This window comes from Ictidomys tridecemlineatus, chromosome 15 (genome assembly GCF_052094955.1).
Source record: "Ictidomys tridecemlineatus isolate mIctTri1 chromosome 15, mIctTri1.hap1, whole genome shotgun sequence".
Taxonomy (NCBI): domain Eukaryota; kingdom Metazoa; phylum Chordata; class Mammalia; order Rodentia; family Sciuridae; genus Ictidomys; species Ictidomys tridecemlineatus.
In genome coordinates, this window is record NC_135491.1 from 1,442,332 (window position 1) to 1,513,681 (window position 71,350).

At 52.7% G+C, this 71,350-nt stretch overlaps 3 protein-coding genes and 1 long non-coding RNA gene across 4 annotated transcripts; 2 read left to right on the forward strand and 2 right to left on the reverse strand.

Moving 5' to 3' along the window:
- The first annotated feature begins 25,689 nt into the window (after positions 1–25,689).
- Smim17 (small integral membrane protein 17) lies at positions 25,690–30,956 on the forward strand. Its single transcript, XM_040280115.2, has 3 exons — positions 25,690–25,840; positions 27,065–27,141; positions 29,239–30,956. The coding sequence occupies exons 1-3, from the start codon at positions 25,690–25,692 to the stop codon at positions 29,353–29,355; spliced, it is 345 nt and encodes a 114-aa protein (XP_040136049.2). The 3' UTR covers positions 29,356–30,956.
- Positions 30,957–34,008: 3,052 nt separating this feature from the next.
- Positions 34,009–38,696, reverse strand: Znf835 (zinc finger protein 835). Its single transcript, XM_078033010.1, is given in 8 exon segments — positions 34,009–34,697; positions 34,699–34,747; positions 34,750–34,848; positions 34,851–35,299; positions 35,301–35,391; positions 35,394–35,745; positions 36,731–36,813; positions 37,091–38,696. Coding segments are annotated over 6 exon segments (1,071 nt in total). The 5' UTR covers positions 35,701–35,745; positions 36,731–36,813; positions 37,091–38,696; the 3' UTR covers positions 34,009–34,621.
- LOC144370996 (uncharacterized) lies at positions 37,425–48,509 on the forward strand. Its single transcript, XR_013431144.1, has 4 exons — positions 37,425–38,631; positions 47,139–47,308; positions 47,466–47,838; positions 48,220–48,509. It is a non-coding gene; the product is annotated as an uncharacterized LOC144370996 (long non-coding RNA).
- A 2,927-nt stretch (positions 48,510–51,436) lies between these two features.
- LOC101973790 (protein sprouty homolog 2) lies at positions 51,437–52,896 on the reverse strand. The gene has a single exon (XM_013365789.3). The coding sequence runs from the start codon at positions 52,486–52,488 to the stop codon at positions 51,553–51,555; it is 936 nt and encodes a 311-aa protein (XP_013221243.1). The 5' UTR covers positions 52,489–52,896; the 3' UTR covers positions 51,437–51,552.
- Between the last annotated feature and the right edge of the window lie 18,454 nt (positions 52,897–71,350).

Below are 71,350 nucleotides of genomic sequence, written 5' to 3' on the forward strand. Positions count from 1 at the left end.
CCTCGTTTGCCTCCATCCGGTTCCGGCAAGGCCCCCAGGGAGCTTAGTTTCCTGGCCACAGCTGGCTTTTCCCGGGGCGTCCCCTGGGCGGAGCGTGCGGGATCAGCACCGCGGACAGCTCCGAAGCCCGTCCTTCAACAGGGCGTGTTCCAAGATGTGGGAGCTGCTTGGACCCGCTCCCCAAAGCCACCCCTAGAGTCTCAGGGAGGCGAGCTCGCGTCAGGCAGTCCTTCCTGGGCCGGCCTAGAGGCTCGGGTGTCCCAACACTCAACACGCCCAGAAGGAAATGGAAAGAGACCCTCATTGTTATAAAAAACTACATAAAAGAGGTTGTGAGGGGAATTGGAAGAAAAATAAGGAGAGAAATGAATTACAGTAGATGGGATAGAAAGAAAAGATGGGGGGAGGGGGATAGTAGAGGATAGGAAAGGTAGCAGAATACATCAGTCACTAGTATGGCATTATGTAAAAATGTGAATGTGTAACCTATGTGATTCTGCAATCTGTATTTGGGGTAAAAATGGGAGTTCATAACTCACTTGAAACTATTGTTCGAAGTATGATATGTCAAGAGCTTTGTAATGTTGTGAACAACCAATAAAAAAAAAAAAAAAAGGAAACTCAATTTTCCCTCAAAGGACCCTTGATCCTAGACAATGTGCGCAGGAGCCATCGTGTCCCCTCGGCTCCACCTGCAGCTCCACCCAGGACCGCGCAGCTCTTGTCCCCCCTGCCTCCTGCCTCCAGGCCAACTCCTGGGTCACCTCTTCCATGGCAGGAGTCTCCTCATGACCTCCCTCTGCCCCTTCCCAGCCGCCGCCCAGCAGGTCCCGTAGGCTTCTCAGAGCCCAAGTCCCAGCGCACCCGCAGCCAGACGCCTCCCTGGGCTCCCAGGACCTGGACGCCCCTCCCAACCCACATCCCATCGCTCCCCTGCCTGGCCTCCTTGTCCCTTTGAACCTCGTGTTCTCTGTCATGGATTCTCTCCTAACTGGCTCCTGCCTGCCCTCAGGTCTGAGGGCAAAATGTCCTCTCTTCTAAAAGGGCCTCGCACGTACTGCACACCCAGCCGTCCCACACGGTGGAGGTTAGCACAGACTGCATTCCGTTTTACATTCCTGGCCTGCCCTCCCTGTTGTCTGCTTCTGTGGCTGGAATGCGGGCCCAGGTCACCCAGAGCTGCAGCTGCCCGTGGTTTAATAGCTGTAGAGTGAACAGGTGGGTGAGTGAGTGCCCAAGTCCCCGCCCACAGTCACCTGTCTCCCCAGCTAGCGTGGAGGTGCCAGCAGCCCTCACATTCTGTAGAGCCACGTCCAGGGCCTGGGGGTCGCATCCAGCTCCCCAAGACCACCGGGGCTGGGTGGTTCCCTGGCAGGCTTCACAAGTCAGGAACACAACCAGAAGGGCCAGGCCCTCAGGCATGCTGGTTCCCCTCCACCCCTCCACTGCCCGAGGCTGTGCAGGGGCAGGAGAACCAGGCCCACGACCAGCTCCGCCTGCCCCTGGAGGGAGCAGAGCTTCCAGCCACAGCGGATCAGTCTGGATTTTACTTCCATTTCAGGTTTTGACGCCTGAGATGGCCTTTCCATGCAGAGGGCAGCAGTACAGTTTCCTCTTGAAGGCCGTCTAAAAAGGTCTCGGGAAATGAGTTCAAGTGAAATAGAAGTTCAAGTGAAATGCAAGGTCAGTAGTACTACAGATGTGGGAGGGGGCAGTCTTGAAGGAGGTATCCACTGATGCAGGAAGCAGAAGCCAAGGAGGGTGCGTGAAGCCAGTCTAAGCGGCTCGGAGGTCAAGCAGTGGGATTCCCCAGTGCACCTTCCCTTTCTTCTTTTCCTATGAAAGCAATGATCTCCCAAGGAGCCCTTCGGTTTCATTCTTTCCTCTGGGACTTTATTGTAAGAAATGTAAGGATCCAGCCAGGATCCCCCATGCTGAGAAGCCGGTGTTCAGTGATTGCAGTGATAATACCAGGGGCTTTTGTTGAGCACTTAGTATGTGTGAGGTACAGTCACTAACTCACGATGCCCAGACCCCCCGCAGGTAGGAGCCGTCACTGTCTGCACTTTGCAGGTGAGGAAGCCAAGACCCAGTTAACATGACAGTGTGCACTTGGAGCTGTCTGGAGGTCCAGCTGGACCCTTGTGGCTCCTAAGCTGGGCAGTGCCCTGGCCCTGGCTCGCTATGACTTGTCAGCAGAGGAAGCACCGAGGGTTCATGAAGTGCCTTACTCTTTAATTCATCTCTCTTCACACTCAATGTGAGTGTGACTCAACTCCTCTGTGCCCTGTCCCTTCTCTGTAAAATGGGGACAATAATGTCCGAAAGGGGTCTTTGCTGACAGTATCTGCTGGAAGAATGACGTGGTTTGGATGCCTTTCTAGAATACCAGTGCAATTCAACTGTCTATCCATTTGGAAAAGAAAAGCAAATCCTCACTTCACAGCATTAAACAGATATCCAGAAGATTCAAGTAACTACATGCAAGGCAGTAATGTAGGACAGTAATGTAGGAAGGTGTGTCTGTGAGGTCAGGGGGAGAAGGGTATTTTAAATAATACATAAAAGCAAAAAACAAATTGGATTCTTTTCAGAATTCAAAACTTCCAGCAATGTGTAAATAAAATGAAAAGGAACAGGGTGAGTAAATATTCACCACAGACACACTGACGGGCACAGGATTAATATCTGGAATATAGAAAGATCAACTATAAACCACTATGTAAGAGCCACTAATACAGGGAGACCGACAGGTAACTCACAAGCTAATCTGGCTCACTTTGTTAGTAATCCAGGAAATGAAAATAAGATTTCCAAGCAAAACCGTCCTGCACCACACCCAGGTCAGAAAGTTGAGAAATGCGCTGCCCTAGGAACTGTGCGCTCCTCATTTTTGCCCTCTGCGGGAGTCCTGGGGGAGGGTGACCGTGAGCAGCTCCTCTCTACAGAACGGGAAACCGAGGCACGGAAGTGTCCATATCCCCACGACACTCCAGGCCAGGGGGCAAAGTCCGCTCCTGACCTCCAGCAGGCGGGTCTCAGGTTCCCAGGGGCCGTGTGTAAAACAGAAAAGCCTGCAGGGGCGTGTGCAAAGCTTTTGTCCTGAGTGCGACTGCAGCTGGAGCGCGAGGTGACCTACGTGCCCCTCAGCGGGGGATGGACGGTCATCCCACTCTGGCTGGACCCTTAGGGCCTGCCCAGAACCTCCCTGTCCCACAGCCACGCAGCGGGCACTGAGTTCTGTCGTCCTTCCTCCTCCGCTCCTTCCAGGTGCAGGCTCCCAGGGCCGAGGAGGAGGAGGCTGAGGGAGGAGGCTGCCTCCGCTCCCCTCTCCCCACCTCCCACCTCCCACCTCTCACCTCCCACCGCAGCCTCCGCGTCTGCGCAGCCGCAGTCCGCAGCGCCGGCTCCGCAGTGCCCCGACAGGGTCTGGTTGGGGAGGGTGAGTCCTCAGAGGGACCCCACGGCGGGAAGGGGAGGGAGAGGGGCTGGGGGCGTGGGCAGGGACGAGGCGGTCGCGGGTGTGACTCGAGAGGGTGTTTGTGTGCGGGCGAGGCTCCGAGGCTCCCGGGGTGGGGTCTGGAGAGGGAGGGCTTCCCGGGCCTTCAGTGGGAGGGGCGGGGGTGCTGTGCAGGTGGGTCCCTTTCTCCGCCGCCGACCGGGTCTGCCCACCGCCTGAGGGTGGCGTGGATTTCAGCTCCGCGGGAGGCCGGAGAGGGGACCCCGCACGGAGGAGCGCGCGTTCCGGCCCTGGCACCGCGTGGTGCGCGCATGTGCGCGCGGGTCTGGGGTCCCGGGTTGGTGTGCGGCCCTCTGCCTCCGGGGCCGCGTGCGCACCTGCGCGTGTGTGTGCCCCGCGGGGGCCCGGAGCGCGGGCTGTGAAGCCCACGGAGGGCCACGCCCGCACCTGGAGGGCCGCCCCTGGTGCTGGTCCCCGCAGGTGTTGGCATTGCCAGGTTGTCGGGGTGCTCCTTCTCTGGCCTCTCGGCCCTCTCTCCTCGGTGAGGCCCCGGCGCTGTTTCACGGAGAACACGGAGAACACGCCGGGGCTGTGAGATGCAGGCCCTCCTTCCCCAGCCCCCTCCCCAGCCCCTGTGGGCGTGTCACCTCTCCTGCCTTCATCCCCCTCTTCCTGGGCCTCCTCCCATGAGTCTCGTCTCCTGTTAAACACAAGAAGAATAAAGGAACAGACTTCCTGGGAGTGCTGCCTCCTCACACACTCTTATCCGTGTGTGTGTGTGTGTGTGTGTGTGTGTGTGTGTGTGTGTGTGTGTGTATGGTTTCTTTTTCTTGAGAACAGTCCATGCTGAACCCTCACCGCTCCTGGCCGGGCACTTGCCCTCAGCCGTCACTGAGGCTGCGAATGGCAACCTCAGGGCAGCTCAGCTTCATGACCTGTGCTGCTGGGCTCATCCAGTGCCTTCCTCTTAAACATCTGACATAGTCGTGGACACTCTGAAATGCAGAGGAGGCGGGACACGATGGTGCCCACCTGTAACCCCAAGAGCTAGCGGAGCTGAGGCAGGGGGATGGCAGGTCCAAGGCCAGCCTCAGCAACTTAGAGAGATTTTCTCAAAATGGAAAGTAAGAAGGGATAGAATGTGGCTTAGTGGTAGAGTGCCTCTGGGTTCCGTCCCCTGTGCCACAAAAGTAAAATGAAATGCACAAGACATCTTCTGAGAAAAGGAGACTTCCATCTTCTCTGGACAAGCTGGAAGTCTTGGGAGAGCCCACCCAAAAGCTGCTGGTTGCCAGGGCATCGGCGCTCTCCTGGTGCCACCCTTCCCTCTCCCCTTCCGCACCCCGGCCACAGCACTTCCTTGGCTTCCCTTGCCGTGGTCAGTGTCCCCCTGGGTCTGCGGGCCATTTCACTGTCAGAGAGTGGAAGTAAAGCCAGAGGGGCTCTTTGTCATTGCTCTACACTGTTCCATTTGTGTTACTGCCGAAGCTCGGGATGCGTTTGGTTTCGCACCCTGACTGGCAGGTTCTGACCGCAGGCGCTCAGCAGCTGCTGCTGTTGGCCCTGTCTGCTGCCTGCCCTCCGGGAGGACGTGGGCTGTTGAGGTCTCAGATTCAGATTCCATGCCCAACACTCAGCAGGGCTCTGGTGCAAAGTTCTGGCTGAGAAACAGTTGGAGAAGGACCATCCAGGGGTGGCAGATATTTGCAGGGACCCACCGAGGTGGTGTTCACACCCAGCCTTGAAGGACGAGCAGGGTTTGCTGCCTTCTGCAGAGACCATACCTAGATCACCTCCTGTCTGGGCAGGAGGCTCAGCACCTCTGAGTCAGCAGTGAACATCAGGCCTGGGGGGTGGGGGTGACCCGGGCCAGGCAGCAACGAGTGCAGGGTGAGTGGGCACCCCCACGCCTTGCCTGAGCCCTCTGCCCCAGCAGCAGGATGACCACCTCTCACTCCGGCCATGCCCGTGCTCACATGCTCCCCATTTCCCCTGTGAATCGATCCTCTGTTTCTCTCTTTCAATGGTTGTGTTTTAACACCTGTGATGGGCAGAATGCTGACCTCCAGAAGATGCGCGGGTCCAAGTCCTCAGCACGCGTGACGACGTCTGGTGGCCTGGTGAGGAGCACTGAGGTTGCAGATGAGATGTGGGGAGCCATCAGCTGGAGAGGAGCAGAGGAGCTGGGTGACCAGGTCAGCCCGTGGGATTGGAAGTGTCCTCAAGCGTGGGAGAGGGAGACAGGAGGGTCAGTGTGAGAGTCGAGTGGCCACTGCTGGCTCTGGAGGTGGAGGAGGGGCTGGAAAAGGGGGTCTGATGGTCCCCCGAAGCCTCTGTAGGGAGCACTGTGTGATCCCAGTGACACCCATCTCAGACTTCTGACATGCAGAATAGTAAGACACCAAATCTGTGGTAACGTGTTACAGCATCCAACTCATTCCGCCCCTAACAGGGTCCTTCAGTCAGACTTCCCGATGTCACAGTGCAGGTGGTGCAGCAGGGCCATTCAGTACAGCAGAACACACCAAGAGGTCACTCCCAAGCCAGAGTCACTCACATACTGCAGCAGGTACGTGGCAGCCACAGAGGCGCCCACAGGACACTTGAACAATGGTACCTGGTGTCCTCCTTTTAGTGAAGTATAAAAATCACATAATGTAAATCAAACGCGGTGCAACTCCAGTGAAAGCAGAGCTCCGTGGACACAGTGTTCAGGCACGCGGTCACTCAGACGAGACGGAGCCGCCGGCCGGTCCACGGGCCAGCCCAGCATGAGTCGGGCTCCGACTTCCCTCAACGCCAGTGCATCCTACCTGGTCCACACACAGAGCTGGCGCCTCTCACACACACACACACACACACACACACACACACAGAGCTGGCCCTCCTCACACACACACACACAGAGTAGGCTCTACACACACACACACAGAGTAGCTCTACACACACACACACACACACACACAGAGTAGGCCCTTCACACACACAAACAGAGTAGCTCTACACACACATACACAGTAGGCCCTTGACACACACACAGAGCTGGCCCTCCTCACACACACAAACACACACACAGAGTAGGCCCTTCACACACACAAACAGAGTAGCTCTACACACACACAGTAGGCCCTTGACACACACACAGAGCTGGCCCTTCATACTCAAACACCCACACACATAGACATAGAGGTAACCCTTCACACACAAACACACACACAGAGTAGGCCCTTAACACACACACACACACACACAGAGTAGGCCCTTCACACACACACAAAGTAGGCCCTTTACACACACACACAGAGTAGGCCCTTTACACACACACAGAGTAGGGCCTTCACACATACACAGACTAGGCCTTCACATACGCAAAATGTAGGCCCTTCACACACACAGAGTAGGCCCTTCACACACACGAAAATAAAATAGGCTCCTCACACACACACACACAGATCAACCCTTTATACACACACACAGAGTAGGCCCTTCACATGCAAACACTTACAGACTTTTCACACACACACACAGAATAGGCCCTTCACACATTCAGACACAGAAAGGCTCTTCACACAAACACACTGAAGGGCCTTCACACACACAGTATGGGTTCGTCTCACACACACACACAGAGTAGGCTCTTAACGCACACACAGAGAGCAGACACTTCACACACACAAAGATAGGCCTTTCATACACACCCAGCATAGGTTCTTCACAAAGACCCACAAATAGGCCATTCACATACAGAACAGGGGCCTTCTAAAAACACACACAAATACACCCGTCACACAGACAGTCGGCCCTTCCCACTCCAACAGAGGAGGCCCTGAACACACACATGTGCACACAAAGAGTAGGCCCTTCACTAACACACATAGAGTAGGCCCTTCACACACACACAGAGTAGGCCCTTCACACGCACACAGAGTAGGCCCTTTAAACTCACACACAGTAGGCCCTTCACACACACACACACAGAGTAGGCCCTTCACACATACACACAGAGTAGGCCCTTCACACACACACAGAATAGGCCCTTCACCCACACACACAGATTAGGCCCTTCACACACACACACAGAGTAGGCCCTCACACACACACACACTGAGTAGGCCCTTCACACACACACACTGAGTAGGCCCTTCACACACACACACAGAGTAGGCCCTCACACACACAGAGTAGGCCCTTCACACACACACACACAGAGTAGGCCCTTCACACACACACACACAGAGTAGGCCCTTCACACACACACACAGAGTAGGCCCTTCACCTGCACACACACAGAGTAGGCCCTTCACACACACACAGAGTAGGCCCTTCACCCCCACACACAAAGTAGGCCCTTCACACACACACACAGAGTAGGCCCTTCACACACACACACACACAGAGTAGGCCCTTCACACACACACACAGAGTAGGCCCTTCACCCCACACACAGAGTAGGCCCTTCACACACACACACAGAGTAGGCCCTTCACCTGCACACACAAAGTAGGCCCTTCACACACACACACAGAGTAGGCCCTTCACACACACACACACACAGAGTAGGCCCTTCACACACACACACAGAGTAGGCCCTTCACCCCACACACAGAGTAGGCCCTTCACACACACACACAGAGTAGGCCCTTCACCCCCACACACAAAGTAGGCCCTTCACCCCACACACAGAGTAGGCCCTTCACACACACACACAGAGTAGGCCCTTCACACACACACACAGAGTAGGCCCTTCACACACACACACAGAGTAGGCCCTTCACACACACACACACAGAGTAGACCCTTCACCCCCACACACAGAGTAGGCCCTTCACACACACACAGAGTAGGCCCTTCACACACACACACAGAGTAGGCCCTTCACCCCCACACACAGAGTAGGCCCTTCACACACACACACAGAGTAGGCCCTTCACACACACACACAGAGTAGGCCCTTCACCCACACACACAGAGTAAGCCCTTCACCTGCACACACACAGAGTAGACCCTTCACCCCCACACACAGAGTAGGCCCTTCACACACACACACAGAGTAGGCCCTTCACCCACACACACAGAGTAAGCCCTTCACCCACACACACAGAGTAGACCCTTCACACACACACAGAGTAGGCCCTTCACACACACACACACACAGAGTAGGCCCTTCACACACACACACAGAGTAGGCCCTTCACCCCCACACACAGAGTAGGCCCTTCACACACACACACAAAGTAGGCCCTTCACCTGCACACACACAGAGTAGGCCCTTCACCCCCACACACAGAGTAGGCCCTTCACCCCCACACACAGAGTAGGCCCTTCACACACACACACAGAGTAGGCCCTTCACACACACACACAGAGTAGGCCCTTCACACACACACACAGAGTAGGCCCTTCACACACACACACAGAGTAGGCCCTCACACACACACACAGAGTAGGCCCTTCACCCCCACACACAGAGTAGGCCCTTCACCCCCACACACAGAGTAGGCCCTCACACACACACACAGAGTAGGCCCTTCACCCCCACACATAGAGTAGGCCCTTCACCCCCACACACAGAGTAGGCCCTTCACACACACACACAGAGTAGGCCCTCACACACACACACAGAGTAGGCCCTCACACACACACACACACAGAGTAGGCCCTTCACACACGCACACACAGAGTAGGCCCTTCACCCACGCACACACAGAGTAGGTCCTTAACACACACACAGAGTAGGCCCTTAACACACACACACAGAGTAGGCCCTTCACCTGCACACACACAGAGTAGGCCTTTCACACACACACAGAGTAGGCCCTTCACACACACACACAGAGTAGGCCCTCACACACACACACAGAGTAGGCCCTCACACACACACACACACAGAGTAGGCCCTTCACACACGCACACACAGAGTAGGCCCTTCACCCACGCACACACAGAGTAGGTCCTTAACACACACACAGAGTAGGCCCTTAACACACACACACAGAGTAGGCCCTTCACACACACACAGAGTAGGCCCTTCACACACACACACAGAGTAGGCCCTTCACACACACTCACAGAGTAGGCCCTTCACACACACACACAGACTAGACCCTTCACACAGACACACAGAGTAGGCCCTTCACACACACACACACAGAGTAGGCTCTTCACACACATACACAGAGTAGGCTCTTCACCCACACACAGAGTAGGCCCTTCACACACACACACACAGAGTAGGCCCTTCACACACACTCACAGAGTAGGCCCTTCACACACACACACAGAGTAGACCCTTCACACACACACACACAGAGTAGACCCTTCACCCCCACACACAGAGTAGGCTCTTCACACACATACACAGAGTAGGCTCTTCACCCACACACAGAGTAGGCCCTTCACACACACACACAGAGTAGGCTCTTCACCCACACACAGAGTAGGCCCTTCACACACACACTCAGAGTAGGTCCTTAACACACACACAGAGTAGACCCTTCACACCCACACACAGAGTAGGCCCTTCACACACACACACAGAGTAGGACCATTACCCAAACCGAGAGAGTAGGCCCTTCACCCACACACACAGAGTAGGCCCTTCTCCCACACACACGGAGTAGGCCCTTCATCCACACACACGGAGTAGGCCCTTCACACACACACACAGAGTAGGCCCTTCTCCCACACACACAGAGTAGGCCCTTCACACACACACACAGAGTAGGCCCTTCATCCACACACACGGAGTAGGCCCTTCACACACACACACGGAGTAGGCCCTTCACACACACACACAGAGTAGGTCCTTAACACACACACAGAGTAGACCCTTCACACCCACACACAGAGTAGGCCCTTCACACACACACACAGAGTAGGACCATTACCCAAACCGAGAGAGTAGGCCCTTCACCCACACACACGGAGTAGGCCCTTCATCCACACACACAGAGTAGGCCCTTCATCCACACACACAGAGTAGGCCCTTCATCCACACACACGGAGTAGGCCCTTCACACACACACACGGAGTAGGCCCTTCACACACACACACGGAGTAGGCCCTTCTCCCACACACACAGAGTAGGCCCTCACCCACATAGAGTAGTCCTTTCAAATACAAAGGCAGATTAGGTCCTTTACACGCATGCACAGAATAGGCCCTCACCCACACACACACATTAGGCCTTTCAAACACAAAGGGAGAATAGACCTTTCACATGCACACAGATTGTACACACTGTACCCACACACACAGAGTAGGCATTTCAAACACAAAGAGAGAGTATGCCTTTCACACACCCATACAGATAGGCCCTTCACACACTCACACACATTTTGGCTTCTTCACACACACAGTAGGTTTTTAACACACACAGCATAGTTCTTAAAAACACAGTCTTAGTAGGCTCTTCATACACTCACACACAGTCAGCCCTTCATACACACACAGAGGAGGCATTTCACACACACACATACACAGTAGGTTCTTAACACACACAGAGTAATCTCTTCACACACACACACACACAGGCCCTTCACACACACATAATGAAGGCCTTTACACACACAGAATAGGCCTTTCACACACAGCGTAGGCCCTTCACACACACACACACACACATAAAGAGTAGGTCCTTCACACACACAAAGTAGGTCTTTCACACACACAGTGTAGACCCTTCACACACACACACCCAGAAAGTAGGACCTTTACCCACCCACACAGAGTAGGCCCTTCACACACACATATAGTAAGCCCTTCACATACACACACATAGTAGTCCCTTTACACACACACAGAGTAGGCCCTTCACATACACACAACGCTGATCCTTCACACACCTACACACAACAGATAGGCCCTTCACGCACACAGACACACACACTCACAGACACACACATGCACACAAACATAGGAGGCTCGCCATGCCCATGAGTTCCCCATCTTCCAGCCAGGAATGGATAGGTCAGAGAGCAGTGGCCTCCGCGTGCACACAGGGACTGGTCTCGGTGGTTGTTCTATGCCCGACACACTGAGCCGTGGTTGCAGAGTGTTATCAGTCACCTAGACAGAAGTCAAAGACCACTGTAGGGTGTGCAAATAGTGCACCAGTTTACACAAGGAACTGGAGCCGCCACAGGTCTTGGTGTGTGCAGGAAACTGCAGGGTACCAATCTGCAGAGATGGCAACGAATGGCTCTCCCATGCTCTACTTTGTCTGTCCGTCTATGTATCTGTCTATCCATGCATTCATCTATCTACCCACTTGCTTACCTAGCTACCTACATACATATCTATCTACCTATCTACCTACCTACCCTCCTGCCTCTCTCTGTGTCTATTTATTCATCCATCTATCTATCTTGCTCTCTATCCATCCACGTATCTATCTATCCATCCATCTGTCCATCCATTTATCCAGCCATCCATCCTCTCTATCTCTACCTCTTTACCTACCTACCTATCTCTATCTATTCCTCCATCCATCTATCTTGCTATCCATCCATCTACGCACCGACCAACCTGCCTACCTTCCTACCTATCTACCTGTCATCTATCTATCTACCCATCCATCTGTCCATTCATCCATCTCTATCTCTAACTTTCTACCTACTACCTGCTTATCTCTCTCTCTGCCTCTTCATCATCCATCTGTCTTCCTATCCATCCATCCACGTACGTACCTACCGACCTGTCTACCTACCTACCTACCTATCATCATCCATCTATCCATCTCTATCTCTCTGTCTAACAATCTATCTGTCCATCCATCCATCGCTATCCCTAGATATGTACGTACCTACCTACCAACCTATCTGCCTACCTATCATCCATCCATCCATCTCTCTCTGTCTACCCATCTATCTGTCCATCCATCCATCCATCCATCCATGAATCTCTATCTGTAGCTACCTACTTACCTACCTACATATCTACCTATCAAATATCCATCCATCTATCTCTATCTCTCTATCTACCCATCTATCTGTCCATCCATCCATCCATCTATCTCTCTATATCAACCATCTATCTATCCATCCATCCAACCATCTTTATCCCAAGCTACCGACATACCTACCTATCTACCTACCTATCATCCATCCATCTATCTCTCTCTATCTACCCATCCATCTGTCCATCCATCCATCCATCAATCTCTATCTCTAGCTACCTACCTACCTACATATCTACCTATCATCCATCCATCCATCACTATCTCCCTATCTGTCTACCCATCTATCTGTCTAAAAGTCTATCCATCTATGACTATCTATCTATCTACCCATCTGTCTGTCCACCAATCCATCTATCTCTATCCCTAGATATCTACCTATCTACCTACCAACCTATCTGCCTACCTATCATCCATCCATCCATCTATCTCTATCCCGCTGTCTACCCATCTATCTGTCCATCCAACCATCCATCTCTATCCCTAGGTACCTACCTATCTATCTACCTATCATCCATCCATCTATCTGTCTCTATCTCTCTATCTACCCATCCATCTGTCCATCCATCCATCCATCAATCTCTATCTCTAGCTACCTACCTACCTACCTACATATCTACCTATCATCCCTCCATCCATCTATCTCTATCTCCCTATCTGTCTACCCATCTGTCTATCCATCTATCCATCTGTCACTATCTCTCTATCTACCCATCTGTCTGTCCACCAATCCATCCATCTCTATCCCTAGCTATCTACCTACCTACCTATCATTCATCTATCCATCTATCCCTATCTCTCTGTCTACCCATCTATCTGTCCACCCATCCATCCATCTCTTTCCCTAGGTACCTACCTACCTTCCTACCTACCTATCTACCTACCTATCATTCATACATGTATCTATCTCTATCTCTCTATCTACCCATCCATCCATCCATCAATCTCTATCTCTAGCTATCTACCTGCCTACCTACATATCTACCTATCATCCATCCATCCATCTATCTCTTTCCCTATCTGTCTATCCATCTATCTATCCATCTATCCATCTATCACTATTTCTCTATCTACACATCTGTCTGTCCACCGATCCATCCATCTCTATCCTTAGCTATCTACCTACCGACCTATCATCCATCCATCAATCTATCTCTATCTCTCTGTCTATCCATCTATCTGTCCATCCATCCATCTCTATCCCTAGCTATCTACCTACCTACCGACCTATCTACCTACCTATCATCCATCCATCTATCTATCTTTATCTCTCTATCTACCCATCTATCTGTTCATTCATCCATCCATCAATCTCTATCTCTAGCTACGGACCTACCAACCTATCTACCTATCATCCATCCATCCATCTATCTCTCTCTCTATTGGTCTACCCATCTATCTGTCCATCCATCTATCCATCTATCTCTATCTCTCTATCTACCCATCTATCTGTCCATCCATCCATCCATCACTATCCCTAGCTACCTACCTACCTACCTATCTACCTACCTATCATCTAGCCATCCATCTATCTCTGTCTCTTTCATCTGTCTGTCCATCCATCAATCCATCCATCTCTATCCCCAGCTATCTACCTACCTACCTACCTACTTATCATCTATCCACCCATCTATCTCTGTCTCTCTATCTACCCATCTATCTGTCCACCCATCCATCCATCTCTATCCCTACCTACCTACCTATTATCCATCCATCCACCTATCTCTATCTCTCTGTCTACCCATCTGTCTGTCCACCCATCCATCCATCTCTATCCCTACCTACCTACCTATTATCCATCCATCCACCTATCTCTATCTCTCTGTCTACCCATCTGTCTGTCCATCCATCCATCCATCTCTATCCCTAGCTCTCTACCTACCTACCTACCTATCTACCTACCTATCACCCATCCATCCATCTATCTATGTCTCTCTGTCCACCATCCATCCATCTCTATTCTCTACCTACCTACCTACCTACATATCTACCTACCTATCATCCATCCATCTATCTATCTCTGTCTCTCTATCTACCCATCTATCTGTCCACCCATCCATCTCTATCCCTACCTACCTACCTACCTATCATCCATCCACCCATCTACCTCTGTCTCTCTGTCTACCCATCTGTCTGTCCACCCATCCATCCATCTCTATCCATAGCTCTCTACCTACCTACCTGCCTATCTACCTACCTATCATCCATCCATCCATCCATCCATCTATCCATCTATCTCTTTCTCTCTATCTACCCATGTATCTGTCGACCCATCCATCCATCTCTATCTCTACCTGCCTACCTACCTATCATCCATCCATCTATCTCTATCTCTCTGTCTATCCATCTGTCTGTCCACCCATCCATCTCTATCCCTAGCTATCTACCTACCTACTCACCTATCCTCCATCCATCCATCTATCTCTATCTCTCTGTCTTCCCATCTGTCTGTCCACCAATCCATCTCTATCCCTACCTACCTACCTACCTATCATCCATCCACCCATCTATCTCTATCTCTCTGACTACCCATCTGTCTGTCCACCCATCCTTCCATCTCTATCCCTACCTACCTACCTACCTATCATCCATCCATCCATCTATCTCTATCTCTCTGTCTACCCATCTGTCTGTCCACCCATCCATCCATGTATCTCTACCTACCTACCTACTTACCTATCATCCATCTACCCATCTATCTCTACCTCTCTGTCTACTCATCTGTTCACCCATCCATCTATCTCTATCCCTAGCTATCTACCTACCTACCTACCTATCTATCAACATACCTATCACCCATCCATCCATCTATCTCTATCTGTCTACCCATCTGTCTGTCCATCCATCCATCCATCTCTATCTACCTACCTACCTACCTACCTATCATCCGTCCATCCATCTAATTCTGTCTCTCTGTCTACCCATCTGTCTGACCATCCATCCATCCATCTCTATCTACCTACCTACCTATCATCCATCCATCTTTCTATCTCTGTCTCTCGGTCTACCCATCTGTCTGTACACCCATCCATCCATCTCTATCCCTAGCTATCTACCTACCTATCATCCATCCATCCATCTATCTCTGTCTCTCTGTCTACCCATCTGTCTGTCCAGCCATCCATCCATCTCTATCAACCTACCTACCTACCTATTATCCATCCATCTTTCTATCTCTGTCTCTCTGTCTATCCATCTATCTGTCCACCCATCCGGCGATCTCTATCCCTAGCTACCTATCTACCTACCTACCTATCATCCATCCATCCATCTATCTCTGTCTCTCTATCTACCCATCTGTCTGTCCATTCATCCATCCATCTCTATCTACCTACCTACCTATCATCCATCCATCTTTCTAACTCTGTCTCTCTGTCTATCCATGTATCTGTCCACCCATCCATCCATCTCTATCCCTAGATATCTACCTACCTATCTACCTACCTATCATCCATCCATCCATCCATCTATCTCTGTCTCTCTGTCGACCCATCTGTCTGTCCACCCATTTATTCATCTCTATCCCTATCTACCTACCTACCTATCATTCATCCATCCATCTATCTCTATTTCTCTGTCTGCCCATCTGTCCACCCATCCATCCATCTCTATCCCTACCTACTTACCTACCTACCTATCATCCATCCATCCATCTATCTCTCTCTGTCTACCCATCTGTCTGTCCATCCATCCATCCATCTCTATCCCTACCTACATACCTATCATCCATCCATCTGTCTATCTCTATCTCTCTGTCTACCCATCTGTCTGTCCAACCATCCATCCATCTCTATCCCTACCTACATACCTATCATCCATCCATCCGTCTATCTCTATCTCTCTGTCTACCCATCTGTCTGTCCACCCATCCATCCATCTTTATCCCTACCTACCTACCTACCTATCATCCATCCATCCATCTATCTTTACCTCTTTGTCTACCCATCTGTCTGTCCACGCATCCAACTCTATCCCTAGCTATCTACGTACCTACCTACTTATCATCCATCCATCTATCTCTGTCTCTCTGTCTACCCATCTCTGTCCACCCATCCATCCATCTTTATCCCTAGCTATCTACCTACCTACCTACCTATCATCCATCCATCCATCTATCTCTGTCTCTCTGTCTACCCATCTGTCTGTCCACCCATCCATCCTTCTCTATCCCTAGTTACCTACCTACCTACCTATCATCCATCCATCTATCTCTGTCTCTCTGTCCACCCATCCATCCATGTCTATCTACCTACCTACCTACCTATCATCCATCCATCTTTCTATCTCTGTCTCTCTGTCTATCCATCTATCTGTCCACCCATCCATCCATCTCTATCCCTAGCTATCTACCTACCTACCTACCTATCATCCATCTATCCATCTATCTCTCTGTCTACCCATCTGTCTGTCCACCCATCCATCCATCTCTATCTACCTACCTACCTATCTATCATCCATCCATCTTTCTATCTCTGTCTCTCTGTCTATCCATCTATCTGTCCACCCATCCATCCATCTCAATCCCTAGCTACCTACGTACCTATCATCCATGCATCCATCTATCTCTCTGTCTACCCATCTCTCTGTCCACCCATCCATCCATCTCTATCCCTAGCTATCTACCTACCTATCATTCATCCATCCATCTATCTCCGTCTATCTGTATACCCATCTGTCTGTCCACCCATCCATCCATCTCTATCCCTAGCTATGTAACTTTCTATCATTCATCCATCCATCTATCTCTGTCTCTCTGTATACCCATCTGTCTGTCCACCCATCCATCCATCTCTATCCCTAGCTATCTACCTACCTATCATCCATCCATCAATCTATCTCTGTCTCGCTGTCTACCTATCTGTCTGTCCACTCATCCCTCCTTCTTTATCCCTAGTTACCTACCTACCTATCATCCATCCATCCATCTATCTCTTTCTCTCTATCTACCCATTTGTCTGTCCATCCATCCATCCATCTCTATCCCTAGCTATCTACCTACCTATCATTCATCCATCCATCTATCTCCGTCTATCTGTATACCCATCTGTCTGTCCACCCATCCATCCATCTCTATCCCTAGCTATCTACCTACCTATCATTCATCCATTCATCTATCTCTGTCTTTCTGTCCACCATCCATCCATCTCTATTCCTAGCTCTCTACCTACCTACCTAACTATCTACCTACCTATCATCCATCCATCCATCTATCTCTGTCTCTCTGTCCACCATCCATCCATCTCTGTCCCTACCTACCTACCTACCTATCATCCATCCATCCATCTATCTCTGTCTCTCTGTCTACCCATCTGTCTCTCCACCCATCCATCCATGTCTGTCTACCTACCTACCTACTTACCTATCATCCATCTATACATCTATCTCTATCTCACTGTCTACTCATCTGTCCACCCATCCATCTATCTCTATCCCTAGCTATCTACCTACCTACCTATCTACCTACCTATCACCCATCCATCCATCTATCTCTTTCTGTCTACCCATCTGTCTGTCCAACTATCCATTCATCTCTATCTACCTACCTACCTATCATCCATCCATCTTTCTATCTCTGTCTCTCTGTCTACCCATCTGTCTGTACACCCATCCATTCATCTCTATCCCTACCTATCTACCTACCTATCATCCATCCATCCATGTATCTCTGTCTCTCTGTCTACCCATCTGTCTGTCCAGCCATCCATCCATCTCTATCTACCTACGTACCTACCTATCATCCATCCATCTTTCTACCTCTGTCTCTCTGTCTATCCATCCATCTGTCCACCCATCCGTTCATCTCTATCCCTAGCTACCTATCTACCTACCTACCTATCATCCATCCATCAATCTATCTCTGTCTCTCTGTCTACCCATCTGTCTGTCCAGCCATCCATCCATCTCTATCTACCTACCTACCTACCTATCATCCATCCATCTTTCTATCTCTGTCTCTCTGTCTATCCATCTATCTGTCCACCCATCCGGCCATCTCTATCCCTAGCTACCTATCTACCTACCTACCTATCATCCATCCATCTTTCTATCTCTGTCTCTCTTTCTATCCATCTATCTGTCCACTCATCCATCAATCTCTATCCCTAGCTATCTACCTACCTATCTACCTACCTATCATCCATCCATTCATCCATCTATCTCTGTCTCTCGGTCTACCCATCTGGCTGTCCACCCATCCATTCATCTCTATCCCTATCTACCTACCTACCTATCATTCATCCATCCGTCTATCTCTATTTCTCTGTCTACCCATCTGTCCACCCATCCATCCATCTCTATCCCTACCTACTTACCTACCTATATTCCATCCATCCATCTATCTCTCTATGTCTACCCATCTGTCCGTCCACCCATCCATCCATCTCTACCCCTACCTACATACCTATCATCCATCCATCCATCTATCTCTATCTCTCTGTATACCCAGCTGTCTTTCCACCCATCCATCCATCTTTATCCCTACCTACCTACCTATCATCCATCCATCCATCTATCTTTATCTCTCTGTCTACCCATCTGCTGTTTACCCATCCAACTCTATCCCTAGCTATCTACGTACCTACCTACCTGTCATCCATCCATCTATCTCTGTCTCTCTGTCTACCCATCTCTGTCCACCCATCCATCCATCTCTATCACTAGCTATCTATCTACCTACCTACCTATAATCCATCCATCCATCTATCTCTGTCTCTCAGTCTACCCATCTGTCTGTCCACCCATCCATCCTTCTCTATCCCTAGTTACCTACCTACCTACCTATCATCTATCCATCTATCTCTGTCTCTCTGTCCACCCATCCATCCATGTCTATCTACCTAGCTACCTACCTATCATCCATCCATCTTTCTATCTCTGTCTCTCTGTCTATCCATCTATCTGTCCACCCATCCATCCATCTCTATTTCTAGCTATCTACCTACCTACCTACCTATCATCCATCTATCCATCTATCTCTCTGTCTACCCATCTGTCTGTCCACCCATCCATCCATCTCTATCTACCTACCTACCTATCTATCATCCATCCATCTTTCTATCTCTGTCTCTCTGTCTATCCATCTATCTGTCCACCCATCCATCCATCTCTATTTCTAGCTATCTACCTACCTACCTACCTATCATCCATCTATCCATCTATCTCTCTGTCTACCCATCTGTCTGTCCACCCATCCATCCATCTCTATCTACCTACCTACCTATCTATCATCCATCCATCTTTCTATCTCTGTCTCTCTATCCATGTATCTGTTCACCCATCCATCCATCTCTATCCCTAGCTACCTACCTATCATCCATCCATCCATCTATCTCTGTCTCTCTGTCTACCCATCTGTCTGTCCACCCATCCATCCATCTCTATCCCTAGCTATGTAACTTTCTATCATTCATCCATCCATCTATCTCTGTCTCTCTGTATACCCATCTGTCTGTCCACCCATCCATCCATCTCTATCCCTAGCTACCTACCTACCTATCATCCATCCATCCATCTATCTCTATCTCTCTGTCTACCCATCTGTCTGTCCACCCATTCATCCGTCTCTATCCCTAGCTACCTACCTACCTATCATTCATCCATCCATCTATCTCTGTCTCTCTGTCTACCCATCTGTCTGTCCACCCATCCATCCATCTCTATCCCTAGCTATGTAACTTTCTATCATTCATCCATCCATCTATCTCTGTCTCTCTGTCTACCCATCTGTCTGTCCACCCATCCATCCATCTCTATCCCTAGCTATGTAACTTTCTATCATTCATCCATCCATCTATCTCTGTCTCTCTGTATACCCATCTGTCTGTCCACCCATCCATCCATCTCTATCCCTAGCTACCTACCTACCTATCATCCATCCATCCATCTATCTCTATCTCTCTGTCTACCCATCTGTCTGTCCACCCATCCATCCATCTCTATCCCTAGCTACCTACCTACCTATCATCCATCCATCCATCTATCTCTATTTCTTTGTCTACCCATCTCTCTGTTTACCCATCCATCCATCTCTATCCCTAGCTACCTACCTACCTATTATCCATCCATCCATCTATCTCTATTTCTTTGTCTACCCATCTGTCTGTTTACCCATCCATCCATCTCTATTCCTAGCTACCTACCTACCTATCATCCATCCATCCATCTATCTCTATCTCTCTGTCTACCCATCTGTCTGTCCACCTATCCATCCATGTCTATCCCTAGCTATCTACCTACCTACCTACCTATCAGCCATCCATCCATCTATCTCTGTCTCTCTCTCTACTCATCTGTCTGTCCACTCATCCATCCATCTCTATCCCTAGCTATCTACCTACCTATTATCCGTCCATCCATCTATCTCTGTCTCTCTGTCTACCCATCTGTCTGTCCACTCATCCATCATCTCTATCCCTAGATACCTACCTACCTATTATCCATCCATCCATCTATCTCCATCTCTCTGTCTACCCATCTGTCTGTCCACCCATCCATCCGTCTCTATCCCTAGATACCTACCTACCTATTATCCATCCATCCATCTATCTCCATCTCTCTGTCTACCCATCTGTCTGTCCACCCATCCATCCATCTCTATCCCTAGCTATCTACCTACCTATCATCCGTCCATCCATCTATCTCTGTCTCTCTGTCTACCCATCTGTCTGTCCAGCCATCCATCCATCTCTATCCCTAGCTATCTACCTACCTATCATCCATCCATTCATCTATCTCTGTCTCTCTGTCCACCATCCATCCATCTCTATTCCTAGCTCTCTACCTACCTACCTACCTATCATCCATCCATCCATCTATCTCTGTCTCTCTGTCTACACATGTGGCTGTCCACCCATCCATCCATCTCTATCCCTAGCTCTCTACCTACCTACCTACCTATCTACCTACCTATCATCCATCCATCCATCCATCTATCTCTTTCTCTCTATCTACCCATGTATCTGTCCACCCATCCATCTCTATCCCTACCTACCTACCTACCTATCATCCATCCATCCATCTCTATCTCTCTGTCTACCTATCTGTCTGTCCACCCATCCATCCATCTCTATCCCTAGCTATCTACCTACCTACCTACCTATCCTCCATCCATCCATCTATTTCTATCTCTCTGTCTTCCCATCTGTCTGTCCACCAATCCATCTCTATCCCTACCTATCTACCTACCTATCATCCATCCACCCATCTATCTCTATCTCTCTGACTACCCATCTGTCTGTCCACCCATCCTTCCATATCTATCCCTACCTACCTACCTACCTATCATCCATCCATCCATCTATCTCTATCTCTCTGTCTACCCATCTGTCTCTCCACCCATCCATCCATGTCTGTCTACCTACCTACCTACTTACCTATCATCCATCTATACATCTATCTCTATCTCACTGTCTACTCATCTGTCCACCCATCCATCCATCTCTATCCCTAGCTATCTACCTACCTACCTATCTACCTACCTATCACCCATCCATCCATCTATCTCTTTCTATCTGTCTACCCATCTGTCTGTCCATCTATCCATTCATCTCTATCTACCTACCTACCTATCATCCATCCATCTTTCTATCTCTGTCTCTCTGTCTACCCATCTGTCTGTCCACCCATCCATTCATCTCTATCCCTACCTATCTACCTACCTATCATCCATCCATCCATCTATCTCTATCTCTCTGTCTACCCATCTGTCTGTCCATCCATCCATCCATCTCTGTCTACCTACGTACCTACCTATCATCCATCCATCTTTCTACCTCTGTCTCTCTGTCTACCCATCTGTCTGTCCACCTATCCATCCATGTCTATCCCTAGCTATCTACCTACCTGCCTACCTATCAGCCATCCATCCATCTATCTCTGTCTCTCTCTCTACTCATTTGTCTGTCCACCCATCCATCCATCTCTATCCCTAGGTATCTACCTACCTATTATCCATCCATCCATCTATCTCCATCTCTCTGTCTACCCATCTGTCTGTCCAGCCATCCATCCATCTCTATCCCTAGCTATCTACCTACCTACCTTTCTGCATACATTTCGGTGCAGACATGGCATATTCATGCAGGGTCTGTTGAATGAATGGATGCAACGTAGGTGTCCTCGTCTGGCTGGTGGTTGGCCTTTCATGATGCTCTCGAGTGGTTTACTATGAGCTTGAGCAGCTCGGTGTCTATGAGCAGAGGGTATCGCCATCCGTGAACTAGTGCTTGATGCAGGCTTCCACCTGCCTTGGGTCAGTGCCTAGGAGTGGAACTGCCGTGTCCTGGGGCGAGTGCGTGTTCAACCCTGGCAGATGGTGCTACACGGCCCGGGAGTGGATGGGCCGTCAGGTGCTCCCATCGGCTCCCATGAAGCAGCCCGCCCCCTAAATCCACCTCCGGAGTTTCTGAGGGCAACGTATGTCCCAGATATAAAGAGGGCCAGCGCCACTGGTCTTACTTGTTATCAGCGATCGAGGGTGACCATGATCGCCAACAGTGGAAGCTGAGCCGGACACTCCTCAGGCGGCTGGTGGGGGACGTCAGGTGCTCCAGCTGGAGCTGCGCCCTTCCCCAGGACCCAGGGATCCCGGTGCCGAGGAGGGCAGCCTTTTCTCCCCGGCTCCTCTCTCCTGAGGTCTTGGGCAGGCCTGAGATCTCTGCCCCTGCCCTTGAGCGCAGAGGCCCGGGCCAGGGTCTGTCTTCTGCCTGCAGCTGGCCCACGGGGGACTGAGGGGGCGAGCTGGTGGAGGAGTGGTCTGGGAAAGGGTTGGCACCAGGGAGACCAGAGTCACGCTGCCGCGTCCTGGGGACAGAAACACAGGCAAGGGGGAGAGCTGAGGCCCCGTCAGGAGGCAGCGCAGTGGGCTCAGCCACTGACCTGGTGTGGGCACGAGGAGGGACAGTGGGTGCTGATGCCTGTGGAGATGGCGGAGGACCCAGGAGGAGCCTGCCTGGGGAGACAGTGGGCAGAGGTGTCAGGGCCAGCGACGGGTCTGGATCTGGGTTCTAGGGCCTGGAGACACCGTCCCCACCAGGGAGCCGGGGATAATGATCTGTGACGCAGAAGTAAAGGGCACATTCTGCCCACCCATAGGTGCTCGAGAGTGACTATCAGCTTATCGTTGACCCGCTCTGATCAACGTCATTCAGTGTGCATCACCTGTCACACGCCCACGACAAGCACCTCCTGGCCTCCCAGGCCGGTCGCCTTCGTCGTCTGTCTGTATTCTTGTCATTTCTTTGCAGAGCTCTTTTTAGTGGGCACATGATAGTTGGCGTATTTAAGGGGTAGAGTGTGGCGTTGCAGGACGTGTGAGCCATGTGTGACGACAGATGGGGCCACGGGCATGTCTGTCGCCTCAGACATTTGTCACTTCCTTCTTCCTGATGGGGAACCTCGGGGTCCCTGCTGGGCTGGAGGACACCGGTGCCCCTCCACAGTCCCTGCTGGGCTGGAGGACACTGTCCTCCTCTCTCCTCCCTGCCTCCCCGCCCCGCCCCGGCTCTGGAAGCCCCCTCTGCTCCGTGCACAGGTGAGATTTGTGGAGATGGTCTTCCTGTCTCTGCCTGAGCATGAAGCGAACCTCGGCCATCACGTCAGTCCACCCCTCCACACTGCGAGGGCACCTCTGAAGAAAGAAGATGGACCATTTCTCACGCCTCGGCCATGCTGTCCCCCATTCAGCAAAACCAGGGACAGTCCCTTGGTCTCATCAAATCCCCAGTTCTTCATGAATTTACATGCTCTCCTTAAATAAGTCTTTTTAGCGGTTTTTACAATCTGCATCCAAACATGGAATCCTCCACTTTAGAGACTGTGGGGTTTCTAAGTTCTCTTTGAATCTACAGGTTTAAAAATCCGATAGAACAGTCTGTATTCGCATAACCCCAGCAAAGAAGAAAAAGCTTTAAGAAGATTCCCACTCTAACAGTGTGCATTTTTAAAACAGTGACTGTTTGTAAGGGCAGTCGGTGGTTAGGGCAGTCCGTGGTCATCTATGTGATTTCAGGGATGCATGCAGCAGGTCCAGGTGGGGGGGTCAGCATCACTATACGTCATTACAGTTCAGATGGCGTCTTGCCAACAACTTCCTGGTTGGTTGCAGGTTAGTCAGATACAGGATGAGAATATTGAAAAATGTCTCTTTGTTGGTGGGGGGCCATTCTCACACGTGATTGGGCACCTCCCGGATTGGGTGTGAGGCGCTCTGGCCAAACTGTCAGAGCTCATCCCCACCCTCTCCAGGTGCGAGAGCCTGTCCGTGTGTGGGTGTGACTGACCACTGACCCTGAGGCCAATCACTGACCCTGACCTTGGAGTGCTGCCCCCCTCGACCTTCATTGGATCTCACTAGTTAACTTTTATGCCACGAACCTCTTTAATGAAACCAGTGTCCTGGTTGCCTGGTGGATTGGATCACAGACTTTAAACCCCTGCATGGCAAATTGATCATTTTTATGACTAAAAGAGAGGGTGGGACTGCAGGCCCTCTGGGAAGGCCAGGTCCTTCTCTTGGTGACAGAAGATTGGATTTATCCATTTTCCATTGCCATAGAAAAACACCTGAGACTGGGAACTTTATAAAGAAAAGAGGCTTATTTAGCCCACAGTTGTGGAAAATCAAAAGCCCACGATTGGTTTGCCCTGGCGAGGGTGGCCTTGCCGGGTGACACACAGGGCCTCTAAATTGCCAGGCAGGTAGCCAGAGATTCCAAGGCGGGGCTGGTGTCAGAGACAAACCAGGGTCCCTGGATACCTCCTTGCTGCCTCTCAAGGACAGGCCTGGGTGACCAGTGACCTCCCTGTAGGCCCCACCTCTGAGAGGGCCCACCACCTCCTATCATCACCATGCTGGTGGTGTCGCCAACATATGGACGCTTGGGGACAAACCATGAGCCAGGCAGGGACCTGAGGGTGACTCTGTCTTCTGAAGACCCGCGACTGTGCTTCGGGCGTGGAACCGCGACTGTGCTTTGGGTCTGGGCACACACTCAGCCCAGCTTCCCCTCCCCTGCTTCGTTGGCCTCCGGGCACTCACTGCCGTTGACACACGGTGTCCTTGCCGTCCCCTCTCTCTCTTCCCGCTGGAGCGCGAATCCCACAGTGTGGCCTTGTTGTGATCGCTGGGTGCCTGTGGCACCTGGGATGGAGCCTGGCACCCTGCACTTTTTAACGACGCGTTGAGTGGCCGGATGTCTGTCAGTCCTCAGATTCTGAATCCTGTTCCTGGGACCAGAGGAGAAGCTGTCCCTGAACCCCACGTCCTCCTGGGGACATGCAGAGCCTCAGGCCTGAGCAGTCGCGGGGGCTGCTGGAGCCCGAGAGGGCCACGGCGCTGCTGCCCTGGGAGAAGTCCACGCACCCCAGCTTCGCCAGGGACTGGGAGGCCGTGGACGTCGGGGCCTCTGGCTGCGAGAGTGAGAGAGGTGAGGGAGGGTCTGGGGGAGGCGGGAGGGTCTTAGCTGGGCTCCGGGAGACAGAGCCCTCGTCCCTGGCTGGTGTTGGCTGGCTAGCTGGTGGCCGTGGGCCACGGGTCTCCAGCAGGCTGGCCAGGACTCTTCCGCTGAGGCCTGCGGGAGCAGCAGGAGAGGCGGCAGGTCTCTGCTGAGTGCCCAGTTATTCCTCGGCCATTGGCCAGGATGAGCCGCAGGATCAAGCCCAGAATCAGCAAAGAAGGGGGCTACCGGGGGTGGACACAGACACTCGGTGACAAGCATGGACACTGCTGTACGCCAGGCACCCTGGTGGGGGCTGGGGATATAGTGAGAGGCCCCGCAGGGCTCAGATTCCAGCTTTGGGCAGTGGGACAGGGGTCATCTGCTGCCATCTAGTGGTGGAAGTCTAGGCCGTTTTGTGAATCTGTGGGACTCTGGCCGCGAGGAATCATGCAGCCCAAATGTGGCAGTGCCCGGGGTGAGAACCCCACCTCTGAGCCCGAGAGGTTGCAGGGTCCCAGGTCGTAGGTGGCAGCTGTCCAAGAGAGAAAGAGGTGAGAGAGTGGACAGACGTGGGCCACATCTGAGGGAGAATTGGTTCTTGCTGGGGACATGGGAAGTGAGGGAAACCCAGGGTGGCTCTTGGGGTTCTGACCAAGACAGTGGGACAGCTTGCTGTTTGCTGAGACGGGGGCATCTGGGCACCGCCCGCTGCAGAGGGGGCTGACCGTCCTCCAGGGACGGGATGGAGCTGAGGTGGGGGAGGGAGGAGGAGGCTTGGGCCCTGTGGGCTGTAACAGAGGAGGAGGGAAATGCCAGTCTCTGCCCAGGATCTTCAGCTTCGGGCTGAGGACACTGAGGGGCCACCGTGGGAAATCACGGACCCCGTCACCCTGATGTCACTCCCTGGCTGCTGCTGCTGCTCCCTCAGTCAGTTTTGCTGGAGGCCCATGGAGAAGAGCTCCTGCCAGTGGACAGGTGAGGGGACAGAGGCCTAGGGAGAAGGGCACATCAGGTGAGCCAGTGTGGGGCCAGGAGGCCGAAGGGTCCGGATGCTCACGTCCTCTCCTGCCCACCTGAGCTCTACTGGCCAGCGCAGCTGGCAGGAGTCAGCAGAGAAGGGTAGGACGCCAGTAGGAAGAGTGAGAGGGGCCTGCCTCAGTGGCCTGGTCACTCGCTCATGGCTCCTTTCTTCTCTGCTCCTGCCCCCGTCAGACCTGTCTTCTCAGGAGACTGGACTTTCCCAGGAGTGGTGCTCAGTGGAGGAAGATGACGAGTCAGAGGACTCCCAGGTATGTGGCAGGCGGGCTTCTCTCCTTTTCCATCAGTGTCTCGCCTGAGGGTCTCAGTGGGCTGCCATGCTTTCCTCTTCAGCCTGGGACTTCCAAGAGTTGCCTTGTGGGAAAGAGGACACATTCTTATGGTGATCAGACAAAGACACTATGTGATAGGTCTGTGACTTAATCCACACATGCTCTCCATCCCTGCACTCACAAACCCACCCATCTCTTCACCCATCCATCCACCCATCTACCCATCTGCCCCCATTCACCCATCCATCCACCCACCCATCCACCCACCCACCCTTCCACCTACCTATCTCTTCACCCTTCCATCCACCCATCCATCCATCCATCTCTTCATCCATCCATCCATCTACCCATCCATCCATCCACTCATCTACCCCATCCATCCATCCATCCATCCATCCATCCATCCATCCATCCACCCACCCATCCATCTACTCATCCACCCACCCACCCATCTACCCATCTCTGCACCCATCCATCCATCCACCCACCCACCCATCCATCTACCCATCTACCCATCCTTTCAAACATCCACCAACATTTCATCCATATGTTCACTGTTATATCCACCCAAACTATTATTCACCCACTCATCCATATCCCTGTGACATCCATCTGTCCATCCACCCACCTCACCTATCTGTTCACTTATCTGTCCATTCACTCTCCCCTCTACTTACCCTTCTATCTCTAGTCATCAGTCTATCCACCACCCATCCACTCCTCCATCTCCCATGGAACACCCACCAGTCATTCATATGTTCCCTTGTCCATCTGCCCAGTCCTTAACGCCCTGTTCACTTACGTTCCCATCTCATCGCCCGTGTATCTAGTTATCTACATGCTCTCTCATATACCCTTTTAACCACATGCCAGAAATTCATCTATCCAACCCACCTGCCCCTACACACTTGAGCAGTAGCACAGGGGTCATAAGGATGGAGAGGAGTGGAGGGCAGCAGTAGGTGAGGCCATGGAATGATGGGGTAGACAACACAGGGTCTTGTAGACCACTGCAATCATTTGGGGGACACAGTCAAAGCACTGCAGAGATCAAGGAGCAGGTTGTGGGAAAGAGGACACATTCTTATGGTGGTCGGACACAAGTGAAGGGTCTCCATGTGATATGTATGTAACTTTATCCACACGTGCTCCGGAAGGAACCCAAGGTCAATTTAGACAGGCTGTTTGAAGAGGCCTCTGTGAGATCCTTCGCTGATCCATTCACCCATTCAGCTTCATCCATCCATCCATCCACCCACTCATCCATCAATCCACTCACCTGGTCAGCCCAGCCGAGCTTTCTGCATGGTCAGGTCCTCCTTCCTTGGAGTTGTATTCCAAGAGTGAAGAAGTTCCCACTCTGGAGGAGAAAAGGGTCCTGTCACTACCATTCTATAAACACAAGCAGGTGCAACACTTGCAAATCCTATCCGAGTGTATGAGTTTAAAGGAAAAAAGAAACACCAGTGCCCAGAAAAGTTCCCTGATGAAGGTGGCTGTAACAGGTGAACTCTTCCACAACTCTAGAGGTAGGACCAAGGTGGACTAGTGAGAGTGGGAGGGAACCTGGGGACTTGGGGTGCTGGTGATGGTCTGCTCCCTGTTCTGGGAGCCACTTCGTGCAGTATTCACCTCTGAAGATTGTTCAGAGACCTCCCCACGGCATGTCTTAAGACCCCAGTGGATGCCTGAAACCCACGAGAGTACCACATCCTGTACGTCCTGTCTTTCCCTGTATGTGCATACCTATGATACAGTATAGTTTATAAATTAGAGGAAGAGATGAACAACAATGACTAACCAGAGTTTAAGTGGTGTTTTAAATCTGTAAGACTTTCTAAACCAATGACATTTTGAAATTTTCATCCATTATTCTGAAATTTTCTCCAATGGAGCATAGGCATGCTATTTTTGTGTATTTATCTTATATCTAGTCACTTTGTTGTACCGTTTTCATTTCAAAAAGCTTTTCTGTTGATATGCTGTTTCTTTTCTGGCCAGATAATCCTATTTTCCTACAAGTGAAGGTGGTGGCCCCTTCCTGTGGTGTTCACACTTACCTCTCTTCTGTTTCAGGGCTTTGTGGAGTGGTCGAAAGCTCCACAGCATACGACTATAGTCCTGGTGGTGTGCGTGCTGTTTCTGTTCCTGGTTTTGACGGGGATGCCCATGATGTTTCACTTTCAGCTATGAGAATGGCTGTTGTTTTCAGAGAGATACCCTGTGTCATCTTAAGGAAATGTTTGGCCTAAAAATCAGGAATGAGTATGAAATATTATCAAATGCCTTTCAAACATCCACTGAGATGATTTAAAAAAACAAAAAACTTTTCAGTGTGAGGTTTTGCATTACTGTATTTCATTAAAATTAAGCCTCATTGATTGTAAAACACATTTTATTTTATATATCACTGAGAAAAAATGGGAATCAGTTGCAAGATGTCAACAATCAGAAGACTCCTCTTAACTTCAGAGGAGGCGAAGACAGCTTAGCGGCTGTGGAATCTGGCGGCTTCCGGGCACCCTCGTCTTCCCATTCTTGGGGCTGGGGTGTGCCAGTCTTCCTACGCTGAGTTCTTTTATTCCATGTTTACGTGGGGCTCTTGCCTCTCTTCACAAGTGAGATCGGTGCTATCTTTGTGAAGTTCGGCATCATGGCTAGCCGGCATCCCAGGAAGACCCGAGTACCTTGGCCCTTTCTTTGCTTTGGGATACTCTCTGTAATGTGAGAGGGCCCAAGGCAGCCAGGTCCCAGAGCCACGAGGAGAGGTCAGGGGAACCCCCCGACGGCGGTCTATCCATACCTTCTACATCTTGTTCCTTTTGATGGTTTACGGTGGCCTTTCATCCCCTAAAGGACTCTTCATTCCGTAGACTTTTTCAGATAGCTACTTTAATTACGCGTCCTATTTTATAATTAAACACAGACTTTCTCTTTGTTGTGTTCTAGCCATAGTCTCCTTTTAACTTCTGCCTGCGGTTTATTTCATAATTTGATTTGAAAGTTTTAACTGGCTTATTACTGTTTTTTCAAAGAGTCAGCATTAGGATTTACTTATATCCATTATTTTTCATTTGTGATTCATTTCTCTTTAATATATATTGTGTTTTATTTTTACTTGTTTTTATTCCTTATCTCAACTTTTAAGTTGTATACTTAATCTGTACTCTCTTTATATTTGCAATAATAGCCTATTTAAAAATATAAATGTACTTCTGGATACAGCCTTGGCCACATGTTCTTGTTTATATAGTTTTTTGTTTTGTTTTGTTTTTGTAGTGTTCCTAGAGAGTGCTTTGAATCTCAGTGATTTGGCTAAGTTTTGCTTAAAATTCGTTTCTGGTTTCTGGTTTTACTGCACCGTGAACAGAGAACGTGGCCTAGAAATAGATGTTCTTTCAAGACATTGTGAGAAGCTCTTACTGCAGCCTAGGACATAGCTGGTTTCTCTAGTTTCATGGACATTTAAGATTGAGCATGTGCTCATCGTCTGTAGACGTTAACTGCTTTTGCATCTGCTCACTGGCCGGGCACGGTCAGTTATACTGCTCATAATTCATGTGATTTAATGTGGCCCACTGCATCTATCAGAAACTAATCAGACTGTGTGAAAATCTGTTAGCACAACTGGTTTACCAATATATTTTTATAATATTGGCTTTATGTATTCAATAGCTGTGTAAATCAATGCCGATAAGTCCAGCACTGCTTAGTCAAATAGGCAATATATGTAACACACCAAGCACAGTTCCAGGCATATAGTAGGCACTCAATAAATGTCAGTTAAAACCTGACCCCGAATCTTCTATCAAATATGAAATGATTGCCTTCAACTCAGCCTTTGCCTTAAAATTTTCCTTGTCTAATGCTAGTTGATATTTTCATTCTGCTCTTTTTAAAATTGTGTGTGTGTGTGTGTGTGTGTGATGTCTGTTGTTTGTGCGATGTGTGTGGTGTGTGTGTTTATCTTCTGGGAGCTCGTGGGCTGCCACAGCGCCAGGGCTCCGTGGAGGCTATGGATGTGAAGAGGATCAGGACCACCAGGAGGCCACACCAGGCACGCGGGGCCCGGGCTGCTCGCTGGACCCCTGCAGGCTGAGCTGGGCGCACCTGGCCTCGGCAGCCCAGGGTTCCTGCTGCACCACCGCCACGCGCCCTCCTTAGGCACAACTTCGCCCCCTTGGACTCCGGGGTCACCCATGCGGGCCTCAGTACTCACACTGGCCTCCTGTCCTGCTCGTCTCCCTGCGGAGAGGCCCTAGCCCCCGGGCAGCACGCCCCTCTCGGGCCTCTTGCGCGGTTCTCACGGCTGAGGGACCACAGGGGAGCCTGGTCAGCGCGGTTCCTGCAGAGCTCCCTGGGCAGCAGCCTCCAGGTGCTTGGAGCAGTGCGAGCAGGACCCCACCCTCTCCCACCGTTGGTCCCATGCCCTTGAGGTGCGTGGCCCACTCTAGAGCAGGGCGTGGACCAGGTGGCATCCGGAAGTGGCCTCTGGGGAGGACCCGCAGGGGAGATCTGTGCCCAAGCCTGCGAGTTCCACAAGGCTGCGGGGATAGGGAAATGCTGGACGCCCTTCAGGGACTCTCTGAGGACAGGCAGTCCCCTCCCCAGAGCAACCGGCTTGGGTTGACAGATTGCTGCCCGCTGCCCCCCCCACCCGGGGCGTGGCATCCCGTGCTCAATCAGCGCAAGCTAACTCCCTGCCAGTCCTGGAGGGTCACAGGCTCGGAAGTGTCTTCTAGAAGGATTCCTCTGGAGTCCGCTTCTAGGGTCCATCTGCAGCAGACCCAGGGTAGACTCTTAAACAGCAGGAGGGATTCAGGCAGAATCCTGCTCCCCCGCAGGGCCAGGAGCTCACCGCCAGAGGATCAGCCAACACTGACCCAGTGCCAAAGCGCCCAGTGCCAGTGGGCTCAGTGGCGATCCCTCACCTGCTGGCACAGCGCAGCGCCCCTGGTGAACTCAGCACTTGAGCACTGAGAGGCTCCTGCGCCTGCGCACTCCCACTAGGCTGCTCTGAAGGGATTCAGAAGGCCCCGCCCACTGGCCTCGCCCTCCCTGCCATCGTGGCTCCGCCCACAGTCCTGGCCCCTCCCGCAGCCTCGTGGTCTCCGCAGAAGGGTCCAACTACCGGCTTGGGCTCACCTGCTGTCTCGGGTGACCAAACTTTGCCCATAACTGTCAACTAGGGTTCCATTTCACTCATTTGCCCATTCACCCAACATTTCCAGAGCACCTACTGTGTGTCGAGTTCTAGGCTGGGTGGTGTGTCAGGCATAGGGAGGAGCCCACTGTGTGGTCTCTAGCCCTGAGTGGCTCTAGGGCTGGTGCTGGGGGTGGACAGTTATTCTTGAGGACCTTCTGTGTGCTGAGACCTGGACTGGACAAAGTTTGGCCAGAGGGAGGCGCCAGACTCCACGGTCCTCACCCTGCTGTCCCCTGTGCTAGTACTGAGGAGACTGAGCCGCTTATTCATCTGGCGTCTCTTGAGGACCTGCTGTGTGCCAGGGCAGCACTGGGCTGTATGGGGCACAGGGAAGAAAGTACTCTGTTCCCTGGCCCTGAATGGCTTTGGCTCTGGTACAACTATTCATTCTGATCTGCAGCAATTCTTGAGAACCTACTGTGTGTTGCGTTCTGGGCTGTGATGTGTGGGTCACAGGGAGTTGGTACCTGAGGGGCAACAGGTCCTGGTCAAACTGTCTGACTTATTAATTCCTCAGCCTGAACTTTCCTGGGAGCCGAGACCTGTGCAGGTGATATCAGGATGCAGATCAAAAACAAAAAAATAGGGCCTGGGGTTGTGGCTCACCTGGCATGCATGAGGCACTGGGTTCGAGCCTCAGCACCACATAAAAATTAAACATTGTTCCACCTAAAACTAAATAAATAATAAAAAACAGCAGCCAAGCAACCCACGCCCCCTGTTCTACTCCAGCCCCCAGGAGGGGCAGCAGCCAGCTGTGTCCGCCGTGTGCCGCCCGTCTGTCTCAGGTGGGTTCCCACGGAGCTTGTTTCTGTCGCATTTCTCCCTGTGTTAAAGACCAGTGTATCTCGGCTATTTTCAAGCCTAAACTTTTTTTTTTTTAAGTCATATCATTTTCAAACATTTCTTCTAGTGGAGGTGACTTGTTAGCTGGGGGACATGGCCATAAGAGTTTCTTTTATTCTTTTTTTTTTTTTCAATAAATGGTAAACTACATGGAACATATTTACCTCGAGGAGATCTTGTTAGGACGTTTCAGTCTTGTAAAGTGATGTGACCGTCACTGTGATTTCATCTGTGGCAGCTGGGTGTCGCTGATGATGCCCACGTTCCACTCTTCCCTTGAGCCGTCCTCCCCACACTTCTGGGTGCAGCTGGGAAACTGCCCTGCTGTGGTCACGCTCTCCCTCTGCCAGGCCAGGGGGACAGCCCAGTTAGCCGCCAGTCTCAAGGAGGACAGTGGAGTGCGGCTAGCTGCACCCTCCTGACTGGAGCCCTCCCACGATCCACAGTTGACCACAGATGCCTAAGAGAGCCAAGACCCAGCAGAACCACCGGGCTGACCAGCTGACGCAAAAGAAATGGTAAGGGACACCTGATGATTGGCTGTGCAGTGAGAGCTGATGAAGCCATAGAAGTCAGGTCTTGGGGGCTTCCTCACACGGAATAAAAGGTGGGGTCCACTGGGGAACAGGCACCTGGGCAGGTGTGTGCAGAACCACCCCTCCTGGAGGGGCCCTCCCTGCTCCGCGTTCCTCCTGCTCCTTCTCTGAGCACAAGTTCTGTCTTAGATCCAGATTGCTTTTCCAGACGGCTCCTTTAGTAAATATGCAGCATCACTAAGGAGTAGAACCTCTCGCTGTCATTTACTAAATGTGTATTTATTAATATTTACTAAATATTTAGTAATATTCATGCCTAGTAGATCATAAAGTGAACAACTAAAAGGCCAGCCAGAGACTCTAGGCATTTCTGTGGGTCCACCTGCCTGTGTGCGTTTCCAAGTCCCCACATGGAGGTGCCCAGACTGCTCTGGCAGTCATGGGGTTCAGCCCCAGCCCCCTGGGTGTTCCTTGCTGTGTGACCTCTGGGAAGTAACGGAGCTTCTCTGAGCCTTGGCTTCCCAGGACACCACCGGAACACAGCTTCTGCCCCACAGTGCTCAGGCTGTAAATGAGGTGTGGACAGGAGGCGTGCGAGGTCCTGCTTGTGCCTCAGCTCTTACTCTTCTGCATGTCCACACAGGTGTCTGCTGGGTCACGGCTGAGAGCAGGCCTCTCCCCCCACCCCACCCCCGCTCGCCCCTGAGTTAGGTGTGGCTGCAGGGAAAAGCTGACCCGCATGGGACAAACGGGTAGGGCCTCTTGTCCGTGCGTCCTCTGGTGTCTCGTGAGTGCCCAGGAGAAGGGAAAGGCCGTGCTCCCCGGTGTGCACCAGGTGGCTCCGGAAGGCCTTTCCACGCTCATGGCACTCCTAGGGGATCTTCTGGTGCTCCCTGAGGGAGGACACGTGGCCGAAGGCGGCGCTGCCCGGCAGGCACCTGTAGGCCACTCCCGGTGTGCCCCAGGCGGTGCTGGAGGAAGTGCCAGCGGTTGCTGAGCGCTTGCCACAGTCCTGGCGCTTGTAGGGCCGCTCACTGTGTGTGTGCTGGTGCTGTGTCAGATGCCACACCTGTGCGAAGGCCTTGGTGCACTGGCCGCCGTGTGGATGCGCTGGCTGAAGGGTGTGCCGCCCTCGGGGCACACGTAGGGCTGCTCCCCCGTGTGCTGCTCCCCCCGCTGCTGTGCTGGGTGCGCGACCTGCTGGAAGGCCTCGGCGCACAGGCTGCAGTAGTACAGCTTCTCCTCGGTGTGGGTCTCTGGTGGCGGACCACCGGAGGAGGAGCGGAAGGCCTGGGCGCACTCAAAGGGCTTCTCGCCCGTGAGGATGCCCTGGTGCTCCATCGGGGACAAGCGGTTGCGGAAGGCCTTGGCGCACTGCACTCAGGCACAGGGCTGCTCGCCCGTGGGCACGCGCCGGTGCTGTGTCAGGTGTGTGAAGCACCTGAAGGCCTTGGTGCAGTCCCCGCAGCCGTAAGGCTTCTCGCCCGGGTGCGTGCGCTGGTGCAGGGTCAGGTGCACGCTCTGACCGAAGGCCTTGCCACACTCAGGGCGGGAACGGCTTCTCCCCAGTGTGGATTCTTTGGTGCAGGATGAATGCTGAACAGGACCTGAAGGCCTTCCCACAGTCCTCGCACCTCCAGGCTTCCTAGGGCCTCCACCCTTCCCCCCTTGGCTGGTGCCCGTGTTCTGCTCCAGGCTCTTCCTTGGCGCATGGTCTCTCGCAGCCTGGTTTTGCTGGGCGCGCCCAGTTGGGTCACAGCAGAGCTTGACGTTCTGGCGCGCAGCCCACCGACCATGTTCCTGGACGGCCTCTCCTGCAGCCTCTCCCCTGTGGGCCCCTGGCTCCATGCAGCTCTCCGGGTTTTCCTGTGAGTCCTTAAACGCGCCTTCCTCTTTCCAGGGACCTCCCAGCTCAGAGCCCCGGAGGGTGGTGTTCAAGAGCCCCTCCATCCTGCTCCCCGGGTGCTGCGTTGATCTTCCAGCTCCTCTCTGGATCTGAAGGAAAATAAATCCATCAGCTTTATCCTCTGCCCTGGGCTGGGAGGAGCTGGCCTAGGAAGGGCTTGGTGCCGATCCCTGGACCTGCCTACCCTGGCATCTTGAGTCAGTAATTCTTTGTCCTGGGCGTTCACCCGTGTGCCGAGGGAGGCTGAGTGGCGTTCCCAGTCTCCCTACGCTGGAGGCCAGTGGTGTTCTGCAGTAGTGACAATCAAAACGCCTCCAGACATTGCCAAGTGTTCCCGGGATGAAGTCCTCCCTGGTTGGGACTTACTGGCTTGGGCATCTGAAACAAGTTCAAAAAAGATCCCTGGCCCACTTAAAAAAAAAATCACAAAATTAATAAAAGAACCTGTCAATCTTGAATATGGGCTGTAACCAGGTGCTGCAGAGTAGACCATGTCCCCAAATGACTATGTTGAAGCCCTTGGCCTCAAGGTGATGGTTTTTGGAGGTGGGGCCTTGGAGAGTTGGGCAGATGAGGCCACGAGGGGAGGGCTGAGCTGGGTTTGTGTCCTTATAAGAAGAGCAAGAGAGCAGAGCTGCCCTCTCTGCCAGAGGAGGACACAGTGCGGAGGTGCCCTTCCCCAGCATCTGACCTCAGGCTCCTGCCCCAGAACCCTGGGGCTGCAGGGCCTCGGGGCACATGTGTCGTTCCAGAGCCACCCAGCCCTTAACACACGATTCTGCTGTGCCGGGAAGGTCTTCCCCAGCTTGGGCCACACTGAGCGCAGACTCTGGACTAGAGACTCTGGGGCCGAGAGGGCAGAGGGCCTGTCGCAGGTCCCCCACGGGTGGGTGGGGGGCCGGGCTGGGGCAGAGCAACCCCAGCCTGGAACAGGAGACAGAGTGACAGGGGAGAGGGCCAGCGTGGGCAGGACCCTGTGTGCACAGCAGCAAGGCCCTGTGGTGGGGGTCGGGCTGGCCCCAGGGCCCATGCCAGTTCCACAGGCTGCCCCCAGGCACGGGCAGTGGTACCCACCTCATATCCCGGGAGCACCAGGTCCCGTCACGGCAGGTGTGGCCCTTCTTGGGGCTCCTGGGCCTCAGTGGGTTAGTTGACATCTGCAGGAGAAACGGGGACCCTGACGGTAGAGGCTGGGACAGACACGGGTGATGAGGGAGGACATGGGATTCTGGGTGGTAGGGAGCCCAAGATGGGGACACAGACAGGCCTGGGGTGGTAAAGGGACCTCCCCACTGCCAACACTCAAGACGAGTTTCCCCACACCAGCACTCGGTGTTCAGGCCCCTCTGGCCGGCAGGCCCCCACCCCACAAGTCACAAGGTGGGGAGCGGTGGGGAGGCTTCCCACAACCCCTGCCTGGGAGGGACGGCTTGCCTGATGAGCTCCTGGGCTCAGGGAAGCCCTCCGCCTGCCGTCACCGTTGACTGTAAAGGGTCTGGCTCAGGAGCAGCCTCGTGGAAGACGTTAGGGCAAAGTCCACCGGGAGCCACGTGAGCGTCCGTGCTTCTGCTGGTGTGCCACCCTGGGTCCACCCACCTGCAGCTTTCCAAACCCGGACCTTTAGGGGTTCTATGAAGATTTCATTATGTAGATGTGACTGATTCCACCTTGACCATTGGTGATGACCTCAACCTCCAGTCCCCTGTGTGTGCGGGGGCGGGGGGGGGGGCGCTGGAGCTGAAGCCTGGAACACTTCATTCAAGAGTGGGTTCCCGGGGCCACAGGCTCCCTCCTGAGGCCACCCAGAGGCCCACTCACCAGAAGTCACCTCACTAGCAATAAACACAAGGCTGACTGAAAGGAGTTCCAGCATTGTGAATAATGGAAGACGCAGTTCTTACCCCATCACTAAGGAAATCCAGTTTTAGCTCTATGCCAGGAAATGGAGACAATGACCAAATATACTTCTTTTTTTTACTTCACATCACAGATAGGCACATACGTTATTTCAGAGGCCAACATACACAGTCACATGTCATCATAACAGACATGCAGGAACACATGCTTCCCCACGGGCAAGGAGGCAGGTGGGAAGCTGTGCACCTGCAGCACTCATGCCTGCTTATGGGACTTTAGGCATGTGTACTGTCTCCAAGTGAACAGGGACACTCAGGGATCAAGGTTGCATAGGTCACCCTCTCTAGCACAGGCAGGCCATGTGCTGGGAAACTACCTACAGGAGCACACCTGGACATAGGCATAGTCATACCTGGTGGGCAGAGCCCCAACATAGCAAAGTCCGCGTGTGCATGGTCTCCCTCATGTGCAGATCACACACAGCAACACAAACACACCGTGACACCGGAGGGCCCTCTTTGTACAGAATGATACTGGCACATCGGGCCACCTAGTTTCATGCTAGCAAGCACAGGTCTGACTTATCCTACACTGCTGCATACCCAGAACACAGACGGGGGGAGCCTTCACCTCGCATCCAGGAAGATAAATTTCATACGTGTCCAGAGTCAGCCACACACCTGTGTGACTATGCGTGCCATGGCCGTGGCGCGATATGCAGAGATGCCCAAATGCATGCACACATGCTGTTACACAGTTTCACCTGCAGACTCGACACTTCGCTGGAGTTAGCAGGTGCAAACAAGGACACGTGCGGATGAGCTCTCATGCAGTCACACCTACGCAGGCAGGCGCTGCCATGACCAGGTATACACACAGTCACACCTGCACGGGAACAAGCTCATGAAAATGCACAAGCAGCCACGCACGCGTTCGCGCATGCGCGCCTGCCATCGGCGCCCCACTGCTGGGGCCACAGGCTCCAGGCAGCTCCCGCTGAGCCCGGTGGAGTCCGGTCGGCTTCCCCTTCTTGCCCTCGCAGGCCTCGGGGATCTCGCCTGCTTCAGCTGCACAGAGGCCAAAACCTAGGCCGCCAGAGACAAGAACAAATGAGTCCGGTATGTCCTGCGCATAAGAGGCGCGGCCCGAGCACACTGCCCATGAACTACGACTTCCAGAAAGCCCTGCGCGCGCGCCTGCGCAACAATCACTGACTAGTGTGCTTGGGTCGTGGAAACTACAACTCCCAGAAGGCCATGGAAGGAAGGAGGGAGGGAGGAGAGGAGGGGAGGAGGGAAAGGAGGGAGGGGGAAGGGAAAGGAGGGAGGGAGGGAGGGAAGGGAAAGGAGGGAGGGGGAAAGAAAGGAGGGAGGGGGAAAGAAAGGAGGGAGGGGGAAGGGGAGGGGGGAAGGGGAGGAGGGAGGAAAGGGAAAGGAGGGAGGGAAAGGAAGGAAGAAAGGAAATAGGGAGGGAGAGGGAAAAAGGGAAGGAGGGAAGGAAGGGAAGGAGGAAAAGGAAAGCGGGAAGGATGAAAGGATGGAGAGGAAGGAAGGAGGGAAGGGAGGGAGGAAAGGAAGGAAGAAAGGAAGGAGGAAAGGAAGAAAGGAGGGAGGGAGGGAAAGGAAGGAGGGAGGGAGGGAGGGAAAGGAAGGAGGGAGGGAGGGAAAGGAAGGAAGGAGGGAGGGAGGGAAAGGAAGGAAGGAGGGAGGGAGGGAAAGGAAGGAAGGAGGGAGGGAGGGAAAGGAAGGAAGGAGGGAGGGAGGGAAGGGAAGGAAAGAGGGAAGGAGGAAAGGAGGGAGGGAAGGGAAGGAAGGAAACGAAGGAGGGAAGGAGAAAGGAAGGGAAGGAGGGAGGGAAGGAAGGAGGGAAAGGAATGGAAAGGAGGAAGGAGAGAAGAAAGGAAGGAGGGAATAAAAAGGATGGAAACGAAGAAAGGAAGGAGGGAGGAAGGAAAAAGAAGGAGGGAGGGAGGAAAAGGAAGAAAGGAAAGAGAAGGAAAGAAGGAAGGAGGGAGGGAGGGTGGGAAAAAGGAAGAGGGGAGGAAGGAAAGAGGAGGGAGGGAGAAAGGAAGAGGGGAGGAAAGAAGGGAGGAGGGAGGGAGAAAGGAAGAGGGGAGGAAGGAAGGGAGGAGGGAGGAAGGGAGGGGAAGGAAGGGAGGAAGGGAGGAGGCGCGAGTTGTGACTTCAGCCTGGCGGGACGTGAGGGCTGATGTGGCTGATGTGGCTGATGTGGCTGATGGGCTGATGTGGCTGATGGGGCTGATGGGCTGATGTGGCTGATGGGGCTGATGGGCTGATGTGGCTGATGTGGCTGATAGGCTGATGTGGATGATGTGGATGATGTGGCTGATGTGGCTGATGTGGCTGATGGGGCTGATGTGGCTGATAGGCTGATGTGGATGATGTGGATGATGTGGCTGATGTGGCTGATGGGCTGATGTGGCTGATAGGCTGATGTGGCTGATGTGGCTGATGTGGCTGATGTGGCTGATGGCTGATGGAGCTGATGTGGCTGATGTGGCTGATAGGCTGATGTGGCTGATGTGGCTGATGTGGCTGATGTGGCTGATGTGGCTGATGTGGCTGATGGGCTGATGTGGCTGATATGGCTGATAGGCTGATGTGGCTGATGTGGCTGATGTGGCTGATGTGGCTGATGTGGCTGATGTGGCTGATGGGGCTGATGGGGCTGATGGGGCTGATGGGCTGATGTGGCTGATGTGGCTGATGTGGCTGATGGGCTGATGGGGCTGATGGGGCTGATGGGGCTGATAGGCTGATGTGGCTGATGGGGCTGATGTGGCTGATGTGGCTGATGTGGCTGATGTGGCTGATGTGGCTGATGGGGCTGATGGGGCTGATGGGCTGATGTGGCTGATGTGGCTGATGTGGCTGATGTGGCTGATGGGCTGATGGGGCTGATGTGGCTGATGTGGCTGATAGGCTGATGTGGCTGATGTGGCTGATGTGGCTGATGTGGCTGATGTGGCTGATGTGGCTGATGGGCTGATGTGGCTGATATGGCTGATAGGCTGATGTGGCTGATGTGGCTGATGTGGCTGATGGGGGCTGATGGGGCTGATGGGGCTGATGGGGCTGATGGGGCTGATGTGGCTGATGTGGCTGATGTGGCTGATGGGCTGATGGGGCTGATGGGGCTGATGGGGCTGATAGGCTGATGTGGCTGATGTGGCTGATGTGGCTGATGTGGCTGATGTGGCTGATGGGCTGATGTAGCTGATGTGGCTGATGTGGCTGATGTGGCTGATGTGGCTGATGTGGCTGATGGGCTGATGTGGCTGATGTGGCTGATGTGGCTGATGGGGCTGATGTGGCTGATGTGGCTGATGGGGCTGATGGGGCTGATGGGCTGATGGGCTGATGGGCTGATGGGGCTGATGTGGCTGATGGGGCTGATGGGGCTGATGGGGCTGATGGGCTGATGGGCTGATGTGGCTGATGGGGCTGATGGGGCTGATGGGGCTGATGGGCTGATGGGCTGATGGGGCTGATGGGGCTGATGGGGCTGATGGGGCTGATGGGGCTGATGGGGCTGATGGGCTGATGGGCTGATGTGGCTGATGGGGCTGATGGGCTGATTGAGCCCGAGTGGGCGTCCGTCGCAGAGCTGGCTTCCTGCGGGCTGCGCGGGTGGGGGACATGCTCTAACGGGCAGGCGGAGGCCGGTCGCGGTGCCCCGCGGGTGGGCCGCTGGAGGCCCCGGGGAGCACGGGTGCGTTTTGGAGCTCGGGTGGCGGAGGCTTGTCAGGACCCGGGGACCGCGCTCGCGCCGTCCTGTGTCCTCATCTGGCCCCCTCCCAGCGGCTCCCTGTCGCCACCCACTGATGGGAGGAGTGCGGGGCCACCTGGTGGCCAGGTCCCAGGTTCAAAGCTACGACCAGTCGCCACCCTCAGTGTCCCTGGGCGGGTCCTCTGGCCCTCGGAGCTTATGACCTTCCCGCCAGGGCGCGCACTTCCGACTGGGGTTGTGGACGTGGGAAGCACCCCCGAGGTCGATCAGAAAAGAAAAGAAAGAGGAAGTGCCTTTTCAGATAAAAGGGGACACCCTGTACCTAATTCACCTAAGGTATTACTGGGGGAAGAAGCAGAGCCATTTTAAGGGAATGGGTAAGCAGTTAGGTCCGACTGACCACATCCCACCAGGTCAGGTCCCTGGGCTGAACTTCCCCACGTGGTCCCGCGGTGTGGCAACCCCTCCCCTTGCTCACCCAGCAAACTGTCGCTTAAATGGCAGTGACCTGTGACCATTGGGCGTTCCGCTGTGGTCCGTGAAGTCTCGCTGTGAGGCCTTGATCATCCAGGTGTGTCCCACGGGTGTGTGTGCAGGGAGCGGGCAGAAGGAGACTTCTAGAGATGCTTCCATTAACAACTTGTACCCCAGGCTCCTTTTCCTCGCCCCCACCCACCTAATGAGGTCAGTCCAAACCCCGGTGGCCAACCACAGGGCGCAGAAGGACAACAGCCCTGGAGTCCCTCCTCTGGATGTGCACGGGACCCCTCCCCAGGAGCTCAGGGTCAGGACTGGGCTGGTGATGCAGGCCTGGGCTCAGGGCCAGATGACCTGGAGACCTGCCTCTAGCCAGTGTCCCCTCTAAAACCAGGACGCCACTCACAGCAGGGCTGCTGGGCACGGCTGTACACACCTTACTTTTCACTAGGGCACCTGTGCAAGCATCATGGGGAAGAGGTACCTCCAAAAGAGGGTCCTGAGGAGTTCCTGGAGAGAGGAGGAGTGGGCTCAGGACCGCGGAGTCCTTGGCATCCGTGACAGAGAAGAACTTCAGCACATGCCCCTAGAGGCATTCAGGGAGAAGGTGGACCATCTCCTGAGACAGACAGGCCAGCTCTTCTCCTACAGGAACCCGAGGGGCATGAGGAGCTGGGGGGTGACCCCACTCTGGCCGTCTCGGGATCCTCAGGTGGATGTTTGATCAAAAACACTGCAAAGTCTCCAGGTTCGAGAAAGTCCCCTGAATTATATATAGGCTTCTCAAAATATCAGGTCTCTCTGTGCTTAATCTGTTTATTGATGAATAATTAACAGTGCACAAGGCCGTGTCCACACCAGGGCTGCAGGATCCCACTCCAGCATGTGTCCACGCTCAGGGACCATCAGGCCAAGTCTGTGTCCAAAGTCCCTCGAGGGAAATCTTACTCAACAGGAAAGAAAAGCTTGAAGCATCACAATTAGAAACACTTCTTGTTCTGTTTTCTCTTTGGAGGTGAGGCCTTGGGCACTGCTAGGTGGCTCTGCTGGATAGCACTGCTGAGCGGCACTGCTAGGTGGCACTGCTGGATAAGGAATGACAACTAGGCTCAAAAAGCTGCTTTTTAGAAATCCAGGTGGCAGAACACGCATAACAGAGAACTGACCTTTTCACTCATGTTAACCCTTGAACACAGGCTTTATATTTTACCTTGTCTGTTTTTAAAACTGGTAACATATACGTAACTTGGTGTTTATCATTTTAACCAGGTGTAAGGGACACTTTGGTGGCATCGCGCACACAGCGTGGGGCCGCAGTCCCCCCATTCCCTGTGGTGCTCACTGGTCCTGCGGAGCTGAACTTGCCCCCCGCCCCCGCCTGGCCCCTGCTCCTGACACCTCTCCCCTGTTTCTGAGTCTGAGCCCCCAGGTGCGCTACCTGAGAGACGGCGCTCTGTGCTCTCTGGGACTGGCTAAGGCTCCTCCTGACCGAGGGGCTTGGCTGCTTGCACTTCTGGGGGGCCTGAGAGCTGCTGCTGTGAACACAGATGTACACACATCTCCTGGAGACTCGGGGTGACGTTCTTTGGGGTGAATGTCTGCCCTTGGCATCGCTGCACTGTGTGATAGGTGCATTTTAACATTTTCAAGGGCGTCCACACGACCTTCCACAGTCAGGACACCAGGTCACACTCCCGCCACAGACACTTTGTCTAATTCCTGCTACATTGTTATTTTCTCTATTTGTGTGAATAGTGACCGTAGGGCCTGGATGTGTGGCAGTTCCTTGTTTCTTTTGAAAAGAAAAAAAAACACGACTTTTCCATTGTTTCATGACGACTGTTACTTGGAAGAGGGGAAGTGCCCACTGGGTACCCAGTACCCACTGGGCATCATGCAGCTTCCCGCTTCACAAAGACAGGCAAAGTGCCTGTGGAGAGAGCTGAAGTGCATCTGAGCCACGGGAGCTGGTGGTCCCCGTGCCAGCGTGGAGCGTGGCTGGGCTCCTTGCAGGCAGCCGCAGCCGTGGGGTGAACAGTGGGTGCAGCAGGTCCTCACTGGAGGGGGGATGCGGGAGCTGGTCTGGTTGCCAGGCAACGCTCAGAGTCCCTGGAGATGAGTCACCAGGAAAGAGAGTGAGGAGAGGGTGGGGGAGGGGCCGCCTCAGCCCAGCCGAGAGGGTGGAGGGGGAAGGGCCTGCGGCTGAGGTCCTTTGATTGACAACCTCTCATCTGTCTCTGTGGCAGAGGAGACGTACTGTCAGAGCCGGGATGGGATCAAGGCCACTGCAGGGGACCCCGCTGGATTCTGGGTTCTCACTTGAGAGGACTCTTAGTGGGAGGCCTAGGGAGAGGGGGACAGGGGACACTTTCCAGGAAGAGAAGGAGTGCCCCTCCTGCCCTGCAGTGTGTTGGGGTCCAGGGACGTTTGCAGAGTCTGGCCCACGGCTGAGTTGACTGACAGCCACAGGATCTCAAAGCCTCCGCTGCTCATGTCCAGGCAACTCTGGGTCACTTTGACCCACGCTGACCGTCTGATCAGAACCCGTTCGTACAGATTTTATGGTGCGGCAACTCTCCTTAGCCCCTGAGTTCTGGAACCGGTCTGTCCCCCGCCCCCGCCCCCTCCCAGGATAACCGGCCCTGGTCCTGCAGACAGCAGGTAGTCTGCTGAGGAATGTAACCTGTCCTGTTGACGGGAGCCAGGCCGGCTGCTTTGAGAGAAAGCATGTGGGGGTCAGCGCAGCGGGCCAGTTTAGAGGATCATTCCCCTGGCTTCCAGTTCCCACTGCAGCCTGTCAGATGGCCTCTGTTTATGATTTCATCTCTGTTGTTCATCTGTCTGCTAGGCCTGTGGTCCCCAAGTGCAGTTCCAGGCTCGGGGGGGGGGGGGGGGGGGATCAGGAGGCCTACAAGTTCCAAACCATCTTCTGAGAATATTTAGATCTGGCTGGCCCAGTCCTTCTATGGTTTCTGCATGCTGTCAAGTTGCAAGGGCTGGATTTAAGAGGCAGGTGTGAGGATTCAGCTGTCCTCTACCTGGGAGGACATTGGAGGGGTCTGCAAACATGTGGGAGACGCCTTGATTCATGATGGTTATCTGGAAAGAGCCATTGTTTTTCCTTCAGTGTAGATGATGCTGATATATAAGAGATTCCTTACCTTTCAAAGTTTTTTAACTTAAAAATATCCAGTTTCCATTGATAGTATGGTAGACATACATGATCGTAAATCAAACAAAGAGAAATTATTTGGGGTTCTCAATAATCATGGAAAGCACAAAATTCCGACAGGATGAAGTTTCAGAATGACTCTCCTAGGAGAATTTCCTTCTTTATCCCCCCCCCCCCCCGCCCCCGTGTGGTGCTGGGGATTGAACCCAGGGCCTTGTGCCTGAGGGCAGGCACTCTACCAGCTGAGGTGTGTCCCCCGCCCTCCTGGGTGTCTTTCCAAGATGCAGCTTTGCTGGCTGAAGAGGTGCATGTTTACGGTGTCTGACGCCCGGGTGTCCTGTGTGACTCTCTTCCCATCTAAATCTTCACGAGAAAGAGTCCACAGCCCAGCGCAGTGGATCCCGCCAATTATCCCAGCCACTGAGGCAGGGGGATGGCAAGTTCCAGGCTAGCCTTCACCCTGAGCAATTTAGTGAGACCCCGTCTCAAAATAAGGAATGAAAAGGGCCGCTGGGTGAGTCTCACCAGCGGTTAAGTGCCCTCGGCTTCAATCCCTGTTTCCCCCCGCCCCCGCCCCCCCAAAAGAGAAAGAAACAGAAATAGAGGGTCTACCTCTGTCTGCTCCTGTGGTCAGGAGGTTGGTGGCCCGGGGCTGGATCCCCGTGGCTGGACACCGAGTCCCTTGCTAGGGGTGAGTGAGAGCTCTCAGGAGAGGAGGTGGGAGGCAGAAGCCGAGCTACAGACCCGACACTGTCGCCCTGGTCCTGGACGATACGTGGGCCCCTCTGAGCCCCACTTTCTGCCCCTGCAAGGTGGGCTTTAGCTGGAAGAGAGCTGGATACAGTAAATCATGGCATACTTTTGTTTTTTAAACAGATACAACATTTTTGATACCTTTATTTTATTTATTCCTTTTTATGTGGTGCCGAGAATCAAACCCAGTGCGGGCTTGTGCCAGGCGAGCGCGGCACCGCTGAGCCCCAGCCCAGGTGACATGCTTTTGTTTTTAATTGTTTCTACAATAATTAAATATGAAAAACTGTAGTAATTTGGGTAGAAAGAATGAAGCTTCACTTTCCTGTGGCGTTTTGCCCGCCTCCGTGCCCACAGTTGCTGAAGCAGTACCCCAATGCCGCCACACTCACTGTTCTAGTCCTCCGTCCCCACCGGTGCTGGGGACATAACTGCCTGTCCCCCTCTGTGCCCTCTGGGGAGTTTGGGCTGCGTCACTAAACCTGTCCCGACAGCGCTGGGCGGCCAAGCGGGCGATGCTTTCCCAGGGAGCCCGGACTTTGGCCAGGACGGCCTCGGCGCTGACTAGGACTGTCCACGGAAAGGCGGGGAACCTGAAGGTTTGGGAGGAGACCGTGGCCTCCCTGGGAGTCCACTTTCGGGGCAAAGTGAGACCAAGCGTCACGGTTCCATAAACAGAGGAGAAGCCTTCAACTGAGGGACAGCCCTGGCTGTGTGCTGATCCTGTCACTCAACAGCCACTTAGCATGTGCCATGTGATGGGGACAGTGCGGGGCACCAGACAGGAGCAGACCCCTGCGTTCATAAAGGACTCTCCTGTGGGTCTGGGGTCGGCGAGCCCCGTGCATGTACCCGGCCGAGCCTGGCACGGCCCCGTCCTCCTTTTCCAGGGGAATAGAGTAGTGCCACTTAATAAACAGGCTTCCTCAAGATACCAGACTTCAATAAAGATGGAGAAGCAAACAGGACACGTGGAGAGAGCTGAAGTGGAACCGGAACCCCCGGAGCCGGCGGTCCCCGTGCCAGCGTGGAGCGTGGCTGGGCTCCCACTCGGGTGTGCAGGCACCTTGCAGGCAGCCGCAGCCGGGGGTGGGACTGAGGGTGCAGCAGGTCCTCACTGGAGGGGGGATGCGGGAGCTGGTCTGGTTGCCAGGCAACGCTCAGAGTCCCTGGAGATGAGTCACCAGGAAAGAGAGTGAGGAGAGGGTGGGGGAGGGGCCGCCTCGGCGCAGCCAGCTGCGGAGACCGAGGGGGAGGGGCGCGGCCGAGGGTCTCTAACCAGCCCCGCTCCGCAGGCGGCCCCCACCCAGAGTCTCGTTATTGTTGTTATCACTCGTGTGTCTATTAGGCCATTTGCTCCCAAAATGCGATCCAAGCCCCCTGGAGGGGGCCCGAGACCCTCTGGAGGGTCCACGCGCCTCCCAACTATTTTGCTCAGAGCACAAAGGTGTCACTTGCCCTTTTCCTTCCCAGCTTTCTGCAGAATGACGTATGCCACGTGCTGGAACTAGGAGCCCAGATGAGAATCCAGCCGTCCCCTGAGACGGAGGACATCCAGAGAGTGGCAAAAATGTCCCACTTGCCGCCTCCCGCACTGATCTTTGTGTAGAGAGACGACCCTGTCACCCGGTGCTGTCTCCTAGGTCAGCGTTCAGCTCAGCGGGGGCTCGGGGTTCCTGGGTGCCAGCAGTGTGGGAGACGTCCTCCAGGGGTGCTGAGGGAGTCCAGGGGAGTCCTGAGGCCCAGCCCTGCGGTGACAACTACCTGGGCCCTTCTTGACTGTGTTTCTCTGGGTTGCAGGACACAGACGTTCAAGGTGTCTCCCCACGCGGGACCAGGTCGCTGCGCTGGTCCACAGCTGTCTCACTGCCCCTCTGTCCACTGGCAGCTGCCTCCAGCGTGAGGCCGGGAAAGGGACTTCTGTGGGACGGGAGCGTGGGTCTCCCCTAGCACAGGGTGAGCGGCGGTCCTCAGCGGAGAGGCTGCTGTTTACCAAGGCTGGCTCCCGCGCTCATGCTCGGTGTGGAGGACCACGGGCTCAACCCCTCGGAGGAGCCTCACCTCCTCACCTGCAGATGGGGACTGAGGCAGTAAGGACGCGGAGCAGTCCGGTGCGCAGCAGCTGTACGGTTTTGCGTTTCTATAATAAATGTAATTTACAGATACAAGAAAGGTCAGTAAGAACAGAAAGCCACGTTTTGGGGGGTGAAATTTTCTCCACTCAGTAGGTGCCTGATTGTTGAACAAGCCCCTGTACGCGTCCAAGTAGGTGACAGTTCTCTTGTCCCCCTGAAGGGCTAACTGTTGCTTCTTTCCTGGTGCCGGGGGCTCCGGAGAGCAGGGTGTGCAGCCTCTCCCAAACCGCATCACCAGAGCCCTGGGGAGCCCGGATCCCAGGTCTGCCCAGCCCCGCCAGGGCGAAGGCCCGGGTGCAGGAGCACACACGTCCCGACCGCGGGTTTTAACAGTGTCCAGTGCACCTCTGAACAGAGCCCTTGCTGCTTATTTTTAAAAGGACATGTTTTTCTTCCTCTCTCTCCCTCTCCCTCCCTAGCCCAGGGTGAAGAACAAGAGCACCTTGGGTTACCTATCTGATCCCCACAGGAAGGAGATGTCCCTGGGAGAGTAGGAAGCAACTGTCTCCAAAAATAACAAGTGAATTTCCACGTACCTTCAGGCGGGTGCACCTGGGACCCTGCCGCGGCACACCTGCAGTGCAGCCTTTCCATAGCTTCTTTAAAAGCCCCCTGTCCCCTGAGGGGCAGAGTCACAGTCTCTGGGACAGGTCTTCCCTGTGTTCTCCTTTTCTAGTAAACAATAAACCTTCTTTTTCCTTCCTCAAAACCCTGTGTTGGTACTGAATTCACCTCGGGAACAAGGACCCAGCTTTCAGCAACCAGGTGAGGAAGCGGCTGAGGCGACCTGGCGGCCTATTGAGGGAGGGAAGGGAGTGAGGGTCGAGAGGCATGGCAGCCAGGAGGACGCTGTAGCGCCCTGCAGCCAGGAGCAGGGCCGTCCACTCCCGCAGTGCGGATGCAGGCGTGGTCCCTGCCGCAGAACTCCCTGCAGCCCCCGGCTTCGGAAGGCACGGAGCACCTTCACGTCCACATTCCTTTGTCCCCAGCAGCGCCGCGGGGCCACCCTGAAGCTGGTGTTAAACCCCCAGGTCTCCTGGAGCCCCTGGAAAGCCGGTGAAGGAGGGGCACGAGGGAAAGAAGAGTGAAACAGGGAGAGGAGGCTCAGCGTCCCCCGTGGGAGTCCTCCCTGGTGGCCTCCCGCGGCCTGGCCACGGGGCTGGGTTCCCTGTGGTTGGCCTGTCCAAGGCACAGCGAGGGCCCCTCTTCCCTGAGGAGACCGCAGAGCCAGCTTCCTCCTGCTGCTGGTTTTGTCACCAAAACAGCAATCAAGGGACACTGGGGAGGGAGCTGGCGGTGTGGGGTGGACAGCGGGAGTGTGGAGCCGGCCTGCAGGCAGCACCCTGGAATCACCCGTGAAGTAATAGCGTGGGGGCGGCTGTGGGGGGGTGGCTTGAGTGGGGCAGACAGGCAGGCGGCAGAGTCCTGGAAGCAGAATCTGGAAGGGACTTCAAGTGTGGCCAAGAAGCCACACTCATCGAGGATGTGACGGGAGGGGGGGTCCCCAGGGAGGACCCAGGAGGAGACCCTGGGAGCAGGAGGGAATGGTGGAGGCCAGCCGCTCCATCTGAGGAGGAGGCTGAGGGAGTGGAGGGAAGGATCTGCCCCAGGCAGCTTTGGAGGGAGTGCGAGACCACAGGTGTCGGTCCCCAGCCAGGGGACCTCCTGGTCCTGTGGGACTCCTGGGCCTTTGCTGTGGAGGAGGGAGGAGGCTGTTCCTGCACACTAGGACGAAGGAGGCCGTCCTCCACTGAGCATAGGAGGCTGAGCAGCATCCTTGAATTTCCCATCTCCTCCCCTCCCACCAGCTGTGACACCAAAAAATGTCCCCAGATATGGCCAGACATCCTCTGGGGCAACCCTGTCCCTGCTTGAGTGTCCACCTGGGGTGTAAGGTGGTTTTGGTGGGCACCGTCAAGAAGCAGGGGTCCGGTCCGTGGGCTCAGGAAGCCTGGAGACCTCCTTGCCGTCCGCAGCTGTGAGGCTTGGGATTCTGCTGACCCGCAGGACGTCTGAGCAGGGACTCCAGTCCTCTGAGTGTGCCCTCTGTGTGCAGACCTGTAGGTCAGAGATCACCCACCCCACCCGCGGCCTCGGTTGGACTCCCACACTCTGGACCATCACGCACCTGCCCTCCCGTCCTGGGTGGGGGCCAGACACCCTGAGAGGCCACTGTGCCCCAGGACCCATGAAACACTTCACACGGGCTGCCCACCAAGGACCGGGGCCCCCAGTGGAGCTCTTCCCACGCGTGCCCTCCCCGACCCGCCAGGAACCCCTCTCCCGGGCAGGCTCCTCCACCACTGTGTGTGTCCCAGGCACCACTGTTTTCCCCGACGTGAGTCTCCCGTGATTCCTGGAAGCGGTTCTTGCAGTTAGGAATCCATTTGGTGAGAGCCCAGAGACACCAGACACACCTCTGCATCCTGCGTGTGGTGTGGACCTGGGGAGAGGACCTCCTGACCATCAGTGGGGGCTCAGGTCACATCCCTGTGCCCATCAGCCTTGCAGGACTGTGCCCAAGACCATGCCCAAACCCAAGGCAGAAGGACAGCCTTCCTGGAGTCCCCTCTCCGGACATGCCCAGGACAGCTCCGGGGTGGGGGTGGGGGTTCCGAGTCAGGAGGGGGCTGGAGATGCCGCTGTGGCCCGGGGACCCGCCGGGGCCCAGCGCTCCCCTCAGTCCACAGTCACCTAGGACCCCGCTCGGCTGCCGGGGAAACCCAGCCCGGACTCCCTGCCCAGCTCTGTCCACGCCGGGGCTGAGGGGCTCCCCAAATCCCTACGGCCCACGACGGCCACGCGGCGCTCGGCAAAACACTTGTTTTTAAACCCGGGCCCGCGAACAAGTGCCCGCCGCAGTGCGGCTGCGGCGACCCGGTCTCGGTCCTGGTGCGCGGCGCGAGATGGCGCTGTTGCCTAGCGGGAGAGGGAACCCGGCGGCGCTGACATTCCTCAGCTTTCCGTTTGCTTTTTAATTTCAAACGTTAATATATTTTCTATTTTATATTGAACATAGGCATCAGCAAGCCCCTCTTTGGCAGGAACTATAATACCCAGGGGGAAAAACTTGTACGGTGTCGCTTAAAATATTCTTTGTAATAAAATAATAAAACTTCAAATAAATAGTCTTCACACCAAAGAGTATGTTGAAAAATTAGAAAATAAATGTTTAATTTTACTACAACTACGATATACATGAAGTCGAAAGGGGAAATCAGAGTTTTCCAATAAAGGCTTCCTGTAAGGCAAAATACACTCTAAAGACATACTGATTGATTCACATTCTTCCGAATGTACAAGATATTAGTATAATATTTTGTGATTACCATGGAGTATGGCACAACTTGTTTCTCACAGTTGCGAATATCATTGTATATTCAAAAATATAGCACATTATCTCTGGGGAACACAATGGCAAGAAGATCATTGGCTAATTTACAAATTTTGCAAGGACTATTCACAAACAAGAACTGCCTAGGAGTGTCTGTTGCTTAAGCTTATGCAATATGTGGGACACCAAGTTCCGTATCCCTTAACTTTGAGCTCCATTAGCTGAGGTTCTAACAAGCATATCAGTTAAAATAGCACACAGACAAAAAGCATCTCACTGTAAGCAGCAAAGACTATCCCAACTCTCTACGAACAGTGTCAAGATCACAACTGTCTAGTTGGTTGCATATGTGTTTAAGAAAAAAAAGAGAACAACCCTTAATACTGATATTCCTGATTAACAATGCTATGTTGGTTTTTCAAAGTGCCTCAGGGGCAACAGTGGGAACTTTGTAGCAGACTGTGTTTGAGTTTTCACAGCGGCACCCAGGCCTGTTAACCCAATCATAACACCCCTGGCACAATTTAAGGCAACCCATGGCTGGAGGGTAACACCATAAGCAAGGCAAAAAGACGGACATGAGCCCCATGGCCGACCAACGCGCACAATAGTGAGACGGGCTGCAGGAGCACGGGTTGTCAGAGCAGTCGTCCTCATCATCATCAGAACAGTGGTAGAAGACAGCTTTCACACAGCACACGCAAGTCCCATAGTCAATCACGTTCTGGGCCGAGCAAAGGCACCGCTTGTTGCAGATCCAGTTGGATGGCAGGGGCCTTGGATGGGTGCACTCCTTACACTTGCACTTGCCACAGTCCTCACACCTGTAGGCGTGCAGGCCCAAATCTTCCATGCTCAGTGGCTTGCGCTCACCTGGCTTGAGCTCAGACTTGGGTTGCACCAGGATGATCCCATCAGCAAGTGGACCAGAGGAGAAGGATGGTCCTAACAGCCTCCGATCCGAGGAGCTGCTGCTGATATTTGTCCTTAGGATGCTCTGAGACCCTGAGCTGACGGTGCTGATGGACCTGGGCAGAGGGGCTCGAGTAGAAACACGAACCTGCGAAAGCTGGAGCCTGGGAGGCGGGCTGTGCTCCGGCAGACCGCGGAGCCTCTCCGGCTTGTGCTGAGTGGAGGGGCGAGGAGCGGGCTGCAGTCCGGGTCTGGGGACCGCAGTCGGTGCCTCGGTGTACTCATTGGTGTTTCCGATGGTTCTGATTTGATCCAGAGACAAAACCTGTACCTGCTGGGAGAGGGCTTCTCCAGGGCCAGGCTCCCCACGCTGCCTGCCACTGTCACAGTGCGCCTGCAGCAAAGGCTGAGACCCGCTGCCACTCTGTGCTCCGGCCTCCATGGTGTCTTGGAAGTGTGGTCACTCCAGCAGGCTTAGAGCGCATCTGAACTCGGTGATCACGGCTTCGCACCAACCCCTCTCCCCCGGTGTTTCTTTCAGCGATGTGCAAATAAATCCAGTCCCTCCGCAAACTTTTTCCCTTCTTTCCAAACTCTGCCTCAGTTCAACTTCCTAGCAATCGCGGAGAAAAATCGAGAGACAAATTCGGAGCCAAGTCCCCCGCCGACGAACACCCCGGGGTTCGGGGCTGCCCCTTCCAGAAGCGCACGCGGAGTATTTCCTCTTTTTCTCAATGAACAAGAGGCCGAAGCGCCAACGGCGAATCCCTTTTCCTGTCAGATTAGCCAATGAGAAAAGAAACGGCCTCACAGAGAATTTAAAGCCAGATCGCCAAGTCGCGCGGCCCCGCGTGCGTCTGAGCAGAGGCGGCGCGGGGGCGCGGAGCCGGGTCGGGAGGGCGCGGGGGCCTGAGCGCTGCGCGCTCCACCGGCCCCTCTCTTACGCGCGCGCGCTGTGGCGCGCAGCTCCAGCTCTCGGTTTTAATTGCGATAAGATACACACAACATACATTTACCATGTTAAGGAATGTTTTCAGGTATTAATTGTGACACATAGTCTTGCAAATTCTGCATTTTAATATTTAAGTTAGGGCATGTTAGACATCATTTTATGTTTTATCCATTTTAAGTGCACTGTTCGTTGGCATTAACTGCTTTCACGTGGATTTGAGATCACCATCGCCTTCCATCCTCAGAACCGTTTCACACTAGAGAGCCCACAGTTTGGACCCACCAGCCTCAGCACCCCATTTCCCCTTCCTGGCCCCGGGAAACCACCACCCCAGGTGTGTGGGTCTGTGCCTTGGGCCAGTAAAACTACACGGCCTCGGCCTCTGAGAGTGCTTGATTTCACCTGCTCAGGGTGTGCCAAGTCGTGGGAGGTGGCAGACCTGCTTCCCCACCGGGGAGTACTTTCCACCGTGGGTCAATGCCAAATTCTGGTCATTCTTGATGGACACTACAATGTCCCCCTTTGCCTGCTCGGAACAGGAGACTCCACACATGTCTTTGCTGTGTGTTTCCAGTTCTTGGGGTGTGCATGGAGCCGCTGGGTCACGTGTTCCACTCTCTCAGCCTCGTGGGGGTGCTGCCAGGCATGGCCCCAACTGGCTGCATCAAATTGCCTCCCCATTTCACCCTGCACAAGGGCTGCGGGTCCTCCTCATACCAGACCTTGCCTTTCCCATGGACAGAGACCATGCTAATGTGCATTGGTGACTTCTGTTTCTTTTTTAAAGGAAAACATCTCATTGTTCAGTGATGATGGTGACTGAACAACAGCTGTGTGTGCACACAGGTGCTACTGCACTTCTCAAACCTTGGCCTCAGGAGGAACAGGCCACCCCTCTTTGGTCTCCCACGTTCACCTTCATGCCTGCTCGCTTTTCTTCACAGCAGCCACTGACAACCCGCTTCACAAAGACAGGAACTGGAACCAAAGGAGCTGGTGGTCCCGGTGCCAGCGTGGAGCGTGGCTGGGCTCCCACTCTTGGTGTGCAGGCACCTTGCAGGCAGCCGCAGCCGTGGGGTGAACAGTGGGTGCAGCAGGTCCTCACTGGAGGGGGGATGCAGGAGCTGGTCTGGTTGCCAGGCAACGCTCAGAGTCCCTGGAGATGAGTCACCAGGAAAGAGAGTGAGGAGAGGGTGGGGGAGGGGCCGCCTCAGCCCAGCCAGCTGCGGAGACAGAGGGGGGAAGTGCCTGCGGCTGAGGTTCTTTCTTTCTTTTTTGGTAGCCAGGGTTGAACCCAGGGGCATTTTACCACCCAGCCACCTCCCCAGGCTGGTACTACTATTGCTACTACTACTACTATTACTATTTTCATACTGAAGGTCTCACTGAGCTGCTTAGGGCCTTGCTAACTTACTGAGGCTGGCCTAGAACTGGTGATCCTTGGCCTCCTGAGCCTCTGGAATTACAGGCGGGTACCACCGTGCCTGGCCCTGAGATTGCATCCAGATGGCCAGCACTCAGAATTTCACGTGCATTATCTATGCTTCCTAGGCCAATCATTTCCAAAATTCAGTTCAATGATCCCTGTAGGGAAAGCAGGATCTTTCAGCAAATCCACAGGTTCCTAAGAGCATTAAGGTCCTGTGTTTTTACTTTCCAGTATCTCTGTGTGTGATGTTGTGAAGGTTGGAATTAAGTCACAGAAAAGCAAATCCATTGCTTCTACTGGAGAAAAATTTCAGGAATCTGCAACGCCACTTTTACTATTCATTTTTTGGTCAGTAAATCATAACTGTTATCCATAAAAGGGTGTTATACACCCGAGTTTGTTATGGTTTTAAGTTACAAATTAAAATTTTTTCTTCGTGCCAATTTATAAGGTGGAAATATTATGCATATAAACCATTTGAACAGAATCTATTGGGGGTATCCATTCGTTTTTAAAAGTAGAAAGGATTCTGAGATGGGAAAATGTAAGACTCACAGCCCTCGGGGCTGGGGCAGAGCACTTGCGTAGCACGTGTGAGGCACTGGGTTCGATCCTTAGCACCACAAAACAAAACAAATAAAGGCATTCTGTCCGTGTACAACTACAATATATATATATAGAATCACAGACTTCGTATGAATCCTAGGTTTAGTGGCACTCAGTAAATACTAGCTCTTTTCGCTCTTTTGTTCGTGTGTGTGTGTGTGTGTGTGTGTGTGTGTGTGTAAGGAGCCGCTCTGGGTGGAACCCCAGCGGGGTGGTAGGTGTGGATCTTCCTGTGGGGCCATCCGCGAAGTGGCAAGATTTGGCTCTTCAAAGACAGCGAAAGCAGCGCGCTCCTGGGCGGCCCGCGGGTGTCCTCCCGGGAGTCCTGTCCTGAGCCCTGGCTGGTCCCTTAGCACGTCCCCCACGCAGCAGCCGCCCGCCACTCTTGCGCGCTGATTTGAGGACTGATGGACCCGAGGGTCAGGCCGTTCACTCCCTATTCCTCCGCATGTTGATTGGCGGCTGGGTCTTTCCTTACTCTAAAACCGTCCTTAGCTCTATTTGGGGATAGATTTGTCCTTTGTTTCTTCGGCTGGTTCCTTTATTAACTCGGCACACACCTTGGAGCATCTGTGAGCTGGCTGCAGGCTGCGTCCCCGACGCGGGGTCGCGCGGTGAGCAGGGTGAGCAGGGACGACCGTGCCGAGTTTGGCTCTCCTGCGTGTCCACGTTCAGATGCCCTCAGAGCCGGCCGGCAGCGTGGACCTGGGCTCTGGAGGTGAGGGGGCTCTCCCCAGCTGGCAGTCTCTGGAACAGCCAGGAAACGTGCCGCCTGTCGCTCACGTCTCCCTGGAGCCTGGGGATTTCACTCCTGCCTCTGCCAAGGTCCACTCATCTGGCCTCCGTGTGGAGTTTGCGAGTCAAGGTGGAGCAGAAGTCTTCTGTTTTTTCTTCCTTCCACGGAAATGTGGACAGCAGAGGGCTTCATCAGTCACTCACATTCGAGGTGAATTAATCCATCTTTTAATTTCTAAATTCATACACATGCCCTATTTTGGGGTGTACCGTTATGTGAGTTTTAACTCGTGTAGAGACCTCTGTGTAAGCCCTCGCCTCCAACTCCCCGCATGGGGAGGGTGCTGGGTGGACCTCGGGAGCCACTTGGAGTCCTAGCTCCCAGTGCTTGTGCAAACCTGGGAGCCCGCTGGCGATCCCCCGTTTGCTGGGGAATAAGTACATACTCTTGCGCAGGGACATGGGAGAGTACAGGACCGTGTTCAGGGATGCTAAGCAGGAAGCCTGGAGCTTCCTGGGTGCCAAAGAGAGGCAGCTGTGTTCTTGGTTACCCACAAGGTTGGATGGATTTTGTTCAGTCATTTCAGAGCAGTGGAAGACCTTGCAAAGCTCAAAACTCAAATAAAACCCACTGGTCTGGGGCAGAGGTAGCCCCTGTCAGTAGTCATGAACGCAGCATCGCTTTGCTTGGCGAGCGCACAGGGCGCACAGGGCGCACACGGCCAGGTTTGGAGGCTCCTCTCTGCGCAGCACGCAGCTCCCACGTCGGCCACCAGTCTTGGCTGATTCTGAGGTCATGTTCCATTCGGAGCCTTGAGCTGTGTGCATGGCGCATGCCATGTACCCCTGATTTGTGCCTATTTACTGTGTTTTCCTTTTCTTACTACAATGAATTATCCTTGCAAACATTGTTGTACATAGATCTTTGCCACTTGTCAGATTATTTCTTTAGAATGACTATCAAGAAGTGAAACCCCTCATAAAATGAGCTTAGATATTTTAAATGACATCAAGAGTGGAGATATAGATGAAATACAAAAGGAACGCACAAGCCCCATCCCTCATTTGTTCGCCCATGAATCCCACAGACGCTTGCTGTGTGTTCCCAGAAGGACTTTTTTTGTATGTTTGTTTTATTGGTGCCTCAGAGTTGTGCAGTGGATGGGTTTGCTGTTACACATTTGCACATACACACAATGTAACAACACGAGCTGGCCAATACCAGCACTTCCCACCTCCTCCCCACCTCCCTCCCCCCACCCTTTTCTCTTCTGCCCTCTGAGTTTTAGGAGGTGCACCCCCACTCCATTTTCCTTTTCCCTCTCTGGCTTCCACACTTGAGAGAACACATTCACCCTGGACCTTCTGAGTTTGACTTATTTTGCTTAACATGATGGTCTCAAGTTCCCTCTATTTTCCTGCAAATGCCATAATGTCGTTCTTATTTATGGCTGAATAAAGCTCCACTGTGTATACACCATATTTTTTTTTATCCGTTTACCTGTTGATGGACATTTAGGCAGGTTCCATGTTTTGGCTGCTGTGATTGGTGCTGCTATGAACATGGTCTAGTTCCACTCTTCTACTATGTAGGTTTTTGGCACCTTTGGCAAGGATCAGATGACCCTAGATGTTTGTGTCTTCTGTACCATTGGTGAATGTGTCTGTTTTTATGCTAGTATCATGAGGTTTTTGATACTATAGCTATGAGCGTATCATGTGGCACGATGACTTTGATTCTTTAGGATAAATACCAAAAAGTGGTATAGTTGGGTCATACGGTGGTTCCATGACTAGCCTTTTGAAGAACCTCCATGCTGATTTCCATAGTGGTCATACTGATTTACAGTCCCCCTAACTCTGTAATAGTGTTTTTTTTTCTCCACATCCTCTCCAGCATGTATCATTATCTGTATTCTGTCTTTAAAAAAATATTTTTAGCTGTAGATGGACACAATATCTTTATTTATTTATTTTTATGTGGTGCTGAGGATCGAACACACTGCCTCACACATGCTAGGTGAGCACTCTACCACCCAGTCCCAATCCCAGACCCTCATTATCTGTATTCTTGATAACTGCCATCCTGACTGGTGTGATATGAAATTTCAGTATAGTCTCGATTTGCATTTTCCTAATCGCTAATGAGGTTGGACATTCTTTTATGTATTACTTGTTTTTCTTCTCTTTTTGAGAAGCATCTATTATATTCATTTGCCTATTTATTAATTGGGTTATTAAATTTTTGGTGTAAAGGTTTTTTTTTTAGCTCTTTATATAGTCTAGATTTTAGTCCTCTGTTAAAAGAGTAGTTAGCAAAGATTTTTTTCCCCATTCTGTAGATTATCTCTTCACATTCCTAATTATTTCATTTACTGTGCAGAAGATTTTTAATTTGATGCTGTCCCATTTTTTAACTCTTGACATTATTTCCTGAACTGTAGGTGTTCTATTGGGAAAGCCATTGTCTGGGCTTATATGCCGGAATGTTGACCCTGCATCTTCTTCGAGGAGTTGCATATTTTCTGGTCTAATTCCTAGGTCTCTGGTCAATTTTTAGTTGATTTTTGTGCAGAGTGAGAGATGGGGGTCTAGTTTCCTTCTTCTGCTATGAACAACCAGTTTTCCCAGCACCGTTTGTTTAAAAAACTGTCTTTTCTCCAAGGTCTATTGGCACTTGGCACCTTTGGCAAGGATCAGATGACCCTAGATGTTTGTGTCCTCTGTACCATTGGTGAATGTGACTGTTTTTGCTAGTATCATGAGGTTTTTGTTACTGTAGCTGTGTAGTATACTTTGAAGTTAGCTGTTGTGATGCCTCTAGAATTGCTTTTTTAGACTAAAATTGTTTTGGCTATTCTGGGTCTTTTATTCTTACAAATGAGTTTCAGGGCAGTTTTTGCTGGTCCTCTGAAGAATGTCATTGGTATTTTGAGGAGGACTGCATTGAATCTGGGTACTGCTTTTGGTGTAAGGACATTTTAACAATATGCATTTTGCCTATCCATGAACATGGAAGGGTTTTCTGTCTTCTGAGGTCTCCTTCAATTTCTTTCTTCAGTGTTCTTCTAGATTTCACTGGAGAGCTCTTTCACCTTCTTGGTTAGATTCATCCCTAGGGTTGTATTTTTTTTTTTTTTTGAGGCTATTGAGATTGTAATTGTTCTCCTGATTTCTTTCTCAGCAGATTCACTGTTTCTAGGTATAGGATCATATCATCTATAAACAGTGATAATTTGACTTCTTTTCCATTTGTATCCTTAATTCTGTTTATGTATGTGATGAATTACGTTCATTGATTTGTATATATTAAACCATCCTTGCATCTCTGCAATAAAACCAACTTGATCAGGGGCTGGGGATGTGGCTCAAGCGGTAGAGCGCTCGCCTGGCATGCGTGCGGCCCGGGGGTTCCATCCTCAGCACCACATACCAACAAAGATGTTGTGTCTGCCGAGAACTAAAAAATAAATATTAAAAATTCTCTCTCTCTTTCTCTCTCTCTCCCCTCTCTCACTCTCTCTAAAAAAAAAAAAAAACCAACTTGATCATGGTGTACAATCTTCTTAATATGTTGTTGCACAGGATTTGCTCATACTTTATTAAGTATCTTTTGCACCTAAGCTCATCAGGTAGGGATATTGGTCTATCATCTTCTTTCTTTGATGTGTCCTTACCTGGTTTTGATATGGTGAGATACTGCCTTCACAGAATGAATTTGGAAGTGTTCAGTCCCTTTCTATTTAATGGAATAATTTGAGGAATATTTGCATTAGTTCTTTAAAAGGTCTGATAGAGAATCCATCTGGGCCTGAGCTTTACTTTGGAAGGCTATTTATTACTGCTTGTATCTCATTAGAAATTATTGGTTTGTTTAGGTTTTCTATGTCCTCTTGATTCAGTTTTGGCAGATTGTGTTTTTCTAGAAATGCAATTGCTTATTCTAGGTTTTCTGATTTATTGGATTATAAGTTTTCAAAGTAGTCCCAATGATCTGCTGGATTTATGAAATATCTGTGATTTCTCCTTTTTTCACCTCTATTTTTATTAATTTGTTTATTCTTTCTTTCTATTTTGGTTAGTTTGGCTAAAGGTTTCTTGATCCTATTTATCTTTTCAGAGAACCAACTCTTTGTTTCTTCAATCCTTTGTAGTGCCTTTTTAAAAAAGTTTCAAGTTCATTGATTTAGGCTCTTAATTATTTCCTTCCTTCTACTGGTTTTTGGAACTGGTTTGCTCTTTTTCAATGGCCGAGATGCATCATGAGATGGTTTGGGATCTTTCTGATTTTCTAGGCACTCATGGCTGTAACTATCCTCTTAGAACTGCTTCATAGTGTCCCAGAGATTCTGCTAGGTTGTATCACTATTCTTATTTGAGTCTAAGAATTTTTAAATTTCTCCCCTGATTTCTTCTATCATCCATTTATCATTCAATCTCCACGTGTTTTTATAGTTTCTGGAGGATTTTTTGGTGTTGATTTCTAATTTCATTTCATTATATATATATATATATATATATATATATATATATATATATATATATATATATATATTTTAACCAGAGATTGAACTCAGGGACACTTGACCACTGAGCCACATCTCCATTTGTACTTTAATTAGACACAGGGTCTCACTGAGTTGCTTAGTACCTCACCATTGCTGAGGCTGGTTTTGAACTCATGACCTCCTGTCTCAGCCTCCTGAGCTGCTGGGATTACAGGTGTGTGCACCATGCCTGGCTCATTTCATTATAGATTGATACAAGGAATCATATAAAATTTTTGTATTTGCCAAGAGTTGGTTTGTGGCCTAAAATATGATCCATTTTGGAGAAGGTTTCATGAGTTGCTGAGAAGAAAGAATATTCACCTGGGTGAGATATTCTGTGGATGTCTGTTAATGCCATTTGATTTATAATACTTTTCAGGTCCAAAGAATCCTCACTGAGTTCATGTATGGAAGATCCGTGTAATCGTGGGAGGGACTTGTTGAAATCAGCCAGTATCATTGTACTGGGTTTATCTGGGGCTTCAATTTGAGTCGTGTCTCTTTTATGTAATTAGTTGCACTCACATTTGGGTCAGAAATATTTATTTTTGGTATATCATCTTGTGGGATTCTTCTCCTTACCAATAGAAAGTGCCCCTTTTCCTCTCTTCTGATTTGTTTTTTGGGTAAAATCTGCTTTTTGAGACGTGAGCGCAGCCACCCTGCTGGTTCTGAGGCTCCTTTGTGTGACATACCAGGGCCCACCCTGTCACATCCAGCGGGTGGCTCCATTTGCGGTAAGGTGTGTCTTTTGTCTTTTGACGTATAGTTGGGTCTTGTGTATCAAATCCATCCTGCCAGCCTGTGTCTTTTAATTGAAGAGTTGAGAGCATTTACATTCAACATTACTATAGAGATGTTTATCAATCCCGGTCATTTTGATTTGTTAATCATGCTTAATTTGGTTCTGTTTCTTATTTGAAACAGAATGATGTTCATTCTTTTGTGAACTCTGAGGTTGGATTTTTAAATCTTTATTTTATCTATCTATCTATTTATTTATCTATCTATTTATTTATTGTGGTTCTGAGGATCAAACCCAGTGCCTCACCCTGTCAGGCAAATGCTCTATCCCTGAGCTACAACCCCGGCACCTGAGGCTGGTTTTTAATTTCCTCTGGGTGCTGTGTTTCTTTCAGTAAGTTCTGTAGTGCTGGTTTAGTAGTCATGCATTCTTTTAGTTTCTTCTTATCTTGGATGGTTTTCATTTCATCTTTGATTTTGGATAATAGCTTTGCTGGACATGGAGTCTTTGTGGACATTGGATGAAATATTCTACAGATGTCTGTTCAGGACCAGGGACACTTTGTCTCAAGCCCTGTTGGCTTGTCCAGGAGAGAGATCAGAAGTGATAGACTTGCTTCCAAATGTGACCTGGTGTCTTCCTCTTGAGCCTTTGAAAATCCTATCCCCAGGGGCTGGGGATGTGGCTCAGGCGGTAGCGCGCTGGTCTGGCATGTGTGCGGCCCAGTTCTATCCTCAGCACCACATACCAACAAAGATGTTGTGTCCGCCAAGAACTAAAAAATAAATACTAAAAAATTCTCTCTCTCTCTCTGAAAAAAATAAAAAATAAAAAAATAAAAATCCTATCCCTGTTCTTTAGGTCGGGCATTTTAGTTACAGTGCCTTGTGGAGAGGCTGTTTTTTGGTCTTGTCTGTGGGGGTTCTGGATGCCACCTGTATCTGGAGGTTCATCTCATTCTGAAAGCTGGACAATTCTTCTGTTCCTGTTTCCCTGAGGAATTTATCCCTTCCACCAGCACACATCTCACCATCCTCCTCTGTGTGGACCCAGAGCCCTTGTGTATTCTCGTCATGGGGACTTGCCTGTTTTCCTGTCTGAATGTTCGAGGCTGGTCCCTCTGCCTTCAGCTCTGAGATTCCGCTCCAGCGTGGTCTGCTCTATTAGACTTTTAGCTGAACATTTCATTTGATTTATTGGGATTTTCATTTCCAAGATTTCTGCTGGTTCTTTTCAGCATTTCCCTCTCCTTACTGAATTTCTCTTTCATATTCTGAACTGACTTCCTTAACTCATTCAGTTGTTTTTCTGTGTTCGCTTAAAATTCATCAATCATCTTTATAATGATGATTTTGGATTCCTTATCTGACATGCCATCATCATTTCAGGGGTCACTTGGTGAATCATGAACTTCAGGAGGTGTTGTGTGAGCTCCGTTTTCATATTTCTTCTATTACTGTGTCAGGCTTTGTGCATCTGTTGGAAGGGATTCTGATGTGCTGGACTTTTTAGGGAACAGTCTGCCCTTGCCTATGTGTCCTGATGTGATCGCGATGGAGACCCCTTCATTGGTGTGGTATCCACACCTATCTGTGGGGGGTTCCTGTCTGTTTTTGTTAAACCAGTGGATGTCCATAGGTGGGACCTGAGGGCTACGCGTAGTAGCATTTCTACTTGGGGACTGGTCATTCCGTTGGGTTTTGTGTCTTCTATGCTTGGTATTAAAATATAGATGAAGATTGAGCGTCACCGATCTGTGTGTGGAGCGAGATGTACTGTCTTTAGGTCGAGGTCAGTTCAGCAGCAGTTTTGACTCTGTGAACTTGTACTGTCCCTGTAGGTTCCCAGCAGAAATACGCAGAAACAAACATAGCCACCACCAGTACTAACAGCATACGGTATTAAACTAAACACTCGATTCCTACTATGACGTCTCCAGTGTTGACTGTCACAAAAAACAGTAAGGTAAGGTCAGCAATCACCACAGCAACAACAGTGACCATGAACTGTATCTGGTGTCAACTAAGGCGTTCACAGCACTAATAACTGAACAGCATGAATGGTGGGACCAGGGATTATAGAGGCCAATTAGGGCTAAAAGATGGTAAATGTACAGTTAATTAAGAGAAAAGGCAACGTGACAGGAAGACAGGAAAGAGTTGACAATTTCAAAAAATCAAGAAGGAGAATGCAGAAGAGAGGCAGCCTGTGGTGGCTGTAGGAAGGGGGAGACACACAGAGGTAACAGAGTAGAGGGAGAGCAAAGAATGGAGGATGGCCGTCAGCAAAGAGAGAGAGAGAGAGAGTGAGAGAGAGAGAGAGAGAGAGAGAGAGAGAGACCGACAGACAGACAGACAAACGAAAACAGTACCAACCAAACCAAAATCACTAAAAAAATCCTAACCGTCACAAGACAAGGCAAGGTGGAATAAGTACACTTAAAAATGCTAAAAGTGAGAGAAGAAAGGAACCATGTGTAGTATATAAGCCCACAAACCAATCAGCACAGCAAAAACACACAAAAAGCAAGAGCAAAAGACAGAACAAAACAAAAGCAAACAGATTTTTAGTGAAAAACTAAGGAAGCGATTCCACGGATGTGGTCACTAGTCAGTGGGAATGGAGGGTCCCTGCCTTTGCCAGCCCCCTTCCACTTCTTCCTGGGCTGAGTCCTGAGGGCCAGAGCAGGACGGGGGTGAAGGGCGGGGTGTTCCGCTCTCCTCCTTTTGTGCTGCTCACAGGCTGCCATTGGAGAGGCCTAAGCCTGAGGCTGGTTGAATCAAGTCTCACCCCCGCCCCCCACAGGAGGTAGGATGGGATGGGACCTCTGTCTGTTGGAATTTTGTCTGCACAGACCAGACGGGCGACTCCCAGGGTGGGGTGGCTGCAGCGTTCTGTGGGTGCACCTCCGGTGGGTGGGCTTAGGGCTGGTCAGGCCTCAGGGCTTGCTGGGTGGTGACTGCTCTAGAGAGACGAGGTCAGGGCACCCTGGGGCCTGGCAGTGCCCCCTCTGCTGGGAGTCTGGGTCTCAGGAGTCCCCCTGGGATCATGAGGCAGGGGGCCACTCCCCCACCCACTGCGCTGCCCACAAACACAGCCTTCCCCAGGCTCCGTCCCGAGTGCTTACACCTTCCTATTCAGATTCCCGCCCACTTCAGCTGGCCACCTGAGCTGTCCACTCCGAGTGGGAAGCAAGCTGGCCGCCCTGTGGCCTTTCTGACTGGAATCCCCCTGGGTAAAAGATTCCCTGTGCTGTTTTGGTGCCACTCTGCCAGGCAGACCCAGGCCATGTGGCCAGTGCTGCTGTGTCCACCCGGCTCCTGCAGCAGCTGCCGTGTGGCTGCCTCAGGACGCCGGGCCCAGCTCTCCGTGGCCAGTGCACCGTGAAGCCTCTGGATCAGTTAAGGGCCTGATTTTCTGATCCCAGGATTTTCCAAACCAAATCTGCCTGGTTTTCCTGAGTCCTCGCTTTCTCGGTGCTAACCAGAGCCACCCGCCTGCTGCCTGAACCCTCTGTAGTCTTCCTTCTTTAATTACCCACATTTACAAGTCTCTAAGGCACTCTGCCCAATACTGAGTTCAGTGAAGTCCCCTTTCCCCACCTCCCAGAAAAGCAGGACTGCTGCCGGAGCCCTGAGCCACAGAGTGACAGGCACGCAGCCAGCCCCCGTGGTGGACCCCCTCACAAGCCCCTTCTAGGTTCAGGCTCAGTGAGACGCAAGGGAAAATGCCCCAATGCAGACCTTCCCGGGAGGCCTGGAGTCAGACCCAGCTCTGCAGGGGGACCTCAGGGGACCTCAGGAAACGCGGCTAGAGTTGTCCCAGGGATTCTGGGTCTTGGGGGACAGGAGGAAGCTGAGTACCTTTGAGACAGAAGATCCCCAGGTAGTGAGTGGGGAGCCTCCCTGCAGGACCAGCCCCTCAGGGTTCTCCAAGGGAGTCCTGGTGGGGACTGGAACAGTCACCCTCCCAGGCGAGCGGAGCGGAGGGACTGAAGAGGCAAGAGCAGCCCAAAACTGGGTTCCTGCTGGACGTTGAAGAAACGAGTGTCCTTCTGCCTTTCCCTCCGCAAATCCAGAGTCCACTCGTCTTTTTTTCTCACTCTGCTCCTTCATCAGGTTACAGAGGTATCATCTCTCGTCCCTTAAAGTGACCGCATTCAGCTTGGGTGCCAGGGTAGAGGAGGAGGAGGGGTCACACATGTTCCGTCTCCCCATGTTCTAGAAGTTCCACCCGTGCCCGCCTTTCCCCATCACCGTCCAGCGGGCTCATTGTCCTATTATCACTTGCTGTCTCCCCCAGCCCCACTCCTGCACCCTTTACATAGAATTTCGTGATATACTGGAAATCGGAACATGTCCGTGCGATTTTCCACATATGTTTTTTTTCATTTCTATATTAGAGAGATGGACAACGTCTATGTGCATGGACCACGATGCAGGATCAGCCCCTGGGGTTATAGTCAGATATAGCTTGAGTGGTCAGAAGAGTGGATTGGTGGACAACCTGGAGTTTGGGGTCCGGCTTCTGAGCACAATTCTTAGCTCATCAATATTCTAACTGTAAAAGAAGTTTACTTTAAAAATTAAAAAAGACATGAGCCAGGGTGGTGGTGCCTGCCAGCCATCCCGGCTCCTCATCTCCGTCCGCACCTCTGGAAGCAGCAGAAGTCTAATCCACAGCGGGATCAGACTTATTGTTCCACAGCAAGGACACACACAATCAGGATTCCAGCGGGGCAGGACCTAAAACAGGAGAAAGTGCTTGCAAGGAGGTTCATGCAGAGTCTTGGATCCAACCCCTTTCGAAACCAGGAGTGGAGAAGGGGCAGCTTCCTCCTCCTCTGGGTCCCCTGGTCTCCACGCTGCCTTCTGAAAGCCTCACGGGTGGGGCTGCCCACACCAGGGAAGAACAGGGATGGGGGCAGCTGGAGTGACCGAAGCCCCTTCCCCTTGCTGTCTCTGGAGGTTCGCCTGCCCCTGCCCCTCCCGGCTGCCCAGGACCCCGTGCTTGTTACAACAGAATGGGCCCAGACGGGGGAAGGCTTTCCAGCTCTCCTGGAGCCATGGGAGGAGACTGGCCCCGGGATCCGGGCTTTGTGTGGGTTTTAGACCCCACAGACCTGACGCGCATGGGTCCCCGCTCCCCCACCAGTCAGCCACGGGGCTTCTCCCAGCACCACGTTCCCTGTCTGCAAAACGGACGGAGCACTCCCAGGTGTCATGGCCCAGAAAGGGCTGTTGGTGTGGCGTGAGGAGACCGCTCAGACCCTGAGAGGGGCAGGAAGAGAAGGGCTGACCTTGGCACGCGCAAGCCGGCTGGCTCTCGGGGCTGGACCGATGTTCTGGGCCCAGCAGCAGTAAGGTCATGCCAGGCCACCGCCTGAGAGACCACCTGTGACCCCGACAGGGTGCCACAAGGCCACTCAACACTATGAGAGTGGATCAGCAAACACCGGCCCTGCAGGACTGAACCCTCCGCCCTCCCCGCTGACAGAGTGAGCCTTAATAACCCTGTGGGCGGTTTATTGAAGTTCCCAGTCACTGAGTGACCCGTTCCTGACAGCACCCGGCTGGGGAAGGCCTGTTTCCTCAAGCCTTCTCCCAAATCACCCTCGCGGTCCCAATCCTGCACCAGTTCTTTCCAACAGAGAGACCCCACGGCTCAGGACGGAGGGCCACTCCGGCTCTCTGACAGTCGACCCCGCTGCAGAACCGCAGGGGTGTCCCGTGGCCTTGCTACACAGACAAGCAGGTCCTCTCCCGTGTCCATACTTCTCCACCCACACGTGTCCACTTCCTCTGTTCTGCTGCCAGCTGCCTCGGAGTAGAGAGAAATACAGCAGGAAGTCTGAGGAGGTGGAAGGGCGAGGGAATGAACTACAGATAAATTAACCAGTGATCAACAAATAAATAACAAGAGGCACTGAACTGTGAGCTGCCCAGAGCCCTGGCCCTGACTCTCCTGCTTGGGGAGATGGGCCTTCCCACAGAGGGGCAGGACCTCCCCACTGGACAGGCCAACTGCCCCTCCCAGTCCTCCCCGCAGGGTCTCATCTCCTCCGAGCCTGCAGGACCACTCAAGTAAGCCCTCCAAGCACCGCAGGACCTGGCTCCCAGGCTGCCCCCAGAGTCCCTGCGTGAGCAGCCCCCGCTCTCTGCAGGTGGTAGCAAGAATCCTCTCCCCCAGGAGGCGATGTTTGGTCTGGGACCTGAATCCTGGGAGAGGACCAAAGCAGCGCCAACACGTGTCCATGCAGCAGCCTACGTGGTGTGCGGCGCAGAGCAGGCGCAGGGGAATGCCGGAGTTCACAGGAGGAGAGGAGGCCCTTGACAAAGTGTTTTCCTGGGATTCTTTCCAGGGCCATGTATATTTTGACATTTTAGAAATGCCAAAATGTCAAATTGCCAAAGGGCAATTCTACTGTTAAAAGAACTTCAGTTGATATTGTGTTCTCTTTTGACGCATCTTTAGTCAGGTTTTTATTGCTGTGACCCAAAGACAGTCAAGGACAGGGTAGAGGAGGAAAGATTTGTCCAACTCATGGTTCAGAGGTTCAGTCCGTGGATGGCTGACTCCACAGCTCTGGGCCCCAGGCGAGGCAGAGCATCATGGTGGACGGGCGCGGCTGAGGAAAGCAGCTCAGGACAGGTCAACCAGGAGGCAGAGAGTCCCACTCACCAGGGACAACATATGACACTGGCACAGCCCAGTGTCCCGCATGCCGACGATCACTACCCAGTTAATGCCTATCAGCGATTAATGTGCTGATCAGATAAAGCTCTCATAACCTCATCGCCTCACCTTTAAACTTTCTTGCATGTCTCACACATGAGCTTTTGGGGGACACCTCATAGCTAAGCTATAACATATGCTTTATAAACACACACCTACACATACACATGAGTGCACTGAACAACTGACATTGTGCTAAGTACCATTTTATAACTAGCGTTCCATTTGATAATATGTCCCAACTATACTCCCCCCCTCACTGAATATCCTCCTCCCCCCAATTTTCCATTGTTTGACCACATTGTATGGATTAAGGACAGTCATATGGATGTGCCACAGGTTCATTGATTGATAGTCTCTCAGGTGTACATCCAGATGGTCTCTCTTTATAATTTCATGTGTATTTTCTGAATATTTCTTAGATAAGTAGTTCCCAAAATACAGTTTAAAGGCCCCTAGGGGAATCAAGGCCCTTTCAGGAGGCCCACAATTTAAAATGATTTTCATAAAAATATGAAGATTTTAAAAATCTTTTAAACTCTCTCATTTTCTCAGGAATGCATACTAGGGATTCGCGGTACTGCGTGGTGAGTTGAGAATGTATGGGAATACGCTGCTTCCATTAAGCAGGACTTTAAAGGGGCTTGCAAAATTGGAGGACAAGGCCACCTTTATCACTATTTTTTTTTGTTTGGAAAATATGATTATTTTTCATAAAATGTGTTATGTTATAGGTTTATTAGTGTCCTTTTGAATATTTAAAATTTTCTGTTTTAATATATAGTGTGGTAACTATAAGTAGATATAAGCCATATGAGCAAAATTTTATTTAGGGCGTCCTTGATAACTTTTAAAGATACACATGTATTCTGGGATGAAAACCTTTAAGACTTGTCACCTTAGGTTACATTCTTAGGCAGTTTTTCAGGGTTGAGAATACATGCATCTAAAGTCACTGATCCAGATGCGAAATATACAGGATGGCACTAGAGCCTCGTGGGAAATGTAACCCAGGCACCTCTGGCTTGTCCACCTGCCAGACTGCGCCCGTGATGGGCCAGGAAGGTTTCTGAGGACGTGCTTGGCTGCAGAGACACCCCCAATGGAGGATGCAGTCAGCACCTCCAGGACAGAAGGCGGGCTCCTGAGACTGTGGCCCAGCCAAGATCCATTCTCAGGGGATCATGGCATGGCTCGGAGGCAGGGGCTGGAGGGAGGACTTTGGGAAGACTAGAGGCGGGCCTCACACCAGGTAGGCATTCCGCGCAGAATGGCGGGACTGCTGCAGTTTACAGTGAACGTGCACCAGGTGAGCCTCGTGACCCCGCAGAGCAGGGCTGGGGGGGTGGGGAGATCCTGGGCAAGTCCTGCTGCCCGCCCCACTGGTGACAACGACCTTTCTCGCGTCTTCCCCTGGGGCCAAGAACCCTTGAGAGTTAGGCGGGGCCTTAACTACCACTGGTTCTTTACCTCGTGTTTAAGTATCAGAACACCCAGCAGGGCCCGAGTCCTGTCCATGGTGCTGAAGGACAGGCAGGTGGCGTCCGTGAGCTGGCAGGCAGGCGCTGGTAATGTGTGCAGAGGTGACTCTGCATCCCTCTGCCTCACGCCCCGCCCTCCGCCTCACGCCCCGCCCCTCCGCCCCACGCCCCGCCCCTCCGCCTCAGCCCCGCCCTCTGCATCACGCCCCGCCCTCCGCATCACGCCCCGCCCCTCCGCCTCAGCTCCGCCCTCCGCCTCAGCCCCGCCCCATCCCTCCGCCTCAGCCCCGCCCCTCCCCTCCGCCTCAGCCCCGCCCCTCCGCATCACTGCCCCGCCCCTCTGCATCACGCCCCGCCCCTCCGCCTCAGCCCCGCCCCTCCCCACCACCTCAGCCCCGCCCCTCCACCTCCACCCCGCCCCTCCGCATCACTGCCCCGCCCCTCCGCCTCCGCCCCGCCCCTCCCCACCACCTCTGCCCCGCCCCTCCGCATCACTGCCCCGCCCCTCTGCATCACACCCCGCCCCTCCGCCTCAGCCCCGCCCCTCCACCTCCGCCCCGCCCCTCCGCATCACTGCCCCGCCCCTCTGCCTCCGCCCCGCCCCTCCCCACCACCTCTGCCCCGCCCCTCCGCATCACTGCCCCGCCCCTCCGCATCACTGCCCCGCCCCTCCGCATCACTGCCCCGCCCCTCCGCATCACTGCCCCGCCCCTCCGCCTCAGCCCTGCCCCTCCGCCTCATTCCCCCACCCCTCACCTCAGGCTCCACCCCTACACTCTCTCTAACCTACACCAGGTGGTTGGGACTCAGAAAATTGAGCAGAGACCATGCAGACAGGATCTCTGTGGTCTCTTGGTCTCCTGAAAGACCAAGCAGACACGACAAGGTTTGTACTCCTGCCTCTGCAGTGGCTAGGGCAGGACCTGCACATAAAACAGGCCCATCCCTAAATGGTGGGCTTTATGGAGACCTTGAGGTCGCACCCTGTCAGGGAGGATGAGGAGCTGGGTGGTGGTACACAGCTGTAATCCCAGCACCTAGGGAGACTGACACAGGAGGGCTGTCAGTTCAAGACCAGTGTCAGCAACTGTCCCACAGTGAAAAGGGCTGGGGACGGAGCCCCGGGGTTAGCCCCTGTGTGATTCAGCTGTTCACCACTGTGACCAAAAGCCTGACAGGAACACTTTAGAGGAGGAAAACTTCATTTGGCACTCATGACTTCAGAGGTCTCAGTCCACAGATGGAGGAGGGGGAGAGGAGGAGGAGGAGGGGGAAGGGAGGAGAGGAGGAGGAGGAGCAGGGGAGGAGGAGGAGAGGAAGAGGAGCTGGAGGAGGAGGGGAAGAGGAGGAGGAGGAGGGGAGCAGGAGGAGGAGGAGCAGGAGGAGGAGGGAGAGAGAGGAGGAGGAGCAGGAGGAGGAGGGGAAGAGGAGGAGGAGGAGGAGGGGAGCAGGAGGAGGAGGAGCAGGAGGAGGAGGGAGAGAGAGGAGGAGGAGCAGGAGGAGGAGGAGCAGGAGGAGGGGGAGAGGAGGAGGAGCAGGAGGAAGAGGAGGAGGAGCAGGAGGAGGAGGAGGAGCAGGAGGAGGGGAGGAGGAGGAGCAGGAAGAGGAGGAGCAGAAGGAGGAGCAGGGGGAGAGGAGGAGGAGGAGCAGTGGGAGGAGGAGCAGGAGGAGGAGGAGCAGGGGGAGAGGAGGAGGAGGAGCAGGGGAGAGGAGGGAGGAGGAGCAGGAGGAGGGGGGGGCAGGAGGAGGAGGGAGAGGGGGAGTGAGGAAAGGTGGAGCTGAGGGAGAAGAGGAGGAGCGATCCAGAGGAGACACTGCAGAGCGGGAGAGCAGCATACTCAGAGAGGAGGGCCCCTGAGGAAGAAGAGGCAGAGGAAGCCAAGCAGGAAGGAGCCCAGGGAGGAGGGGGGACTGGCCGTGTGAGTCAGAGACACAGGAAGCCAGGGAGGACAGTGATGAGTGGCAGGAGGACAAGCAGGGTACTTGGAAAGACCGCAGCAGAGAAAGGTTGGGTACCGGTGGAGGCACAGACAAAAGCGAAGGGGAATGAGAGTGGGCAAGGAGAGGGCAG

Bases quoted from the DNA above. Each gene is read 5' to 3' on its own strand.
- Smim17 (XM_040280115.2), top strand. From the start codon at position 25,690: ATGCAGAGCCTCAGGCCTGAGCAGTCGCGGGGGCTGCTGGAGCCCGAG. The intron at 25,841-27,064 runs GTGAGGGAGGGT...TGCCCCCGTCAG, and splicing joins TGGCTGCGAGAGTGAGAGAG to ACCTGTCTTCTCAGGAGACT. The intron at 27,142-29,238 runs GTATGTGGCAGG...CTTCTGTTTCAG, and splicing joins ACGAGTCAGAGGACTCCCAG to GGCTTTGTGGAGTGGTCGAA.
- LOC101973790 (XM_013365789.3), bottom strand. From the start codon at position 52,488: ATGGAGGCCGGAGCACAGAGTGGCAGCGGGTCTCAGCCTTTGCTGCAG.